Below are 72,089 nucleotides of genomic sequence, written 5' to 3'. Positions count from 1 at the left end.
TCAAACAAAAGTAGCTCTGAACACTCTCTCTCTCAGTCTGTCGATGAGAATGGGGTGAGAGGTAGACAGTCTAGAATGGAAGCGGACGCAGAAGTGAGTTAGGACCTGCCCCCTCCCTTCGGCCCACATTCGCTCTGACGGAATTGCGCAAATAAAAACATCGGTACTGCAAGTGAAATACGATACTTGAGAAGTCACAGAAAAAAAAAAACTATTTAAATTCGTCAGGTAGTTCCCTTGTGAAAAGCGGACAAGCATACAGACGCTAGAGATAGAGAGAGATATATATTAGTTATTTCAGTTACTGACATTTTCTCTAGCTGCAGAAGAGCACCTACTTTGATTATCAGATGAGTTAAATCCAGCACAGGAAGCCCATTTCTCACAGGTGTGTATCTGTATTAGTCAGTTATTTAAAAACTCGTGGACCTTTAATTAGTACAGTTCACATTATAATCTCTCAGTGTATAATTTCTCAGAGAATGCATCAAGTAAACACCTGACACAGCCTACTTTATGCTAACTTAACGTCAAATAACCGAATATTAGTACAATATACATTACATAATTATTGAAATACAATAATACATTAATAGCAATATTAATACTGTAATACAACCAATTTCCTTTATTGCATCTCAATGGAAGTTCCATCTTAAAGAGCAATGTCATTAGCCTGGACGTTATTAACAGTCATAACTGTATTGTGCATTTTTCTGTAATAGAACATAAAATATATACTTACTAAAACATTTACATATTTGGCTGACACCTTTACCTGAGGTGACAAACATTTGATACACAACTGGTTCAATTTCTTTAATTTTTTTCCAGTTGGAGTACAGACTGAAGAAGTGGCATGTTCGTGGTCACAGTGACAGTAGTGCGATTTGATTCCACAAACTCATGGTTTGAAGTCCAAAGCCTTAACCACTATGCCGCACTCTCTGCCAAAAACTACACCACACTGCCACAGTAGTAACAGCAGCTTTAAAATGCCGATATACCTATTAAGATATTACCAAATTATCATTTAAGTAAGCTAGTACTGGAATCTTAAAGTGTGATGGACATGGGAATCACTCCAATGTAACAACCATGGGGAAAAATGTTATCGTTAGGGGATTTCAGCATAGGGTTTATAAAGGATGAAATCAACAAGGACTACCTAATTTATCTTACCATGTGGACATTATAAATTTATACTCTGACACATTCTCTCCAGTAAAAAAAGCAAAAAAAAAAAAAAAAAGGAAGAAATCCTGCTTATTAAATAAAAATCCAAACATATCTAACTGTTGAATTAGTGAATTCAAAGGTAATTCAGGATATTTTCATTTAAATAAATTATGTAAATATCTTATAAACATATACTTTTAAAATCTGGTTTGTTACAGAATCACTTTAAAATTTGCAACTTTTGCCACTGTAAGGTTTATATTTACATCATTAGCTTGATAAGAACAAACTAAAGATTAACAGATGAGTTAAAGTGATTCGGTTTTCAAATGTCACAAAATCCTGGAACTTTAAATTTTCCCCATTTGCCCAAACTACTTTCCTGCATGAAATCAATCTTGTCAGCTTTATATTAATCTATTTCAGAACTCCTGTAAAAACACCCTTTGTTGTGCTACTTTCAAAGTATCTTATATGACTGATCAGATTTCTTTTATTACTTAGTCTGTGTACTAGTCCAGAAGTAAAATATTAACTGGACCTGTAGTTTAACTGGTAGAATGCATTACACTCACCAATGTACCCTTCAAAAATAAGGCATATGTGGATTATAAGAATGGGCATTAGTCTGGGTTCAAAAACCAAACACCACAAATTTAGCGCTTGCATATATGCACATTTAGCAATGAAGGATGTTGCTTTTCCTATGCTGTCAACAGACATGATCACAGTGCTTTGAAGCAATAAATGATTTGTATTTTTGCATTATCAAATGAAGCAGGTCATTTCATCATTAGTGCAAGCAATCCAAATAGCTATTTTGTTTAGATACTTGCCTTGACAGCACACAGTCTTATATACAGAACTGTATGTGTGATATTTCCCTCATGGCTGCAAACTGTACAAAGCCTGTTAGAAAATGGATGGATGCTTAAAATGCTTAAAGAGGACATCCATGGACATTTGATATATTCAGATAATGAATGCAAATCTTCCTACCCTTTGCTTTTTAATACTGTTTCCTATATAGACGATACAATTACACCATTATTTTGTCTCCACTTACAACACTGACACTAGAAGTTTGCGGGTCAAAACTCACATTGCTACTGGCTGGCAAATATACAAGCTATAAAGACATGGAAATTAACTGAAATTGATGAATTTACACACACACTTGGTTATTAATGGCAATAAAACCTTGCTGTACTTTTTATATGTATTGCTTTGTGCCCAGGTAGGTACTAATTATTAATATATTAATAACCAAATTGTCCTCCAAATACTCAAGAGTACCGAATCAATGCAGGATTCACTTCCTGGCAGAAAATCTATGTTGCCTCTCTCCACGCGCTTCACTTTTCTTGATCCACTCAAACCTAAACAGTAATCTTTGGAAAATGCCTGGGATTAAAAACACTTGGAGAACTGTATGTATATAATGCTTCTGCATCTTATGGACATCTATATCTACTTCTCAGCAACACAGCATTTCTTCTAAATTGAATTTTTTCTAAAAGAAACCAACTTTCCCACCCATTTCTGTTACAGAAGAAATACTCAAAAATCTCAAAACAATCTTTTCAAAGATCCAAGGATACAATGGGAAAAGGGTCTTTCAATATTTCAAAAAAAAAAAAAAAAATTTAAAGGAGTGAAAGGTAGCCATGCATTTTTGGGGACATTTTCCCTGCCCACTAGAACTATTTTTGCCCATGCTCTTAGCCATACTCTGTCTCAGGCGGGGTGGGGGGGTTGAATTCTGTCTTATGATGTTTGGTCTTTTTTTTTTTTGTTCCAACTTTAATTTTACAATTTTGTTCAAACCCCCCGTTTGACTATTAAGACATTTATTATACCAATTCACTATATACAAATTTTTTTTCTCCCACATACAAAAAAAAAAATCTCCTCACATCTGATCAGTCACACATTTTGGATAATATTAAACAAGCATTAATCCTGCAATGACATGTTAAAATTCTCCTGTGTTGGAGACAGAATTTCTAGACACGAGTTTGTTTTCTTTTCTACATGTGGACATTTGGTGCTGTGAGACAGTATTAAATGTGGTACTTGTTCATTTTTTCTCACGTAATACTTTTCCTTCTGGGGAAATGGGTCTACCTGCAATCACGCAGGAGTCCAGTACCAACTTTCACCTGGAACCACCGATAATTGGGGGGTTTGGGGTGGGGGGTCTGTAGCAAGAACCATTATGTTTTAAAACATTGCTGGTAATGAAAATATTGGTTCTTTCGACATCCCCAGTACTCTTGATGTTAAAATCTAACAAAGTTGGTAAATGTTTTGAATAAATAATCAGAAATGTCACAATGTATACATGGAGATCTGAACTTGACATTAAATTACAGATTCTCAAAAATGGTAAGAGTTCAATGGTGTGGATTCACAGGTTTGCACACACATTCAGCTTTATATATATATATATATATATATATATATATATATATATATATATATATATATATATATATATATATATATATATATATATATTTTTACCTCCTCTTTGCTTAATCAGCTGCTGGCTTGCTGCATGCCATGTGATCTGCATCTTGCACGGCACTTCAAACATTTAAAAGCCTGTACTGCAACTGTCTTACTGTGCGTTTTATTTCCAGCCCCAGGCGTGGTTGAATTTGGCACAAAGTCCCCTCTTGTGAGATGTGAGCTCTTGATATTTTTTAGTTTATAATTTCAAAACGGAGTAAGAATCTGAAAATCTAACATCACATTAAAGTTCGATAAATTCTGAAAAGAATGATACCAAACATATAAATGTAGATTTTAAAATAAGCCGATCTAAAGAATGACAAAAAACATGACATAAAATTGTTGCACAAAACTGTTGCATTTTTAGGCTTAGAATTTTATATATTTACATTGTACAATGCCATGCAAGCTTGAAATATGAATCAACATTCAGCTTTATGCAGTTTTCGCAGCATGTTATTTGCATGCATGGTAAGAAAAGGCAAAATATGCCCTATAGCCAAGCCACAATGAAGCAAGTTTTTTTTTTCTGTAACACATACCGAGACACTTTTGTGTTCAGAAGATAGAAAGAATAACTGAAGATGTTTTGTTTCAGCGAGTAAAAGTAATTAGTAACTTCTAGTTTCCTGTTAGATATTTGCTTAAACCCATTTTATGATGAGGTAGATCTAATTTTAGAGTTTAGTGCTAATAGGGCATTGTGACTTGTAGCAATTTAAAATGAACTTGGAACAAATCACCTATAAAGGTGATTATCCTACTAATCACTCTAAATAAATGTAAGTATACTTTACTAGCAGACATTTGGCAGAAAATGATGATTAAGTCAAGAATTACTCTTTGTTGTGAAAGGGGACACATTTTTACCTCCTTAACTGGAATAAACCAATCTAACATTCTGACATTTATTTTATTAACAAGTATGTGAAAATTGCCTTGTACAAAATAGGTGGGATTTGAGGTGTAAAGCCATGAAGTAGACGTGGTGCTCCAGTGGGAGTAATATGCTCAGAAAGGAACACTGATGCTGCATTATTGCGAATAATATCTATACAAATATATTACCGTGTGAGTAAGGTATAGCAATGGCCGGGAACACATTTATGTACCTCATAATAGCAAAAAAAAAAAAAAAACTCTTTCATTGAACAGTTTTTATGGAAGGGGGAAAAAAAAATCATGATGCAAAATCAATTCACCCTTTTTTTTTAATATAAAACCTCCATTAAAGAGCAGCAGTGATGCTGCATAGATTCTTCGGAGGAAGTCTACCATCACAGAGAGAGAGAGAGAGAGACACACACACACACACAGACAGACAGACAGAGGGAATAGCATAACACATCTACCTGTAAGTCTACAAAAAATTGACAGGGGGTATTGTTCTATTATTAAACTCCTTACAAAGGAAGGACTCAATGGAAATCCATAAGAGGTTGAATGCGATATATGATGATGATCCACCTTTGTACTACAAGGTAAAGTTTGGGTCAAAGCAATTTAAATAGGGTCGGGAATCGACTGAAGAGGATGCCCACATGGGGTGTCCTGTAGAGGAATCTTCACAGGAAATGTGGCAAAAAGTATAGGCTAGGATTATGGAAGACTGTTGTACAAGTTTAATGTTACAGCTCATGAATTAGGCATTTCATCTGGCACAGTTTCCACAATTATCCAAACTAAATTGATGATGCAAAAGGTGATTACCTCATGGGTGCCGACATTGGACATTTAGACCAGCTGTTACAGACGCAAATCAAATGTATGTTTTTATTGTACAACAGTAACAATATGAGCAGCTCACTACTCAAAACGTTAATTCTGGAAAGCAGCCAGGACGGAACCCACGACCTGTTGATTATAAATTAGCACTACCAAAGCTGTCGTTCCAACAATATACACTAACCCGATTTCTTTTTCTTCGGTTATATTCGTCAATAAAAGCACACTTGTTTTGTTATACTTGTACCTTTTATGAAAGTGCTTATTTGATATTTGGACTTTAGTCTTCATATATTATACACTTCAGTTTTTAGTACTAATGACAAAATTTTGACATGAAGAGAGTGTGTCTTTTAGGTATGTGTTCAACATTTCTTGCATTTCCCATCATTCTACACTTACATAGATCTTTGTAGAAATGCATGTGTTCCAAATAACGATATATTATACAGCTCCAGGTACCTCACTCCCAGAATAACAAGGCTTGATCTGGGAGAATTTTGCCCTTTGGTGGGGATGGTATAGCAGGCTGTTTATGCTAATCGACACATTTACAAAACAAAATACACTGAATGGAGAAGTGTGAAGGGATTTAAGGTTGGCCAGGATTACGAGTTTTTTTCATAAGCTTCAGTAATTTTAGTGTTGAAAGAAATTGCACCAGTATTTTCTCACAGAATGTTACTGGAGACAAAACATGGGTTCACCAACCTGACCCTGAAGCTGAACAAGTTTATGCAATGTAAATATAATGGGTCCCTAGACCCCGAATGAAATATTCACGTTCAATGTAAAAAAAAAAAAAAAAAAGTTATGGTGTCAGTCTTCTAAAATGCAAAGGGTGTTCTGCTGCTGGAATTCATGCCACAAAATACAACTGGAGAAACCTATGCTTCCACAATGAAGTCATCAGAATAGCAGTGTTTTGGGAAACTGTTGGCAGGCATGTTGTTTCTATATGACAATGTACTGTACCACAAATCTCAATCTAAGGCAGCTATTAGGGAATATGGCTTCACGGAAAGTAACCATCCACTGTACAGTCCAGACTTGGCCCCAGAGATTACTTTCTCATTTGAAACATGAGGAAATTCCTACATAGAAAGAAATTTTGGGACAACAATGACCTCAAGGAGGCAGGAACATTTTGGCTGGAGATCCACGATGTCTCCTTATATTCCTTTAAAATAATTAAATCATAGGGGGCAAAAAGGACCAAGTGTGTTGAAGTCAAAAGGAAATACACATTGAAAATTAGTGAAGCGACTTTGACAATCAGATTTTATTTAGGTAAATTAATGAAGACCCCCTAAAAATGTAAAAAGTTTTTTCAAAACTCCAATGACAGTAATTTGCTATTAAAATTAAAAAAAAAAAAAAATAATATTGTGCCTGTTCCTCTTCAACTATACACCATCGGTGGAAAAACGGCTATATCTCAATTTTACCTGGTGTTTTAGCAGGTGGCTTTTCTTCATCCCCACTAGAAGAATCCTCCTCATCTGAACTGTCATCCTTCTTCACCTTTTTGGCAGCTGGACCATTACCAATCGCTTTTCTTTTCTTGGCCTCTGGAGACCTTAACCAAAGCAAATGTGATATGTATACTTGTATCATTACCTCCAACATTGGTTAGGTTTTTTTTTTAAATAAAAGACAATTCTCTAAATGATACAAGTTAAAAGAAAGTAAGATTTTAAGAGCTAAAGTATCTTTGAACAAAAACAGCTTCAGAAGGAATACATATTAAAATGACACAAATACATGAAAAATAGCTTACATTTTCTTAGCAGTACAAAACTGATTAACATACCATCACTATAACTCCATGTATAAGTGTATTCAAACGATTTCTCTGAATGTGTTCTTCAAAAAATACATAGTATTTAAGAAGGAAACAAACATTCCTAATTATCTTCAGGAAATGTGATATTACACAGGAAATAAAACTCAAAGAATTTTTTTTCTTCTCATACTTAAGCATCTCTTCCAGGAACACTGCACAGCTTTCTTAGTTCTTGTAATGAGGATAGACAATTACAGTTTGCTAAATATGTTTTTATTTTAGGTTTATTTAGATGTAGCTTTTACTTGAATTGTGTAACTAAAGCTAGCATTACTTTTGCTAGGAGCCTAGTAGGCAGATGCCCAACTCATGCAGGCACATGACAATGACTCAGAGGATGTTTTTCAGAAGAAAAAAAGAACCGTTTGAAATGCATACAAATTACAGAATTCTGGAAAGACAATTGTGAAATATTAAGAATGGTATTGCATCTATGTATATGATTAAGCTCAAAATTATGCACGTGAAACAGCAATTTATCAGCTGACCAATTTCAGCTGGTGCAAGATCCTACAGGAAATAGCCATATGAAAAGGCACCCCATAAAGGAAATAATTTTTAAAAGTATTTTCAGAGGCATCATAACTGCCAGAGAGCAGCTCTGTCAGATTTGCCATCTACCATCCCTCTGCTCTCAAGCATCACAGTAGGCTTAAACCGACAAAGACTGCAACAACTAAAGCTATAGCAACCTGATACAAATCTTACTGTGTGACCCCGATATAAAACTTGCTCAGATTGTATGTTTTCCATACCTAACATTTAACCCTGGTTTTTAAACAAATAAACAAGCAAAGATGGAAATAAAGTTTGGGTTCTATGCTGATGGCGTCTTGATCAGGACATTTAGAAATGACCAATGAGAGTTAATACATAATGAGCTGGGCAAACACATTTGTGAATTCTGGACAGTGAAGCTCTTGAAGTGATTTTTGGCCTTTGCTAATGTATCAGGGAGAGACAGTGATAAGCAATTTGGCCACTGCTGTTTGACTCACGAGTGAAGGATAAAAGAGGCAAGTATTGTGAGGTGTAAACATAACACAAATCTATTAATTTAGGCATTTCCAGTATTGTCCACCAATACAAAAAGAACCTTGGAGGTTACAGTGCCTTTCATGAATATTTTGTTACGATAAAACAGTTCTAAAGCTAATATTGTCATTGATAAAAAGACTTTTCAAATGTGAACTGTTCTGCAGAGCCCCAATATGGTTAACTCTACTGTAAAACACAGATGATGTTACTTCTTGATCTCCAAACTCCACTGCAGGTGTGAACTGAATGCTTCACATGGTGGTACATTTTGGATGTTCTAAGATCATAAATTAGGGAAAAGTGCACAATTTGCATCATTGGGCTGCCAGAGGATATATATTTTTTTTTAAATATATGTATGTAGTTAGCACACAAATATTCATCAGACTTTGTGTTTTCTTGATTACAGAGTCAATAGAAAAGAGCACATTTTAGAGTACCAAACATTCCTTTTGAAAAAAGTAAAGCAATACAGCAAGCTATATAATGTTTCTTTCTTTAAGGGCAATCAATTTAGTAATAGACCACTTTGAACTTTGAAAAAAAAAAAAAAAAAAAATGTCAAATATTTGTAGGCAAAGCCCAGTGTTAGAATAACCAAATATACTGCTCAAAAAATTAAAGGAACACTTTTTAATCAGAGTATAGCATCAAGTCAATGAAACTTCTGGGATATTGATCTGGTCAGTTAAGTAGCAGTCGGGGTTGTTAATCAGTTTCAGCTGCCTTGGTGTTAATGAAACTAACAACAGATGCACTAGAGGGGCAACAATGAGACGACCTCCAAAACAGGAAAGGTTTAACAGGTGGAGGCCACCGACATTTTTCCCGTCTCATCTTTTCTGACTGTTTTTTCACTAGTTTCGCATTTGGCTACAATCAGTGTCACTACATGTAGCATGAGGCAATACCTGGACCCTACAGATGTTGCAGAGGTAGTCCAACTTCTCCATGATGGCACATCAATACGTGCCACTGCCAGAAGGTTTGCTGTCTCCCCCAGCACAGTCTCTAAGGCAGAGAAGAGATTCCGGGAGACAGGCAGTTATTCTAGGAAAGCTGGACAGGGCCATAGAAGGTCCTTAACCCATCAGTAGGACTGGTATCTACTCCTTTGGGCAAGGAGCAACACGATGAGCACTCCCAGAGTCCTACAAAATGACGTCCAGCAGGCCACTGGTATGAATGTCTCTGACCAAACTATCAGAAACAGACTTCATGAGGGTGGCCTGATGTCCTGTAATGGACCCTGTGCTCACTGCCCTGCACCGTAGAACTCGATTGCCATACAATACCAGAATTGGCAGGTCTATCACTGGCGCCCTGTGCTTTTCACTGATGACAGCAGGTTCACCCTTAGCACATGTGACGGACGTGAAAGTGTCTGGAGAAGCCACGGAGAACATTAAGCTACCTATAACATTGTTCAGCATGACCAGTTTGGTGGTAGGTGAGCGATGGTCTGAGGAAGCATGTCCATGAAGAAACACACAGACTTCCACAGACTAGACAATGGCACCTGGACTGACATTACATCTCAGGATGAAATCCTTGGACCCATTTTCAGACCCTACGCTAGTGCAAGGAGTTCTGGATTCGTCATGGTCCATGATAATGCCTGGCCTCATGTCGAGAGAGTATACAGGAAGTTCCTGGAGGATGAAAGAATTGATACCATTGACTGTCCCCCACGCTCGCCTGATCTAAATCCAATAGAACACCTCTGGGATATTATGTTTCGGTCCATCTAATGCCGCCAGGTTGCACCTCAGACTGTCCAGGACCTCGGTGATGCCCTGGTCCAGATCTGGGAGGAGATCCCCCAGGACACCATCCATTCTCTCTTTAGGAGCATGCCCCGACATTCTCAGGCATGCATACAAGCACGTGGAGGCCATTCAAACTACCGAGTACGATTGAGTTGCTGCAATTAAATTTCTGCAAAATGGACTAGCCTGCCACATCATTTTTTCACTTTGATTTTTGAGGTGTCTTTGTATTCAGCCCTCTGTAACTTGATAATTTTCATTTCCATCAAATGATGTGGCATCCTAACACATAACCCAGTCCATATCAGTATAGTTATCCAGCAGGATTTTTCCCCCCATTGAGATCTGATGTGTTCCTTTAAATTTTTCTGAGCAGTCATAACAATCAGTATCAATGATCAATGGCAGAATGTATTAGCTGATTAACTGAAACAGCTGTGTAGAAGGAATAAAACTGGGCAAGGACTAAATACTTAAAAAGGTGAGGCTGTGGTAGATAGGTTGGTTTAACCTGCTGATCTTAAACTATGACAAAAGCAAGCAACAAGACATAAGATGGTCATCCAGCATGATCAAGGTCTCTCCCAAGCAGAAATTCTACAGCAGACAGTTGTTTCCAGATGCACAAACATTCATGTTTGAGGACCAGAAATGCAGTGCCCAGACATGGAAACGGAAGGCAGCAAATGAGAAACACTGTACATCAGGCATATTTCTCTTTAAAACTGTAAGATCTCCAGCAATGATACCTGCTCAGAAATCTCTGGGGTTCTGGAACACCCATCTGTAGGGCAGAGAAGTCCCAGATGGGGGACTCCCAAACATGCCTCACTACACACAGCATCACTCTTCTTTAGATGTTGCATATTTTGCATAAAGGTGACAGTTGCTGTTGTGCGGTAGGAAGACAATACACAAAAGAGGCCAGGGCCTACATCATACAGGAATTCATTGGCTTCTGAAAACAAAGTTCTTAATGATACTTGGTTCTTTATACTTGCCCATATCTTCTGAATTCAAAACATCAACTAAAAGTATCCTGTGTCTGCTTAATGTCTAATATATGCCTGACCATGACATTCACCATTGATACAATACAAATTAACATGGATGTTCGTGGTACCAAGAACCAAAATATGGCTTTTTTTACCTTTCTAAAATTAGTGCGAGGGCATGATGAATTTTTAATAAATACAGTAGAGTCTTACTTATCCTACCTTCGCTTATCCAACATTCCGTATTATCCAACGTCCCACCGCAAAAAAAAAACAAAAAAAAACGCATCAATCGGCAACAAAAACTGCAAGTTGCGAGCGTAGTCTATTTTTTGTTGCTCCCGACTCTACCGCAGCTAATTACAATGGAACCTCGGTTTGTGAGCATAATTCATTCTGGAAATGTGCTCGCAGTCCAAAGCACTCATACAGTATATCAATGCGAAAATCCCCATAAGAAATAATGGAAACCCAGATGATTCGTTCCACAACCCAAAACCTTTCATATAAAATGATTAATACAAAATATAATGTAAAAATACATAAAGCAAATTAACATGCACTTTACCTTTGAAAAGAATCATGGCTGGTGTGAGCGAGTTTCTAAACTCTTGTGGGATTCCACCCAATGGGACGACACGCGGAAGAGCGCACCAAAGAAGGAATCGTGTCTCCTAGCGCTGTAGCAGTTCGCCATAAAAGCAAATCCGAAAAGATCGGACATGCTATAAGCACCTGCCGTCGATGGGTGATACAAGGAACATTATAAATGTGCAGGGTATAGTATTACTTACTCCCCTCCCCCCCGACCCTGCCTGAGTGCCGTGTCTGTGTATAGGAGAATGGCAGATCTCGCTATAATAAATAACCGCGCTGTTGCTGTTTCAAGCTTAATAAAGCTGGTGTTGCTAGCTCAGCTTTGAGTTTTCGGGTGCAAGACGGGGACGCACACGTCACAGCACAAACACACACGCAGTCACAATGCTGTAGTAAACGGTATACGCTCGTACGGATGTTGACTATGAGTGATGGAGTTAAGGCTCTAGAAACTGCAATTACACTGAGCAACAAGAAGCTACAGGAATCAACATAATAATGCTACTAAGATGGCGAAACTTGACAGTGGAAAAAAAAAACACTCGTCAGGAAAGCAGACTACGATCAAACTTTTTAAGTACAGTACATACTGTATTTAACTTCAGACAATTCTGTAACTAAGTTCATTTTTTCAGTTAATTTAATCTGTTTTGTTGTAAACAATAATTAGGTTTGTAATGTGTAAAATTATAACACAGTCGGACATTTAATAGCCTTTTTCTTAACACCTGCCATTGTCCAACATTTTCGCTTATCCGACGTTCTGCCGGCCCATTTATGTCAGATAAGTGAGACTCTACTGTAGTTTTAAAAGTGTGTACCTTACACAATTGAATTCCTGTATACTCCAGAACTGTCACCAAGTATTTAAAGAAACAAAATCTTTATATAAAACATGTGATTCTCAGTTGTGGACTCAGGTGACAGCCCTACATCTCCAACATCCATATTAATTATTTCTGCCATTATTTTCTACATTTTTTGTGAAGATTAGCTTTAAAGTCAGGTTCAAAACAGAAGGCATTTAAAATGAAATAAAACAAACCTCAAACACACACAACCAAATTACTGTTTATGTTCATACTGGATACATTACCATAGGGCAATATCAAATACCTACTTGATCCAGAAGTTAAATATGTCAGTAAGACTGCTATCCTTTGGGTCCTGAGGTTTCTGTTTAAGAAAATGAATAAATAAAATTTTAATTGTAAACCCACAAAATAATCATTATCATTAAATTAATTTGAAGAACATGCTTACCGATACTACTTTCTAGAAAACACTTTAAAGGAGCTGTAACAAAACGTTTGATAATGGATTCTTATCATTAGAACCAACAGAGGGACACCATTTTCCCCAAATTTTGATCCATACTTTTGATTTACAGTTACAAAGCTTAGAAAGTGGAAACAAGTAGTCAGCTACCAATGCTATTTATCCTGTGAGCACATTTGAAAAAAGGTTGATTTTGTAGTCAAAGTACTTCTTGCACAAGTCTTAACAACAAAAGGAGTTTAACTGAAGAGCACCTTTTTTCCTACTGTGACCTGTGCTGACTCTCTAGCCAATAGTGCTAAAGTATCATTGAAAAAGCCACATTTATCTTTAAATTTTATGGAAAAATAAGCTAACCAAGGACCATTCACTTAAGTACATATTTGTTCCGAGGGAAATGCAGTCTTGGTGTGAATACAGAATTAACAAATATAAATAATGAAGCTGAACCAAAGAGTTACCCTGATTGTTATCAAGATACATGGACAATGTAGCAATGGCAAGACATACACATCTTCTAACTGTATTGGCCATGTCATTTCATGATTTATAACACTGGGTATTACAGCTGTTTACTCAGTCTATGCACAGAATATGAAAGCAAATCAGAAACTGCTTAAAAAAAGGAAACAAATCATACAAAAATCGGGTTGCAATAGTGTGCGCACCTTTTGATTTTATTACAGTAGTCTTTTTGGGTTATCAGTTTGACACATCTGGACTTGGTGATTTTTGACCATTCTTCCATGCAAAAAAATAAAATACCCAACAGATTTCCAATTAAATTAAGATCTGGGCTCTGGCTGGGCCATTCTAGAACAATGATTCTCCTTTCATGAAGCCATTGCTTGCTGAATTTGATGTATGCTTTAGATAACTGCCATCCTGAAAGGTGAATTTCCTCTTCAGCATCCTAGCAGATGCATGAAGGTTTTATGCCAAGATAGACCGATACTAGGAGTTAATAATGATTCCATCCACCTTGACTAGTGCCAGTTCCAGCTGAAGAAAATCAGCCCCAAAGCATGATCTGCCTCCACCACGATTCACTGTGTGTATGATGTTCTTTTGATAATATGCTAGGGTTACTTTTGGGACAAACCTACCTTTTGGAATTATGGCCAAATAGTTCAACCTTGGTCTCACCAAACCATAATACATTTTTCCACATGGTTGTGGGTGTCTGGGTATACATTTTTGCAAAGTTTAGCCAAGCTTAAATGTTTTTCTTTGTGAGCAAAGTCTTTCAATACTGGTTGTCCTTACCCCACAATCCACACATATGAAGAATACGACCATTATCACTTGTAGGGAGCAACCAGTACTTGCCAGGTAATCCTGCAGCTCCTTTAATGTTGCTGTATGCCTCTTGGTGGCCTCCCCGACCAGTTTTCTCCTTGTCTTCTTATCAATCTTCCTGACATCCTGATCTTGGTAGAGTCACTGTTGAGCCATATTTTCTCCACTTGTTGACGACTGTCTTCACCATACTCTATGGGATCTTTATGTTTGGGTACTTTTTTGTACCCCTGTCCTTATTGATACCTTTCAATAATGAAATCTCGTTCATGTTGTACAAGTTATTTGCAGACCATGGATTTAGAGTAGGTTGCAACCAAGAGGATATCAAAATAATCTTACACGAACAGCCAAACTTTACCTGAGCTCAATCTGAGCCAGTTTAACTGATGACAGGTCTATACTAACTACTATTTGAGGTCAGACTTATTGTGATTGGTTGATTCTGAACGCAGCCACATCCTTGATTATTACAGGATGTGCACACTAATGAAACCATATTTTTGAACTTTTTATTTCCCCTTATTTTATTAAGCACTCTCTGATTTGTTTTAATCTTCGTTTAGATTGCAATTAAGGTGGAATACACTCTGACAAGATTCATCTTGGTTTCAATTTTTATTACACAAAATCTGCAACTCTGGCAGGGATATGTAGACCTTTTATAACTACTCTATACCCTTTCTGTAATATGGAGACCAAAACTGCGCACACTATTTCAGATGCTGCCTCACTAGTGTGTTATACAGGTTAAACATAAACACATGACTTGTACTAAACATAACTTGCTATAAGAAGTGACCTAATATCCTATTAGCCTTCTTGATTACTTCTTCACACTGTCTTGATGTAGAAAGTGAGAAGTTCACTATAACTCCTAGTCATTCTCAAAGGTGTACTTTTGTGATTCAGCAACTAGAACAGAAAAAAACAAAACCAAAAATATGCCAACAATGAAAATCTTAAACAGTTAAAAGAATAGTAATGGTGACCACATTCGAACACAAATTCAGTTAAACAGGTTACCTGGAGATGGTAAATAGGTCTGTGAGGGATGTGTACTCAACCTGTGATGAACTGGTGCCTTGTGCAGCAATTCTTTATGCCCTCAAAAGACAGAGTTACATTCAGACTGATTCAACAAATAAAAAGGCTGATTTTAGCAGCCATGTGTATGTTTTTCTGTATGTATATGTGGAAAATTGAAATTGATTTTCACATCTTAAAAGTACAATTTTCATTTTAACATTGTTTGTGTTGTGAAGAACTGCTAGATATCAATCCAAGAAAAAAATTAATTATACAACAAGTGGTTTCCAGGACATACAACCCTGAACATTGAGATCTGTGTACAATGATAACTTCCTAAAAAATTACCTCTCTTATTTAAACAAGTTGCATTGGGTTTGCCTTGTCACAGACTCCACAACTACTACTTCTGTTACAGTTTGGTCCAGTACTTATTCTATATCCTTCAAAAACAATTTGAGCTTTTTCCAACAATAACTGCTACAGACATTGATTTAGCTGTGATTTTTACAATCTGTACCATTCAGTCATGGAACCAGAACTACTGATTTGCAACTTTTTTGCAAGAACATTTTTTTTAAATAATTTACTTAAGTATACATGTATGCATACATGGAGGTGCTGACACACACACTCAAAACAAAAATTAGAAGTAAAGATGGTTGATAGCTTATTTGCCCTAAGAGTACACACTGGATGATGAGGAGGAAATAATTAAAAACACACACAAACTATCTGTATAGGTTAATATGGACAGAGGCATTATGCCACTCCTTTATACCAATCCGTCAATCTAGGCAACTTGTTTATGTCGCTTGACCTAATGCGTTTACTTTCAAAATTAAATTATTATTTAATCTGTTGATTGGATTCAATTTCCTATTTATTTTACTCTACATCATATCAGTGCATGCTCCTGACGACCTATTTTTGAACAAGATAAGGTCAGTTGGCCTGGGCAGACAGAGAAAAAAAAATTCCAGTTAAGCTGCAGGGGGAAAAAAAAGACCAACAGCCCTCACATAATCTAATGTTAGTGTATCAAAGCACTTGTAGTTTCATGGGGACTATTCCTGTCAATATTCTATACTAACATGCACATGCTCCAACCTCCAAGGAGAACCCCCAGCACCATTATGTAAAAGTAACAAACTGGAAAGAGGAACAAGATGCTGAATAAATAGAGCAGTGCCAGTCATTTGGTTCCACTTCAAGCACTGCTTGTGGGCAAACTGGAATGTAATAATACTGTGTACATAAGACAATAAATGTGAAACAAACCAATTACACTGTATATCAAAGTAGTGCCTTACATAAGGCAGTGCCATTGTCCTCCTGCATGTACATCGGTATATCATAAGAAATGTCAAAATATGCACTATACACAAGCCACAATGATACACAACAAATCACATTTTTTTCTATGATACAACTTTACTTTTTTTGGTTCAGAAAATGACAGAGAACACAATTAAGGTGTCCACATTTAAGTGAGCAAAAGTAATTAGTAACTTGCAGTTACCCGTCAGTATACATTTATTCATATCCGTTTTACAAATGAGCCAGATCTTATTTTTGAGTCTCATGCCAATAAAGTATTGTGAATTGAAGCAATTTAAACAAACTTGAAATGAATAACCTTTAAATAATTGTTGCAACATCACCGAATACCGATACATGTGCCAAGTTGCAGCAATCCATTGACAACTAAACTACTGTGTTACAAGATAAAACACCTTCACACCATTTCTCCATCACTGTCCAGTGTCAGAAACCTTGTGTGGTGCATGGGTAGAGGAGCTTATTCGTAATCTTCGAGCATCTATCCACCCATATTCTTCCCCAACCCCTCAATGGGATGGTATCTTGCATAGTCAATGTTTTGAAATGATGATGTGGCAATGTGAGCGTCAATATGTAAGAGATAACTGAGATAGAGGTGAGGAGTGACAGATCCATTCAAGGGGGAGTTGAGATTACATCAGGGATTGGCTATAAACCCTTTCTTGTTTGCAGTGGTGATGAACATGTTGACAGATGAGATTAGCAAGGAGTCCCAGTGGACTATAATGTTTGCAGAGGACACTGATCTGTAGCAAGAGTTGGGAGCTGCTTGAGGAGGCCCTGGAGAGATGGAGAATTGCTGTAGAGAGGACAGGAATAATGGTCAGTAGGAACAAGACAAAATATGTATGTAAATGAGAGGGAGATCAGAGGAGTGGGGGAGGATGCAAAGAGTAGAGTTGGTGAAGGTGGAAGAGTTTAAGTGCTTGGGATCAACAGTACAGAGTAACAGGGAGTGCAGTAGTGATGGGTCGTTCTTGAACGAATCTTTAATGTGACTCGGGAAGAACGAGTCGTCTCGTGGGAGTGATTCGTTCAGTCGCGCATGCGCATTTGCGCGACTTCCAATAGTTTCTGTATTGGAATTGATTCACCGGTTTCGAGTCTTCGGGTTTTTTGAGTCATTCGTTCTTCACGCGACAGCCCCATAAGCTTAACCAACTCAGTCTGAGCCAGAAACAGAATTGATTAGTTCATCTCTCGAGTCTTTGGGTTCGAGTCGTTCATTCATCACGTGACAGCCCCATAAGCTTAACCTATGCAGTCTGAGCCGGAAAGAGAATTGAACGGAATGACTCAAAAAATGATTCGTTCATTTGGCTGAACGACACTCAAAGGTCCGAGTCAGTAAAATGATCCGAACTTCCCACCACTAGAGTGTAAACGATAGGTGAAGAGAACACAGGTGGGTGAAATGGGTGTAGAGGAGTGTCAGGAGTGATTTGTGACAGACTGGTATCAGCAACAGTGAAAGGGAAGGTCTACAGGATGGTAGCGAGACCAGCTATATTATATCGGTTGGAGAAGAAAGCAATGACCAAAAAACAGGAGACAGAGCTGGAGGTGGCAGAGTTAAATATGTTAAGATTTGCATTGGGTTTTACAAGGAAGGATGGACAGGGATAAGAAATGAGTACATTAGAAGGTTTGCTCAGGTTGGATGGTTTGGAGACAAAGTCACAGAGATGGAGAGATGCTGGATATATTGGGGAATGGATGCTACGGATGGGGCTGCACGGCAAGAGGAAAGCCTAAGAGGAGGTTTATGGACATGGTGAGAGAAGACAAGCAGATGGTGGGTGTAACAGAGCAAGATGCAGAGGACAGAAAGAAATGGATGATGATCCGCTGTGGCGACTCCTAATGGGAGCAGCCAACAGAAGATGATGTGCCAATGTGAACTTCTAAAACATCATAACCTATAGCAGACATTTTACCCTTAGAAGACTGCATTCCATTAATGTGGATAGTCACATTCTTCACATATTCTACAACTCTGTGATAGCCAGTGAGATCTTCTACACTGGTCCAGGAACATCAGATCAAGAGAGGCCCACTGAATCAACATGCAGATTAAAAAGGCAGGTTCAGTTTGGGGATGCACTATTGAACCCTGGATTTTGTTGTGAAGAAGAAAGTGAAGACAACATTGAGTGCCACTATGAACAATTCTGCCCATTCTCTCTCCAACACACTAGCATGGAGTACTTTCATCCAAGAAGTTACTCAGCAGAATTGTGCAAAGAAACGCTACTGTGAAGCCTTATATAAAAAAGTATTTGTTTGTAATACCTCACTGCGACAGTTTTCTTTATTTATAGTCATTCTGGTGTACGTGTGTTTGCATCTATTTTTTAAATTAGCTCTTGTAAAACAATGAATTGTCCACTGGGGACAAATAAAGTTCCATTTATCTCTCTATTATCGCACAGTACACCAAGTTGTATAGTATTGTAAAATTTCCCGCTATATTATTTACAATGTATGGACTGTTCCATGCGGATTTTTTTTTACTCTCTTAATTTCAGGACTGGCACTGTGAAATAGCTTGTTTCATTCAAGTAGGGGGACGATTAAAGTCAACAAATGTATTGAACGAAAACCTACAGCCATAGCGGTACAGCCCAGGAATAAACACGAAAGCCGCTATTATAAGCAGACAGACCCCTCTCTACCCGTTTAATGTACCACAGTCCACGTGTACTCCTACATATCGTCTTGGCCTTCATATGTCACAATTCACCCAAACTCATATGAAACAGAAGCGGCAACATGGTAAGTCGTCAGCCGAGAAGCATCGGATATGGCTACGAATACATAGTCCAAGTTATAGTCAGTTAATGAAGAAACGGATTTAAACTGAGCCTGTGTCAGTGCAACCTTCGCCATGTCCAAGCCGCATGCTGCACGTGAGAAAATGGAGTAAACACATCACACGTGAGCTAACACCCCTCAAGTGGCGGTCACACGCGAGCCTGTACAGTGTTAGAATGAGGTCTGATACCATTACTGACTGCAAGCGAGTGCAAAGGAACTTCAGACCAAAACAACCATGAAAGTGGTAGTTTTGCTACGCCGCTGGTAGGCCACTCTTGGCCCACTGAATAAACGAACACTCAAAGCCGACATCAAACGACAGATTTTCCGGTTCCGCCACCTCACTAATCTGACTTACCACTTTAGCCTTCTTCAGAAATTCATCGGCCGCTTTTGTGAACTTATTTTCCAACAGGAAAGAGTAAACATGCTGAAACAGGTCACTCGGCACCACAGGGAGCTCAGCCATCTTCCAAAAAGGACCGAAAGCGTGCGTGGCGCTCAGTAAAAGCGTCAGCAAGGTGCGTCATAAATATGACGTTGCTTGTGGCGTCACATCCCTTTCTCTTCCGCTTTGCTAAGAATTTTTTTTAAATATTTTAGGTTATTAATTTCAAAAATATAAAGCATATATAAAATACATAATACAGCAAAACATACAGCAATACATCCATCCATTATCTAACCCGTTATATCCTAACTACATGGTCACGGGGGTCTGCTGGAGCCAATCCCAACCAACGCAGGGTGCAAGGCAGGAAACAAACCCCGCGCATTGCGCCAGCACACCGCAAGGAAACACACACACGGGACATTTTCGAATCGCCAATGCACTTAACCTGCATGATTTTGGGAGAAAACCCACGCAGACACGGGGAGAACGTGAAAACCTCCACGCAGGGAGGACCCGGGAAGCGAACCCAGGATTCCTTACTGTGAGGCATTAGTGCTACCACCGCGCCACTACAACAATACAGCAAAATATAATGTTCATGTTTAAATAATAATGTAATTAAACAAAGCACACAAAAATGAAAGAAAAAACAAGAATTTTCTATAGATGCCTTTCCTATATTTATCTTCTGGGTGTTTATATTAAGGCATTTGCTTATCCCATTATGCAGTGGCACTGTAACATTTATTTTGTTACTACTGATTGTGTAGCCAAGTTAACACCTGCCTCATTTCTTAGAATACCAACATGAGCAGGAACCCATAGAAAATGAAGAGCTTTGCCAAGAATCTTCAGTTTCCACAACTGTTGCTGTATGTCTTTTAATATATTTGGCCAACATTTGGAATTTACTGGCATAATATTTGACGGAGCAGACATTGAATCAGTAAAAATCAGTACATGCTCTGGCCAGACCTCTTCTACTCATCCCAGTGCAATAACTGTTGCCATCATCTCTAAGGTAAATACAGAGAAGTTATTGGTCAGCCTTTTCCTAATGTTAATTTGAAACATGGGAACATACACTGAAGCCCCTGTATGACCAGTCACTGGATCTTTTGAGTCGTATAAATTTGTAAGAATCTAAAATATTTCCTTTGTACATGTTGATTAACGCCCTGCAGTGGGCTGGCGCCCTGCCCGGGGTTTGTTTCCTGCCTTGTACCATATGTTGGCTTTGATTGGCTCCAGCAGACCCCCGTGACCCTGTAGTTGGGATATAGCGGGTTGGGAAATTGATGGATGGATGTTGATTAACAATTTGCCCAAGTAAATTACATTCTGCTTTTTCCTTCATTTTCTCCTGGATACTTAAGTCCAACACAGGTAACAGGAAAAACCACAGTGGAACAGCAGAAATAGTTACATTAGGACCAAGTTCATATTTAAATACCGCAAGATTTTTTTCCCCATTCATTTTGCAGTCTTATTACTATGGTGTTCCCAACAGTCTTCTAGAGTTGTTGATATTAGATGTCTGTCATTGTGTCCCCTTGCATTAACCCAGTAGACCACAGCCAATTGCATTCTTCATAAATAGAAAGATATCACCTCTATTTCAACTATCCATCCATCCATCCATCCATTATCCAACCTGCTATATCCTAAATACAGGGTCACGGGGGTCTGCTGAAGCCAATCCCAGCCAATACAGGGCGCAAGGCAGGAAACAAACCCCAGGCAGGGCACCAGCTCACCGCAGGGCACGCACACACACACACCAAGCACACACTAGGGACAATTTAGAATCGCCAATGCACCTAACCTGCTAATATTGCTGATATTGGAGAGGATTTCTTAGCACCAGTACGTATTCTGAAAGCCTGGTCTTCTATTTTATCATGTGGCTTTAATACTGCCTGTGATGTCAACCCATATATAATATACAGCAGTTTAAGAGACTTCCTGTTTGCACTCTAATCACACCCAACTAAACACCTAAGAACATTAATGACATGTGGGTTAGTTTTAAAAGCATTGTGTAGGTTAAAAAAATAACTGTAATAAAAATAAAAAAGACTTGGCGATGTGCAATTTTTTTAGCAATTTTTCAAGTGCACTGGGCAACCCATTCCAAGAAGGATCCCCTTGTACTTCAGAATATTAAAATGTTGTATAAAAGGTCTCAAAACTTCACAGTGGGTCTGCTCTTCAATTTTATTTTGGGTATTGCTGTCTAAAGGGAACGCCATTCATTGGGCAGCTCTGCAGCGTCTTTACATGGGTTTTCAGTTCTCATTTAGCTGGAAAAGTTTGCAGGATCTGGCAACCCTGAGTAATCTTCATTGAGTTGTTACTACAGATTTTGTTTATTTAATGCACTAATTTCACACAAGTGTATCCTTATAGTTTATTATTGCTTTGTTAATTGGTATTTTGAAATAAATCATTTTAATAAATAAAATATTTGGTTGTAGTAATGATTTTGATTGTGTCATCTTACCAGTTTTCTTTCAACTAAATTCTGTGATTGGTCTCAATAATAATATGTATAAAAAGGAGAATGATGAAAACTATTTCTGAAATTCTACCTAACAGTTTTATTATTTTCTATGATGGTTTACTTTTATGTGAATAAGCAAACAATAAAATGAAATTGTTGGCAAATTGGTGACAGGTGTAATATTTGTAAATCATTCATATGTCCCAATAAAGATAGATAGAAATTTTTATTGATCATCTTACCAGTTTTTCTTTCGACTAAATTCTGTGATTGTCCTCAATAATAATTATAAGGTATAAGAAGGAGCATGATGAAAACTATTTCTGAAATTCTACCTAATAGTTTATTATTGTCTATGATGGTTTACTTTTATGGGAATAGGCAAACCATAAAATGAAATTGTTGCCAAATTATTGGCAGGTGTAATAACTGTAAATCATTCATACGTCTCAATAAAGATAGGTAGAAATGTATTTGTTCCCAGGAGGAAATTTGGCCTTTTACAGAAGCTCATTAAATGAATAGATATTATATAATGACAGACAACAGTCCCCTCTCAAATACACACCAGAGTGACTAAAATTAAAGTAAACGTATGACTTGGCAGCCTCTGCCCCAGTGAGGCATTATGTAGGCATATTGCTGTTTGTATTAATCAGCCCCAGTTGCATTTCTTTACATACTTCTGCTAAATAATTTGTTGGCTTAAAGTTCTCCATGTTATTGTATCAGATAGAAGATATGTAACTTTGTTCATAATGACATTCAGTTTTGTCTTCAATCTCTCCTCTGCTACCACAAGTGGGTCTTGAGTTCATCCCATAACGAGCCTTATAATTAGCTTGTTAATTCAGTGCACATGTTTTAAAGTGATATTACTGGTCCAGCATACCCCAGCATAGACAATCACACTGTCTATCACAGAGTTTGTAGAAAATGTGAAGGATGCCACTACCCACATTAACAAGATGCAGTTTCCTAAGAAAAAAGTTCCTGCTCTGCCTTTTCTTATGTAGTTCCTCTGTGTTATGAAACTAGTCCACCTGTCATTGATCTGTAACCTCAAGTATTTATAGCAGTGCAAAACCTCAAAATCTACTCCATGGATAGTGGGCTACTGTAGAAGCACACAGAAAGTCGATAACCAGTTTTTGTTTTTGCTAATGTTAAGCTGCAGTCAGTTCTTTCTGCACCAAGAAACAAAGTTCTCTACCTGACTCCATACTGTGTCTCAGTCCCCTTTTTGATACATCCCATAAATGTAGATTTTCTAAGTGACATTATCTGGTGCTATATTTATAGTCTGAAGTGAGCAAACTGAAGAGGAAAGGAGACAGGATGGTTCTTTGTAGTGCTTCAGTGTTGCTCAAACCCATATCAAAGACACAGCCCCCACTGGAGAAATCAAAATCCTCACTGTGCTGCCAGCTTTGTCCAGGTGAGAATAAGCAGATAGGTAATTGCATCTTCCACTTCAATATGTGAAATAATTAAACATATAGGAAAAAAGACAGGTTTTGAATGAACAGTTTCTATCTTGTTTGCCAAACCTATTTTTAAATATGAGGAAAATTTAAGTAAAAATAAATGTTGAAGACAAATAAATGCTGACAAAGGCAGAAAATGCAAACTTCACATGGACCTTGATAGTGCATGGGATTCAGTTCCAGGAAGATGGATCTGTGAGGCAGAAGTACTAATTACTGTGCCACAACGTGGCCCCTCAGAATATTACTAGATCCCACTAAATTAATAGTACAAGTATATACTGTAAAGTGATTTACTGCAGGAAAACAAGTTATCAGTAAAAGATAAAGTAGTGACTTTGCATTTTAACATGTTGAAACCTAGTGAACCTCATCCTTAAATATTGTACTCAGAGTATATTTGGTGAGTACTTTTTATGTTTATTATTTTAGAAAAATCCATAAACATTTTAAATCAGGACTTTCTGAAGCAGTAACCCAGAGTATTGGCATCCCTTGTGGTGCTGTTTCCATGCTAATGATTGATGGTTAATATCCCTTACATTTTCTTTGTTGAAGTTCACAACACCAATAAATAATTCTTTAAAATATAAAAATTTATATTCCACAATAATGACGCACAGATTGTTCAGCACATTGTTGATGTTGGTTTCCATATACTGTAGATGTAGACAGCAATTAGAACATGCTCTTAGTGTTGGTCGAGTAGGGTACAGTGAAAGTTTTAATTATAAGTCAGATTGTGCAAAATGTCACATCCATGATATACAGTATAACAATTTATTAAATACATAATTTTAATTAATAGAAAATGCACAGAGCTTATATGAAATATTACATATTTTTATGCTTCCATTACCTGTAACCTCGTGGAAAATATTCTGTAAAAAAACTGAATTATATCTTATACATTATAACCTTGAACAGTTTAGATGAGAAGAGCCAAAAAATGTCCTACTCCTGTTTGCCACATTCCTCTAAAATAGCAAGTCAAACTTTTAAGGTTCCCAAAATAGTAATGCTACCACACTACTTGGTAATTTGTTGAATATGCCTTTGTGTGAAGAAAAACTTTGTAACATTTGTGTGAAATCCATCCTTAAGATGTGTTTATCAGTGTCCTTGAGTTCTTGTTGAAGGATTTGCTGTAAAGTAACAATTGAGATCCACTGTACTAATTCTTTTCATAATTTTAAACACTTCAGTCATGTCACCTTTTAATCTCTATTTGCTTAAACTGAAAAGATTCAGCTCCTTCAAACTTTCCTCATGGCTCATATCTTGAAGTGCTGGGGTAAGCCTAGTCTTTTTTCAATATGGAGACCACACTGCAAAAAATAAATGTAAGTATTTATATCATGACATTAAATCTTGTTTTCCTTATTATAAGAATTATTAACTTAACAAAAAAATTGGGTTTATGATTATTTAGCTTACTTTAAGAAAACTTGTCAAGTAAATTTACCCATTGGCAGACTTTTTTTTTTTTTGCTAAATAAAAGCAAAACAACTCCCCATTTGAAGTTTCTGTTTGTCTAGTTTTTGCATATGCATTTTTTGCAGTACAAACCCCCACTTTGTACTCAAGATGAGGCTTAACTAGTATGTTATATAATTTTCAGTAAGTACATTCTCCCACCTGCCTTCTTAAGGGCTTCTTCGCTTTGTCTGGATGTTAAAAATAAGAGTCCACTGTGATTCGTAGGTCCTTCTAATATGTTGCACTTTTCAAGTTTCAATCCTTCCATTGTGTTTTCAAATCTAACAGTTTTGCTTCCAACACATAACAGTTTATAATTTACATTAACTAGCAAATACACATAAATACACACATAAATGTTGCCTGTTACATATCCTTCTACAATGATTTGGCTGATTCTACATTATCTACTGTTCCATCTATTTTAGTATTATCTGCAAAAATTAATCAGCTTGTTATTTATAAATAATCTGGATAAGAATACAAATATGAAAAAGAGCAACAGCATCAGCATTGATCCCTGTGGGACACTACTAAAATCATCTAATTCTGAAATAGTTCCCCTCAGCATAACCTTTTGCTTCTGTTGTTCTAGTCAAATTTGCACCCACCTACAAGCTATGCCCTGAATTTAGCATCTTTTAGTTTGTTTAGTAGCCTCTTATGTGGGATCATATCAAAAGCTTTCCAAAAATCAAGGTGAGTAATATCATAAGCATCTCAATGGCTTTATGATTGTTTTTATTCCTATTAGAATTACTGCATATTAGTGAAATATGACCTTCCCCGTCTGAAACCATGCTAAACATGGCGTGTGATGCTCGATCTTGTCCTTAATATGCTTCAATTGATTTACACATAATAAATGTTAATCTTACTGGCCTACTTGTAACTTGAATAAGACCAATCCCAGTTTTTATACATTACAATAACATTTAATAGCTACCAGTTCTTAAGCATTTTGTCAGTGTGCACTAATGTCTGAAATATATTTGTTATGGGTAAAGCCAGAAATTGGATAAGCCTAACATTATACTGGTAAAGCTTACATTATCCAAAAGGCCTGGATAAACCTAGTATGACCTTGGAAAAGCTTGCATTATCCAAAGAGATTACCCAGGTAAGGTTAGAAACTCATATGCTATTCTAGCTTTACCCAGGTCTGTTGGATAATACGAGCTTTACCCAAGTTATGCTAGGCTTTACCAGTAAGATATACTGTACATTGAAGTTTATATACTGTATTTGGTCAATTATCTCTTTTAACACTCTTTGATAATCCAGTTGATTGATGCCATTTTAATCTAAGCAGTACTTCTTCTTTTACAATTATCAGATCACTAAAGTACCTCCATAGTAGTCCCCGTACCTGTGAGTATACAATCAACTTCTTTACATGTGAAAAGTTTTGGAAAAATGGCAGTTTAGAACATTCACTATTTCACTATCCATGTATTTTTAGTTCATCCATTTCTAATGCATTTCAGTTCCTCTTGATTGCTGTCTTGCTACTGAAATTTTGAAAGCATCTCTGGTAATTTTTGCCTTTTCCTTAATATCTCTCTGTAAATGCCTTTTAGTTTTCCTAATATCTTTTTTATATGTTCCTCTCATGCATTCATAAGACCTACTGTTACTGCTGGAGTTGTTTGCCTTGTATGTCTTATACATTTGTTTTTCTTTGCAGCTTCTTTATTAGCTTCTTATTTGTCCTGTTATGGCTTCTAAATTGTGATATAAAGGTCTTGGTAGTAGGTATACCTAATAAAGTGAGTATTAAAATGCCGTTTGTTCATTGACTTATCCATCCATCCATTATCCAACCCGTTATATCCTAACTACAGGGTCACGGGGGTCTGCTGGAGCCAATCCCAGCCAACACAGGGCACAAGGCAGGAAACAAACCCTGGGCAGGGTGCCAGCCCACCACAGGGCACACACATACACACACACATCCCCCAAGCACACACTAGGGACAATTTAGAATCACCAGTACACCTAACCTGCATGTCTTTGGACTGTGGGAGGAAACCCATGCAGACACAGGGAGAACATGCAAACTCAACGCAGGGAGGACCCGGCTATTCACTGTGCCCCTTCATTGATTTATGTATTATCATATTCATTGGCCACAAATATGCTGTCCTCTTTACATTGCAGTTCTAACCATGGCGTCTGCAGCCTGTCATAAAAATTACTTCTAGGTTTGCTCACACCAGCAAATTTTGAGAGTGAGGCCACAGAGGAGCTATTACATATAAAGTGGAGGAATAAGATGATAGTGTGGTGATAGCACAATGACTCCTTTCAAGAATGGCAAAGGATTTATCCCATTCTTCCATATTAAAATGTAATGCTCAGATAACATGCTCAAAAACCCATTAACATCACTTTGTAAGGAGATCTGCAAAAGGAGTAAGCTAAAATTCCTACTCAGAGCCATGAGAGTGTGGTCCATAACAACAGGAAAAATCAGACTAAAGTTATTGCTAATAATCTGGCATAACCGGTTTTGAGTCAAAGGAGACAAAAAAATTTTAATCAAGTCTTTAGTAAATGCAAGAAACACATATCCAAACTTTTTTTGCTCAGATGCGCTTGTTTTTTATTTAGAATTAATTTTTGGTCAGTGATCTGATAAAATGCAGAAAAAAAGTTTCTCAACATTAAGTCAGGAGAAAGGAAGATATGAGAAAGATTACTTGGTTAGCTGCAAAAGATTGTTTAGAAGCAAAAACAGAATGAGAGAAGTGCTTGTAATGGGAGCCTAGGAACATGGGAGGAAGCATGGTGATACCCAAATAGATATTTTTGTTTTTCACATCTCCTGACAGCTGCCTGAGATACAGGAAATGAAACTTAAGAAAGGTGCTTTTCAGATTCATGCAAAATAATAGTTTTGCAGCAGAAAGTTGTAACTAGCATTTACCCTTGAAAGCTTTGGTATGTACACAATATGTTTTAAAGTTTGTGAAATTAAATAAGTAGGGGTGATGAAAAGTAATCTTCTTAGGTATGGTAAATGCCTTTTTGTTTTTGAAAAACTCTGTTACAAAAATAAGCCCTCGGAAGCAGTATTAGCAGACTTGTTAGAAGCTTTGTGACATGTCCTAAAACTGTTTAGTAACAGCTGTGGTGCAGGGTTTAACACTGTAGCTGTACACCTCTAGAGAGCAGGGCTCAGATCTCAGCCCAGAACAGTAAGAATGAAGTTTGCATGTTACCCAAATGACGTATATGAGATTGTGCTTATTTAAATGCTGGTAGTAGAGGCTTACCCTGAAGTTCTTAATAGAATAAGTAGAGTTGGAATGAAAAAGGTTTCACTGAATATGTAGTTATACTAAAAGGATAGGGGCCACTTCTGTATTAGTGAACTCGACAGAAAGGATAACTTTGACACCAACCAATTAGTGTTTTACAATAGCATGAAAAAGCACAGGGTATGAAGTTGGGTTTGCCTGAATAAATGTTCTGGATACACTAAATAATACTGGATGCATTGCCACAATCCTGAAATATACAGTAGCAGTAACCACTATAAAAAACAAAGTAGGAACTAATAAATGAGAAAGTAAGCCACTTATGAGCTGAGATTTGCTGACATGAAAAACAGTTAACAACCCATGAAAGATTTCTGGTGTGGTTTCCTCTCCATTTTTTGGAGGGACAGTCCCGGAAATAATGGCACCACTAAGGAAACACAGGCCAGACCAATAGCAATATTCACAAGAGCAAGAAAAAATGAAAGTTTGGGAAGTCAGTGGCCCACAGTAGCCAATAGGCCTTAAAATTGTGCATTTTACCCTGACTGCAAAATCTTCACTAGGATATGAGACCAGTTATTGTACTTTCGATTATAGTGCAAAAAAACAAACAAAAAAAATTTTTCCTGCTATAAAGGGACAAGTAACACAATTGAAAAGTATGAGGCCACAAAGGAATGGCAGAGGACATTGTACTGGGACAAAAGGAAATACATTTCTATTTAGGAATGAGGTCTGGAATGATGGACAGGAAGCCAGAACTTTTCATACAGCCAAGGTTGACAATGAATGGTTTCATGGAGACCTGGTTCTTTAAGTGCTATTCAGGGCTGAGGGGACCACTTGAGTGCACACTAGTCACAGTGAGGTGACCTTGATCTTTGAATTGATTCTGAAGCTTGGCTTATAAATGTTAACCTGGAGGACTTAAAGAGTGTCAGTCAACTCGAAATTCAGTGAGTTTATAGTCAGGAGGAAAAAAAATGGGACAAAAGCTCACACCCACAATCAAGAAGCTAGGCTCTATAGAAAGACTGAGAAGATAAATAGAGAAAGATACTTATGTGGCAAATAAGTCTGTTAACGCATAAGAGGATAGCATACACTGGCAAAAAATGTGTTAGAATTTGAAAAAATTTGGAAATATGGAAAAATAACAATGAATCAGAAGTGTAAACAAGAAAGTATCAGCACAATCAATTTTACTATCTTTATTAGAGACAAACAAAAAAAAGTTAAAAACTGGAAAAGTGAAGTCCAAAAACCTGAAATGTTTAAATGTATTAATTCAATTTCAGGAGAGCAGCTGTAAGTTCAGACAAGATGCAATGGTAGTTCCTCACACATAAATAAGATGATATCTGTTATGCTATGAACTGATATGTGGCCTATAGCACTTATGTGACAAAAGGATGTTCTTAGCAACTACAGTAATGTAATACACATGCCAGGAACATGTGCTTGTTTAATGTAATTTTTACTCCTTTTGGTTAATTATATTATATTTCCTTTACAGAAAATTGATTTTGTTTATTGTTTTCATTATGTCTGTGCTTGTTGATAATGTTGTCTAGTTTACAGATGGCTTTGTGTTTCATGAGATGCTTTCCCTTTACAGCTAATAAAGACTCCCTTAATATAGGAATAAAAGTGATTATCCCCCATTAGACTTTCTGGTAGTTTTGTTCATGAAAAGATGTTCACTGTTGGTCACAATATGGAAAAAAATCTTTTGTAATAAAATGCTGAAAAAATATAAATATATCATATATAAGAAAGAAATTACTAAAAGACAACGTGGGAAAAAAACAAAGCTGATGAATAAAAAGTACCAGCAGAACCTAACGCTACAGAGTTGCCAAATGGGTACACCACATTACGTGACACACCCAGTGGTCAAAACCTGTAAAGAAAGAACTAGAGATTTAGCGTAGCTGTGTTTTGTTTTGTTTTTTTGACACTTTGTATTCTCCATTTTTTATCCTCTCATTTCATTTAGGGTACAATGATTTCAAAATGTCAAATGCATATTGTACATGTACCAAAATGACCATAATGCAAGTTCTTCCCTTGTAGTCATTCAAAGTAAACTTTTATTAACTTTTTTTAACTTAGCACCTTTCACAGTTTGCTCTGATATAAAGTATATTACAATTAATAAAGGTTTAGATAAATCATATTGTAACCTTCTATGGCAGATGAAAGGCAGCATTTCTGTAATATATTCAAGTATGCACTCTCCAAGTTAAACATGTAACAGCTTTATACCATATCAAAAAATAAAACAGAAATGAAATTGTGGTTCTTCATTGTTTCAACAGCATAGGAATCTATAGATAGATAAATTATTAATCGCAAGGGAAACTGCATCCAACACACAAAAGCTACACAGAATACGCTCAAGGAGGATTCATACATACTGTATATAGATAATTACATGAATAATATGTCAACTCAGGGACGTGCAGTCAGGGGAGGCAGGTGAGGCAGAGCTGAAGCATGCAATTGGCATGTGCCTGTTGCTGTCTCCCTGTATGTCGCCATTATAATGTTTTGCAGAGACATTTATTATACACCCTAATTTCCACAGTCTGGCTGATATTTTTAATGAATGTGTGTGACATATTTAGTCTTTTGCCGATTGGACAGTAAACCGCATTGAAAAGGCAAAGTGAGGCAGACAGTACCATGCCGCACCGAAGGGGGCACATTTGAGTCCAACAGGTGCTCGTTGCTGCTGCTCTTCTATGCAGAGGCTCTGGGCGCCAATAAGTTAGTGATAATCAGAAAGTCAAGAGCACTGCAGCGGTTCATTTATTTTTATTTTTTGTTCTGACTGACTGCCAAAATAGAAGATTAAGATTTTAAAAACTAAACAAAAATAAGGGGGACTCAAAACTGAGCAATATCAGTTTCGAGGACTCAGACAGCATTTCTGCAATATATAAAACCATTTTACAGTCCCTCCCGTTCAAAGATCCAAGAGGATAGTGGGAAAAGGATCTCTCACTCAATATCTCAGAAAAGGAGTGGAAGGTAGCAATGCACAGAATTCACTCGAGCTGCATATGTGCAAAGCATACAGTTATTTAACTCAAAATGATATATCAAGCACATCTGTCTCATTTAAAATTGTCCAAAATGTTTCCAGGGCAAGGTCCAACCTGCAAACACTGCCTCACTGTTCCAGCCTCACTGGGATGCATGTTTTGGGCCTTCACCAAATTACATCATTCTGGTCCATAATCTTTAAATGCCTTTCAGACAGCCTTGGTGTCACAATCCCTCCTAACCAACTAACAGCTGTGTTTGGTGCACTCCCAGATAGGCTTAAAGTGGAGAAGGACAAACAAACTGTGATTGTCTTTACTGCACTATTGGCACGTAGACTTATCTTGCTCAACTGGAAGAATCCTAACTCTCCTATTCTAAGTCAGTGGGTAACTGATGTTATATACTATTTGAAATTGGAAACAATCAAATTCTCACTTACTGTAGAAGATCTGTGCAGAATTTTTTTCAAAACCTGGCAGGATCTGATCAATAACATTTTAGAATAACTTTCTAAAGCACTGAGGAAGCAGATTCTCTCCCCATTTCTTTATCTCCTCCATTTATCTTTATTCACTTATTAATTCATCTATTTACTTATTTTTACTAGCTTTAAGCTTCACTCTGCTGGCCATACTCTCTTTCTCAGGGGTGGGGGTTGATGTATTTTTGATCCTATTTTTGTAAAAATTGATCTATTTGTATGGAATATTATATGATTACAATAAAATCAATAAAATAAAAAAAAGAAAATAAAAAGGAATTTTACAAGAAAGTGATGGAGATTTTCGTGGAGAAGGATAGGCGCATGGACTTAGTTTACAGATAAAGGTAAGACCATAAATGGTTTTCAGTTTTATAAAAAATTGGATCAGACTAAGAAAAAACAATCCAATATTTAAAAACTAAATTTTCAAATATTCTGTTGTTTTTCTTGTTATCCTTATTTTGAACATTCTGTATTAAAATTGATTAAAGTATCAGAATTAAAAGCTAAAATAACTAAAAATTTCAATCAAGGTCAGAATTGAAATCTGTTTTTTTTTTTTTGTACACCACTCAATACTTTAATTTGTATTGAATGAGTATGAATTGTGGAATTGTAATGGAAAATTTAGAACACATGGAGGGTGCAGAGCAAATGCACTCTCTCCGCTCTCTCTGGACACTATACATGTAATGTTCTTTCTTAGCCAAATATGTACCTTACCTATGTGTGTGTAAAGAATGCTGATGAGATATGAATCATAACCAGTAGTCAATGTACTGTATATGCTGCTAACTGAATAGTGAATAAGCTACTCTTGTGGGTTCATATATTTGTAAATCTGACTCTGAAGGAGTCTGTGCCCTACCAGCCATGAACCTTACCGCACACTATGTCCACTATGTCATTAAAGTTAGCATTAAAATAATTTAAACTAAAAAGAATTAATGCGGCAGAATATAAAGTTTAGACATATGTTATGTTTTAACATTAAATTAATGTTTAAAAGCTGTCAGAAAGACCTCTAGTAGTGCCCCCCTGGTTGAATCAGCTATGTGCAGAAGGTGCCTTGCAGGTTAACCAACAGACTGTTATACAAAAATGCCAATATGTATCATGTCCAGTATTAGGTGAATAACACATTTGAAAGAAACACAGTTATGAGTCAATAAACATTTTGGATACTTTCCTAGGGATGTTATTGTGTGACATTTTCTTGTCTTGCTGAGCCATAGTTTTGACTAGAAGAGTCCTAACTTCTCCCAACAATGTCCCATATAACACTGCCTAAGTTTATTTCAGGGAAGCTGGCAAGCCACTCAGTCATTGTGATGTTACTAAAACCAGTGAAAACCATGATAGGCAGCACTTACTCTGTGACTTGTGATTTTTGATAATGATCATTTCTGGAAGAGCCCTTCATACAGACCTTGTATGTACTTGATGTCACCTATCACTCTGCCCTATACTGAGAGGAACTCTTTACTGAAGAAAAGTCAGACACACTATGTTATTCAATGCAGTGTTTCATGAGACTATACACGTCTTTTCTTTTGGTGCCAGATAAAGACATTGTGACAGAATTTGGTTGAATGGGTTAATATCATGCAGATGGTGGATAATAATGTTTTATAATACGTAATGCTAGGTAGAACAGTTTTGTGCAGTTGGTCCTCTGAAGCCTGTATTTACTATCCAGTGTGCAATGACCACCTCTGTCAGCTGACCATCCTTCTACCCTTGTCCCAGGCCTGTTAATTTGTGACCCTTAAAGGATAAGTTTGGTGTTTTTCAAGTCAAAGTTATTTATTCGCAAAAATGGTACAAATGTATTTGCTATGTGTTCTAAAGTTAATTGTTTTTCTATAAATTAAAAAAAAATCCATAGCCAGTCCTAGCATTTTATAATGTAACTTATGGGGCATGGGGCTCCACCAGAAAATAAAAAGCATAAAAACGTTCCAAATATGGCCTGTTTGAAGGGACGAAAGAAAATATGTTATCCATTCTTTCGGTGCATATTTGTAACAACAAAAGGGATAACGCATATTCCTGGTACTATTTTTCTTCAGGTAAGGAAATGTTTTCTGTTTTCTTCTAAGATACCACTGGCCTTCCAGGGAGGAGTTCTCACATAAATGCATAAGTAAATCAACACATGGAACAAATAGTTTGCTATGATTTTGTCTTTCATGAGGAAACCATGGCTCTAGGGGTGAAAGGTTGTTGTGTAAAAAGTGCACACAGCTGGTCTTCATTTAAAATGGCTGAATCTCAAAATATTGGTGTTGTTTTTGTTCAAAAAATGACATGCATATCCTATTCTACCTAACCTATGCATAACCTATTTCTACAATGTGTATGTGTAATGCTGAATAACTTTCTTGGCTTAGAAAAATGGATGAATTCATAACTTTATAACATATTTAGCATATCTGTGAAAAAAACTTTGACTTGAAAAATACAGAACTCATCCTTTAAGGCACCCATTAGTACCCTGAATGTTTTTCCATCTGATTAACATTGTAACATTACAGACAGACAAGCTATCTTAACACATCCAATGATACAATATCTCTCAAATTATAAAAACTGATTGTATTTTTTGTCTGCTTTTTAATGTCTTTTGGTGAAATTTCACCTGATTTTGTGTTTCAAAACAGTAAAATCTCCCTAAATTGCATCTCTGCAGGATAATTCCTTGTGACTTTTACAACATTTCTGTCAATTAATAAACAAAATGTAAACATCCCATAATTTGTATAGCCCCAGTGTTTTTTTTTTGGGTCCCTGCCGTGTCTTTTGGGTCAGTTGTGACCTACCTTCGACTTTATTATTGCATTTATGGTAGTCTGTTCACAGCCCAAAAACACTAAATATTACTTTTTCATAACAGAAATCTGAATTCCCTTAGTAAAGTGTCCTACCCTTCAAATGTCCCATTTTTGCACAGTTGTTACTTATTTTGAACAGTGCCATATCCTTCATTTAAGTTTTGACCCGCCAAACACTAGTGGATTTTACTCTCCATTTAGGGCACTTTCTTTATTCATAACCCATAAAAAACATCTAAATGTCATCTGTTCTACAAACCTACAGCACAAACATTTGTACTGAAAATCAGTAAGGTAAATGGTATGATGGTAAATCAATATATAATATTCAACAAAACTGTCATGAGGGACAATATTAAAGTAGTAGTTGATGACATTATAAGAAATAATTATAACTGGTCAAGGAAAATAATGTACTGTTTTAACCATTTCTCTATTTTTCCCCCAGTTTTGTTTTGTTAGTAACTAATATTTTCAATATTTGTTTCTACTTTTGCAGTCTTTTACAGTTAGAAAATTAAGGATTTGTTTTCTTACAACCGTACCTTTTAGCTTCTCTTCCATGCTGAAGCTCTGGATATATCTGCAGACACCTAGTGATCTGGTCTTGCAATTTCAGTTTTTGCCAGAGTGTTTGTTAAACAAAATGAAATGTTATTAGTAGGAAAAGAACTATTCTAACCCTGGGAGAACAACTTTATAATAAAAATAATAATAATGATAATACAACCAACTTGAATTAAATGTTTTTATTAAATACAGCTTGCTGATCATACCCCATTATATCGGATTCATGTAAAAATCCATTTCCTTCAATCTCATTGTAAAGCTCAAGGTCCAGGTAACATTTTTTTCTTTAACAATTAGGACATTGATTAATGTCAACAATTAATATCATACATTGCATCAATCTTGTCTTGCACAATGTCTTGTCTTGTCTTGTTTGTGTTTTAACTTTAAATTTAAATTTTAATTGTATTTTTAATTTAATTAAAATTTTTTATTTGCACTTCATGTTGTTACGTTGTGGACGCTGAACTTCACAATTTTCGTCTATCTGTATACTTGTATATGGTTGAGATGACAATAAAGTTCGCTTTGACTTTGACATTGACATTGTTCTGATCAGATAGCACCTGTCTTTACATTAATTTCATTCAGTTTTTGGCTAAATGTAAAGTCCTTGCCTGTTTCAAGGAATATATAGTCATTTCTGCACCTAGAAGCAATATACTTCCACATTCTAAATGATTACAGGCCAGAGGTACTGACCTCTGTAATAATGAGACATCAGAATTTGTTACAAATTCTCTCCTTGATCTACTACAGTTTGCCTACCATGACAATAGGTCATCTATCTTGTAGTATTTATACTTTCCAGCTATTTAGGCCAGGATCTTGTTTCTGGATTTCAGTTCTGTATTTAATACAGTCATACCATAGTTTCTTCACAGCAAACTTTTCAGTATAAATGTGGACTATGCTACATGTCTCTGGATCATTTAGTTTCTTTTTTTTTTGGTACACCAATGACTGCACCTCTAATTACCCATCTGTTAATCTGCTGAAGTTTGCTGATGACATCACCTCAATTGGCCTGATGAGTCGCCATATTGGAAGGAAGAGCAACAACTGACTGACCAGTTAGTGTACATTCAAAAATATAATCTCAGATTCCCTGAAAACAGTATAAATGATGGTGAATTTTACGAGACACTCCTCACCTCCTACATCCCTTCTTCACTCTGAACGGAGTGAAATAATTCATATTTCTTGGCCCAACTATCATGCACAATCTGATCTGGGATGAAGACATAACTTCTGTTATTAAAAATGATTAGCAGCATCATGTTTTTTCTCCATCTACTTAAAAACTTTAACTTGTCACAGTCAGTGTTAGTACAGTTTTATTGAGCCTTAATTGAAAGCATCCTCACTTTCTTCATAAAAGTCTGATATGACAATGCCTTTGCTCACTCAAAACACAAACTGCAGTGTGTTATTCGGACAGAAGATAAGCCTTAAACTGGACCCCATTGGGGTCCTGTATAGATTATTGGTAAGGAAGACAAAAATGTAATAAAAGACTACACTAACCCAAGTGTCCATCTCTTTCTGTTATTACTAATGAGGAAATGTACTGTTTACTAATGACAAGAACTACTAGACATAACGTTGTCTTTCCTTCTATGGTTAAACTTCTACTTTCGGCTGCTCCTGTTGATCATCTTCTTCCATATTGTCCTGTCTTCTACATCTTGGTCTGTTATACCCACCACCTGCATGTCCTCTCTCACCACATCCATAAACCTTCTCTTAGGCCTTCCTCTTGCCTGGCAGATTTATCCTTAACATCCTTTTCCCAATGTTCCTAGCATCTCTGCTATGCATGTTTCCAAACCAATGCAATCTCGCCTCTCTGACTTTGTCTCCCAACTGTCCCACTTGAGCTGACGCTCTAATGTACTCATTTCTAATCCTGTCCATCATTGTCACATCCAGTGCAAATCTTATCATCTTTAACTCTGCCACCTCCAGCTCTGTTTTCTGCTTTCTGGTCAGTGCCACCGTCTCTAACCCATACAACATAGCTGGTCCCAGTACTGTCCTATAGACCTTCCCTTTCACTCTTGCTGATACCCGTCTGTCAAAAACCACTCCTGAACACTCTTCTTCACCCATTCCACCCTGCCCGCACTCTCTTTTTCACCTCTCTTTCACAATCCCCATTATTCTGAATTGTTGATCCCAAGTATTTAAACTCATCCACCTTCACCATCTTTACTCCTTGCATCCTCACCATTCCTCTGACCTCCCTCTCATTCACACACATGTATTCTGTCTTGTTCTTACTGACCTTCATTCCTCTCCTCTCTAGAGCATATCTCCACCTCTCCAGGGTCTCCACGACCTGCTCCTTACTCTCACTGCACATCACAATGTCATCAGCAAACATCATAGTCCACGGGGACTCCTGTGTAATCTCGTCTGTCAACCTGTCCATCACCATTGCAAATAAGAAAGGGCTCAGAGCCGATCCCAGATGTAATCCCACCTCCACATTGAATGCATCCGTCACTCCTACTACAGTTTTCACCACTTTCACACTTCCCTTGTACATATCCCATACAACTCTTACATACTTCTCTGCCACTCCCGACTTCCTCATACAATACCACAACTCCTCTTGAGGCACCCTGTCATATGCTTTCTCCAGGTCCACAAAGACGCAATGCAACTACTTCTGGGCTTCTCTATACTTCTCCATCAACACCCTCAGAGAAAACATCGCATCAGTGGTGCTCTTTCCTTCTATGGTTAAACACTACAGTATCTCTTATTCACCTCTATCTTTTCCTAAATTTCTAAACTCCTCCAACCTATCTAAATTATATTTTTATCTCTATTTGGTTTATTTTCATATTAAAGGGACTGACTTGATATATTACTAGGCAGGAGTGCAATTCTATTTTATTGTTGTATACATTTGTATTTTGTGCACTTGTTTTTTACTAGTACTGTAATGTGGTGGTATCATATATTGTATTGTATATTGTGTTTAATTATATTTACCTTGTTATGTGTATGGATTTAACACCAAGGGAAGTCCCTTGCAATAAATGCTGCCTGACAATAAAGTTCAATTTTTGTTTAAGTTCATTTGCATTATTTTCCTGAAAGCATAACAGTAATCTCTGCTGTACATTTGAGTGAGGTTTCAGCAGAACAACCCATCAATGAAGAGAAGTTATAGTGTAAAGTGGAGTGAGTCTTTGTGAACAGAAATCTGATGGTCATATAAGTGGGAGAAAAAAGTACCAAATCACTATTTTTGTAAGTATTAATTATATTTAAATCAATTATATGTGCAATTTTATTTTTTTACAAGTCTAAATAATTGAAAAATAAAAAATACATTAGTTTCATCTCAATATAGCTCTTCGAATAGTTGGCACCCTCAAATCAATGAAAAACACCAAACATTTTTTGACCAAAACTTTTTTTTTCCATACCAGTGTACCAGTATATTCAGAAATAATCCAATACAAGAGTCTGTTATATGCAGCTTAAATGCCTAAAACGAGAACTGGTGACTCAATGCTTTTTCAATCGCATTATTAAGAATGTACTTTTCCATCCTACTGTTTATTTAGGAATGTGCGTACACTACTCTACTACAGAATTCTCACTTATTCATCCATCCATCCATTTTCCAACCCGCTAAATCCAAACACAGGGTAACTGGGGTCTGCTGGAGCCAATCCCAGCCAACACAAGGCACGAACGAATCCTGGGCAGGGTGTCAACCCACCGCAGGACACACACAAACAGCACACACTAGGGCCAATTTAGAATCGCCAATCCACCTAACCTGCATGTCTTTGGACTGTGGGATGAAACCGGAGCACCCGGAGGACCTGGGAACATGCAAACTCCACACAGGGAGGACCTGGAAAGTGAACCCGGGTCTCCTAACTGCGAGGCAGCAGCGCTATCCACTGCGCCACCGTGCCGCAAATTGCAGCTTGTGGGCCTTCTTCAGGACTGGTTCCTGTTCAGAATTTTAGTTGTTGAGTCTCCGCAACACTTTATAATAAGTATACAAATCTACTCCGAAGTTAAAAAATCGATCACTGTCCCTGTAGCTCCCATACACATCGTATCGATGGTGAGACTGCGATATCCCCCTAAACTAAAAGCATGCGTGTTTAATCTCACCTTTGTATACACGGAAAAAATACACATATAGATTTAGTGATATGCTTTCTATGACATAAGACCAGTAAGGCAAAGAAGCACTTATGACTTCCGTGGGCATAAAAAACTACTTTGGGACACGTAGCAAATTAAAGTAACTGCTAAGAAAACCCAAGATTATGTATTTTGACAATGATGTACCACCTACACGTTTTATACTTTATGGCCACCTCCCTAAAGTCCCGTTCTAGCACCGCTTATTGTGTTAGTTACCCTCATCACCTGACTGGTCACGCCTGTTGCGTCACGGTATCAATCACGTGATAGCTACAGTGAAATAGTCAGCTGAAAGCCGCTCTGCATTGCAGCTGCGTTTCTTCAAAGACGAAAACAAAGTCGGTGCTGTGATCGTCAAGGAATCAGCTATGCTTCCGTTCATTTTGTTACTTGTTTCAACAGGTATGACACTGAATGTTGTCGGTAAACCAAAATAATCTACCAGGATTTATTATTCTTCAACGCATGTTTTTTTTAACGCGTTCCGGCCTTTGTCATACAGCCGGCTTTGTGACTCAAAATGGGTCTGGGGGATAAAACGGATGTGAAAGTTTGTTGCGTTCTAGCGTTGGGCACTGTAATAAGTTAACTGTATCCCTCCGGAGGTTGCTATAGTCAAGTAAGATTGAGTCGTGCGAAAAATGCCAATTCATCCTGGCGCTTGACGTATTTGAGTACCGCTGTTCTTGTTTAGTATCGTTAGTCAATTTATAGGAAGTTGGTAAGTTAAAGTTTAACAGCTCTCCTCTCGTCATCCTGTACAATTCTAACTAATACACATACACAGGTATAATCTAAACAGATAATTTAGTAAAAGGGGGACTTGTGAGTTTTAGGTAATTGCAGTTTGCTGTAAAAAGCAATTTCCCCTCCGTAAAAGGTTATTTATTATAAAATAGAATTTGATTGAAAACTTATCCTTTCCCTGAAGTGTAAAAGGATAAACAACCAAGTTGGTAAATTTGTTTTGCTACTAGAGCAGCATGGTTGCGCAGCGCTGGCGATTTTGCCTCGTAGAGATACCGATGTACACGTTCTAGTTGGTCTCTGCGTTTGCACGTTCTTCCCGTAAGCGTGTTCGGTAAACTGTCGCATGACAGTGTCAGAGAGAGTGTATGTGCTTGCTTACCTGGGATTGTTCCTGATTTGTGTCCTGTGCTGACTGGAATTGGCTCCAGCTTCCTCGTAACTGAGCCCTTGGTCAGAGGGTTAACAATTTGGGTGGGTGGATGGACGAATGAATGCTTATTACTACCCAGTTTTTCCATTCGTTTGTCTAGTTTAGTTAACGCCTCTGTAATAAAGGTTAGTGGGTGTCGTCCCCAACCCCCTCCCCCCCACATGTGCAGGTTAGTTTTATTTTTGTTCAACATGTTTAGTATTATAAGCATTATTTACATGCTACAGATTAATAGTGTTTGCTTTATAATTTTTGCCATGGGCATGGATATAAGTCTCAGACGTATGCAGTGCATCATGGATTGGTGTTTTTACTACAGCTTGAGGTGTCTCTTGTGACATTCCTGTCAATTTAAATGCTTGCCCTATGATCTAAAGGTGTAGCACTGTTGTAATGGTCCTTTTACTAAATTAAATACACACAGTTTAATCTGTGAAGTTGTGATTGTCTGTTGCAGTAGATGTTGTAGTGGCCTCTGAGTCAAAATAATGTTTAATCTAAGATGTTGTGTAATAAGCTGTTTTAGAACAGTACTGTACAGTAGTACAGAGGGGTATAGCACTGCTTCATGATTCAAACAATCCAGGTTTGGTGTCTATCACCTGGCCTTTGTCTTGGTGAACTGTCTTGGCATATTCTCGCCATGTCTTTGTGAGGTTTCCCAACGGGTACTCTTCCCATTGCACCCCATTCAAAAAAGCTGTGCAAGTTGGGTGTGACTGTTTTATGGCCTTGGTTTGCATTAATGTATTGTCTAATTTAGTGATGCCCTGTCTGTGATTGTTTCTGCTTTGTGTCCAGCACTGCCAGATTAGACTCTGGCTGTTTACAACCCTGAATTTTGAAGAAGGTTTTAGAGAATGTGAGTAAAGTCCTTCCTAAGAAGGGGTTTGATCTGTTGGACACCTTCAGGTTTTTATGTTTTGTGTAATCTAGATGCATCCTCCTTGAGACTGTGTTCAGCTGCAAAGACATGTAAAGTATTTATGTAAAAAATGAAATAGTTACTTGCAACTTTGAACAACTAAGCTGATCTTTAGTTGCATAACATTTTGACCAGTGTTTATAATGAAGCAGGGTGATCTTGTACTGTACATCATGGCAGGCTGTCCTTGTGAACCTTGGTTCAAATCTGAGTTTTTGCTAGATCTTGTTGTGATCAGATATTCTTGTGATATACTTATTGTGTAATCTTTGCGTCACCTTTGATTTTGTTCTTGATTTCATTATCTTATCACCACTTGTTGAAAATCATTGACATGAAACTCACTTAATCGTCTTGTGACCAATAAGTAGTATGATTTTATTTTGAAGGTGTATGTTGTGTGTGGTTTTTGTTTCCTCCCCCAACAGTTATGCTTGACTATATTATTTCTGAGTTATTCCTGAGCCAACAGATTTTTATCTTTAATGGTGCCTGAAGGCAAGGGGTGATCCATACTAGTTTCTGCTTATGGGTTATTGTGAGACCTAAGGGAGAACTTTTTTTTTTTTTTTCTCCTCAAAAGTTTGAACCCATATACTAAACTTCGTTTCTGATTTTATCGGCTGGTTTTTAAAGTGAGGTAGGTGCTACTCTGCTCTTGGAGATTGCAAAATTAAAATAGTTTCTGCTAGTAGTAGTTATGCAATCCTTTTTTTCAATGTTCATCCAGAGTTTTCCAAGATGACTTGACTGTTATTAAAAAGTGCATTTTGTTTAAATTTCATTAACAAAATGGTAGCACCATGCTTAATAGTGATTGTATTAACTGAGTAGCTTTATTTTGGGCTTGCTGGAGAATGGCTTTGAAGTGTCTCGGGCATTAAACACTTAAAGAAGGTGTTTTCACTGTACAGACTTTGGTACCAGCATTTAATAATAATAATAATAATAAATATATATATTTTTTTTATTTTTTATAAATGCTTTCAGGTGTACTGATGCAGAACTCGGAAGTAGGTCAAATTGTGGGTAGCATTGTACTCCTCTGACCAGCTTGTCTTTTTTTTTTTTTTTTTATATTTACAGTAGTGCTCAGTTTATAAGTGAATACTGCTTCTTCTTTGAGCATTATCTGTTCTATTTAATGAACTTTTTTGTATTTGATTTGAACTTCCATCTTATTTCAAGGGAAGTGAAAGTCGCAACAGATATAATCTTCCTCTTTTTGTTGTTGGGGTGGGGTCTCAAACTCTCTTTTTAAAAAGTTTATTTGTACTTTTGAAGTTGAAACTGTACTCTTGAACTTAAAAATGGGGAACTTTGAAGACATATAGCCCAACAGACTGTTAAATTTATTATATGAAGGAAGCCATTTATTTCACCTGTCTGTGACTTGATGTTCACGTATATGGCTAGGCTTTGATAAAAGGGCCATTAAGTATTCCTCCCCTTGGCTGTTAGTCCTGTTTTATATACGTTACATTTTGCATGCTGTTTTTTTACACTTTCTGTGCTGTTATGTGCATCTGCAGCAGCACTCTGTAGATGTCATTCTGGATATTGCCTTGTAATTTTAAATTCAATTACTAATTCATCATTTTGTAAATTGGTGTACTTGTATGTACAACCATATACAGTACATACAGCCACCACTTTACATCTAGACTCATTTTTCTCCCCTATTGTCAGTAGCCTAAACAATATATACTGCTCAAAAAAATTAAAGGAACACTTTGAAAACACATCAGATCTCAATGCGGAAAAAGAAATCCTCCTGGATATCTATATTGATATAGACTGGGTAATGTGTTAGGAACGAAAGGATGCCACATCGTTTGATGGAAATAAAAATGATCAACCTACAGAGCCCTGAATTCAAAGACGCCCCAAAAATCAGAGTGAAAAAATTGTGGCAGTCTAGTCCATTTTGCCAAAATTTAATTGCAGCAACTCAAAATTGTACGCAGCACTTTGTATGGCCCCTGTGTTCTTGTATACATGCCTGACAACATCGGTGCATGCTTCTAATGAGATGACAGATGGTGTTGTGGGGATCTCCTCCCAGATCTGGACCAGGGCATCACTGAGCTCCTGGACAGTCTGAGGTGCAACCTGGTGGCATTGGATGGACTAAAACATAATGTCCCAGAGGTGTTCTATTGGATTTAGGTCAGGAAAGTGTGGTGGCCAGTCAATGGTATCAATTCCTTCATCCTCCAGGAACTGCCTGCATACTCTCACCACATGAGGCCAGGAATTGTCGTGCACCAGGAGCCACTGTACCAGCATAGGGTCTGACAATGGGTCCAAGGATTTCATCCTGATACCTAATGGCAGCCAAGGTGCCTTTGTCAAGCCTGTAGCGGTCTGTGTGACCCTCCATGGATATGCCTCCCCAGACAATCATTAACCTACCACCAAACTGCTCATGCTGAATGATGTTACAGGCAGCATAATGTTCTCCATGGCTTCTCCAGACCCTTTCACTTCTGTCACGTGCTCAGGGTGAACCTGCTCATCTGTAAAAAGCACAGGGCACCAGTGGTGCATCTGCCAATTCTGGTATTATATGGCGAATGCCAATTGAGCTGCATGCTGCTGGGCAGTGAGCTCAGGGCCCATTAGAGGACATGGGGCCCTTGGGTCACCCTCATGAAGTCTTTCTGGTTGTTTGGTCAGAGACATTCACACCAGTGGCCTGCTGGAGGTCATTTTGTAGGGCTCTGGCAGTGCTCATCCTGTTCCTCCTTTCCCAAAGGAGCAGATACTGGTCCTGCTGATGGGTTATGAACCTTCTATGGCCCTCTCCAGCTCTCCTAGAGTAACTGCTTGTCTCCTAGAATCTCCTCCATGCCCTTGAGACTGTGCAGGGAGACACAGCAAACCTTCTGGCAATGACACGTATTGATGTGCCATCCTGGAGAAGTTGGAATACCTGTGCAACCTCTGTAGGGTCCAGGTATCGCCTCATGCTACCAGTAGTGACACTGACTGTAGCCAAATGCAAAACTAGTGAAGAAACAGTCAGAAAAGATGAGGAGGGAAAAATGTCAGTGGCCTCCACCTGTTAAACCATTCCTGTTTTGGGGGGCATCTCATTGTTGCCCCTCTAGTGCATCTGTTGTTAATTTCATTAACACCACAGCATCTGAAACTGATTTACAACCCCCTCTGCTACTTAACTGACCAGATTAATATCCCATAAGTTTCATTGACTTTATGCTATACTCTGATTAAAAAGTGTTCCTTTAATTCTTTTGAGCAGTATATAAGTTTTTTTATTTATTTTTTTTGTTGTCGGGTTTAACACATTTGAATAAACACAAGTTACACAGGAATTTATGCAGAGGCTTGTGGTGTTGTCTCGGTTTTGATGTTCAGTGTTTGATTCCTGTTCTCATTTGTTAGCTTTCCTGCCTCCTCCCGAAAGATGCAGATTAGGTTAATTTCCAGCTGTGTGTAGGAGCTGTGATGAACCCTGCTCTCTAGTGTTTTTCCCCATTTTTCCTTATAACCCTGTGTTTGGGTTTGAAAATGTGTACAAGTTAAGTTACCCTGTATCTAAAGAAACCACTTAATCTTGAAACCCATGTAATTTACTATTAACAAATCACACTTTTTCCTGTGGCTGCAATTGTAATTTTGAAAGAAAAAAATCGACAGTAGTTGAAAGCATTTTGTTTTACACTTTGTTTTCAAAGTTATGATGTCAATATGTGCATGGTATCATGAAGCTTGCAGTTTTTCATCTTGGTATCTGTCTTTAACACTGCTCTTTACTGGCAACAGTTGTTTCAATATTTGATGTGGTGCTTTATTTTTATTATTACCAGTGGTGGTCACATGTTGTGCCATTCGAAACCTTTTTCCCTACAGAGTAAAAGGTCTGTTTTTGTTATAGTGGAATCAATAGGAAATAATAAGCTTCTGACAACACTACTCATTAAAGTGGAATTGAAAAGCACTATATAAATGTAGCATTTTAAAATTTTATGTATTTGTGTTTCTGCCTGGCTAAAATTGCCATTTTGTATGTATATTATGTCGATTCATCTAGAATCCGTATGACCAGAGAAACCAGAGGTCCCAAGGTTTCTGTGTCCTTTACATATGACTACTTGAAACTTCAACATTTTTGTTTTGCTTCCTCTGTCTCATGTTCAAACCTACTTGCTGCCCATCCGACAAACTGTCCTACTTTAGATACATATCACTGAAACAATTTTTACCCCATTGTGTGGGTGGGGTGTTCCTTTTTTTTTTTCTCTTCCCCCTCCCTCTTTTGAAGGAAAAAAATGTTGAGCCTTCTCAGCGTAAGTGCAATTCTGAGGTACTGCTGTGATTCAGAATCTGATACATGAGCACTGTGTCATATGAAATGAGGTAATCATAGATGACATTTCCTTGTTATTGCAAAAAAAAAAAAATTGTCCTTCTAGCTGAATTACCCAGCTAGACACTTGGTGGTGGAATGAGGAAGTACAGGAAAGCCTGGAGAGGTTAGAGAAAAAAATTGGGTTAACCAAAGGGGAGACTAAAGTAGACAGGTGTGCAAAGAGATGCACTAAAAGGTCAAGCGAGGGGTGGCAAAGGCTAAGGAAAAGGTGCATGATGAGCCATTTGAGAAGCTAGACAAAGGAAGGAGAAAGGTACTTCTGTTAATTGGACAAACAGAGGGACTGAGTGGGCAAGGATGTGCTGCAAGTCAGAGTGATAAAGGATGCAAGTGGAAAGTTGCTGACAAGTAGGGTGAGTATACTGAAAAGCTGGAAGGAGTACTTTTCATGGATAAATGAGAATGGGTGGATGACGTAGAGAGAGTACATTATGAAGTAGTGGGGATCAGCAAGGCTGAAGTGATATATGTATGTGTGTATAAATATAAATATAATATGTGTGTGTGAGAAGTATTAGTACCAGCTTTCACGAATAAGGGAGATGTATAGATGTGCAGTAACCACACTGGTATAAAGTTGATCGGCCACAACATGAAGATATGGGAAAGAGTGATGGATGCTAGACTGATAGGGCAGGTAGTGTGATCTGTGAGCAGCAATATGATTTCATGTCTGCGAAAAGTACTGTAGATGTGATTTTACTTTAAGAGTGTTGATGAAGCACTTAAAGCAATTCCTTATGACCTTCTCTGTACTTTGTGTTTGTGGACTTGGAGAAAGTGTATGATGGGGTGCCATTGGAGGAGTTAGGGTACAGTATGAGGAAGCTGGGAATAGCAGAAATATGAGAGTGGTACATGATATGTAGGAGGACCATGTGACAGGGTGAGGTGTGTGGTTGGAATGACTATCTGGCTCAAGGATAGAGTGGAATTAAATCTAGGATCTGCTCTGATCACTTTTGTATTTACACTGGTGATGGATGGGTTGACAGATAAGGTCAGACGAGTGTACATGGGCTGCAATGTTTGTGGATGACATTGTGATATGCAGTGAGAGTAGACAGCAGGTTAAGGTGAATATGGAGAGGTTGAAGTTTACACTGGAGAGAAGGGGAATAAGAGTTGCTAGGAGTAAAACTGTGTGTGTGTGTGTGGCTGCAAGAAGCAGAGGTGGCGAAGGTAGATGAATTTAAATACTTGGGATAAACAGTCCAAACCAATGTGGAGTGTGATAGATAGGTGAAGAAGAGTGCAGGCAGGGTGGACTGGGTGGAGGAGAGCGATGATCTGTGATCGAGTATCTGCAAGAGTGAAAGGGAAGTTCTGTAAAATAGTTGAGACCAGCTATGTTTATTTTTTGGAGATTGTGGCACTGATGAAAAGACAGCAGGCAGAGCTGGGTGGCAGAGTTGAAGATGCTACGATATTCACTCCAAGTAATGCAGGCATTCAGGATTAGAAATGAATTTGTTAGAGGGATCACGCAGGTATGACCATTTGGTGGCCAAGTGAGAGAGGCTCGATTGAGATGGCTTAGGCATGTGCAGAGGAGAAATGATGTGTACATCAGGAAAAAATATTGTTTGGGACTGCCAGGCAAGGTGTAAAGAGGAGGTTTAAGAATGTGGTGTGGGAAGATATGAAAGCAGTTGGTGTGACATAAAATGATTTTAAAGGACGGGATAGATGGAGACAGATGATCTGCATGTAGCAACCCCTTATTAGGAGCAGCTTAAAGAAGAAGCTGAATTACCCAGCTGAGACAGTGTTAAAAAAATTACAAAAAATGGATTGTCTAGATTATAACCATTATTAGCACTGGAAAGCTTATTTGTATACTATACTATAATATATATGGCATGTGTGCTAATGGTCACATTACTGTCACAATGTTTAGAATGCTGTTTGTTTAGTAGATCATGCTGTAGTATTTCTCTGAACTGACCTGTGCTGCCTAAATTTTATTTATTTATTTTTTTTAAGATGCAAGAATGAGGCCTGTATGCCAGATTTAAAGTTTGTGGCTTGAAAAATTTAAGCTGTCAAACTTACAAATCAGTAAATCAAAAAGTCATGTCTGTTGCATTCTCACTTAATGTTTAAAAACTGCTATGGGTGAAAACTGTCAAATGAAGCATAATTTGGTTGAAACCGTTTTGCTTCTGAAGAGTTGCTCAAGCTAGTCAGCAAGTATATTATGTTGTCTCTCTATTATATTAAAAAAATCTTGGGATGAGATGTGACTTTTTGAAGAGACTTTTTGGAATGAAGTCCCACGAGATGAAAATTTTTGACATGAGATTCTTTCAAGTCACGCCATACTTAACAACCTTTGGAAGCACTTCCTGCGAGACGGTGACTTTTGCCATTTGGATTCTTTCAAGTCACGCCCTACTTACAACCATTTTCTAATAAGACCACAGTCATCTAACTTCTCATTTGTGTGAAAGTTTTTGGCAGACACACTTCCTGTGCTCTCCGCTCTTATAAATTATATCGACAATAATTTTATACGTTCTAGATGACCTGTCAACAACTTGGCAACGAATGAGCAGCTAGTCAAAAAGAGACCCAAAACCGTTGGAGAGAAAATAATGCAAACAAGAACAATAATAATCTATGTGCAAATTCTGAAAATAAGGAAAGTAATAATCGGGGGGGGGAAAAATCTGAAAAAAAAAATATCAAGAGTAAAAGACAAAGTAGAACTTTAAGACGTTCAGAAACGTTGGCGGAATACATATACAGAGCAGGTTACAGAATATGAAAGCAGTGGAAATCGGGTTAAGTTGGAGCAAAAATTGGAAAGTATCAAAAAAATTTAAATAAATAAATAAATTGCATTAGCACAAACAAATGGAAATTACTCCGTGAAATAACGGAACAGCAAAAAGAGAATATATGGACAATAGGTAAAAGATCAGAAGTATGTAGATGCTGTAAGACTTTAAAGTTTAAGACTTGTAGATCGTCTGATCATGTTGCCATCAGGGAAAAGTAGTGTTTCTTCCCAATGAAGAGGCATATCTGCAAGAATTAAAAGATTTGTTGTTTGGTGAAAGTGAAATCCACAAACGCTACAGGCAAAATATCCAAATCTAAAATAATCTGTTTGTGTTCGTATCATTCAATGTTCAAAACGTAGATTTACACACTAATGGACCATATGTTCTAAGAATCTGTGGTCCTGCAACAATTAAAGCTACGACTAGTTTAATTTCAAAGAAACCACAATTCAGTCAGGTGTATATTTATGATCACGGAGAAGCAATGCAACATAGAATCGAAAGAGTTAAATGATTGGACGTATTAGAAATTATACAGCCAATAATGGATACAAATCCATACGTCAAAATATTGCACTTTACACAGAACTTATTTGCAAAACCCAGACAAAGCAATTTTCTTGGTTTTCTATATCAATCCGAAAGATCACGGTCGCATTTATAATAAAACCTGTGACAAATTGTCAGCAATAATAGTTTCAAAAGATTGAGATATCAAAGACAGAGTTAATATTCGTGTATATCCAAAAGCAAAGCACGATTCAAAAGGAGATCTTTATGCCATTCGTATTAAAACGTTTAGTTTCTTATGAGAATAGCTTTTGCTATGACAATTAACAAGTCACAGGGACAAACATTCGAAAAAGTTGGTCTCTTTATTAGAGAGAGAAACGATACGATACTCGCGGGCTGTTATACTTGTAAGTTGTCATGATTTAAGTCCAAACATGGAATCAAAATTCAATGCGATCTTGAAGAAAAGTTAATTCCAAATATTGTTTTTACTGAGGCTTTAAAGTAAAAGGTGAAAATAATGCAAATCTAACAGTTGCCATGAAAATAACAATCTGTTTAAATTGTATATCCAGTTAACCAAACCTGGGGGTTTGCGAGCAGGGGGCAGGGCCCCCTAGTAATAAAAAATTGAAAAAATTCTAAGGTTCCTTACACTGGGGAAGAAGAGAGAAGGGGATGGAGGGAACCTTTTTTAGGTAGGGGCATTGTGGGTGGGAGAGTGAATTTTGAGATTTGGTGTTTCATAAGGAGGAAAAATTTGTAGCCTACATTAGGAATCAGTTCAAAGTAAAATTAGATTATTTAAATCGCTTACAATGTGGCATTTACTTGGACTGTAGAAAGAATAGTCCTTGTGCATGAAGTAAAAATGTAAGGAACAATGAAAGACCTTGCATGAACCTCTCCAAGCTAGCCCAGCAATTTCAGTTAAGGTATTTAGGTTAGATTACACAAATTACACTAAAGTTAAGTGTTTTCTCTAATGTTGGTTCAATCTTTTATTTAAAAAATATTTTTAAAAAAAAAAAAGGAACCAGAGCACTGGGTGACAGCATCAGCACGAGTACAAAATGGTCTTGATGGGAGCATGTGCTCACCCTGGAAATGAGGGCAGAGATCTGTGACACTCTGTCATGAGGCTTGGTAGGTAACAACAAGGTGAGCTTTCGTTGGGGCATAGTCTCAAAGAAATGTTGGATTTAGTACTTCCTGTTAAGAGAACAAAACAACTAGGAAATCCAGCCAGTGAAAGGCAACTATAAGTTAATAGCTACAAGCAAAAGGGACATGCGTTCAGTGTCCTATGTTTGAAGATTAACCAGCTATTCACACAGTTCCATAGCAAAAACACAAATGTAAAATTTACTAATGTGGCAGTACATTCTGTTTGAAATGCAGTATCACATAAAATGTAAATGTCCCAATTGCAAATAAACTTTTATTAATGAATGGTGGTGTTTCATGTGGAAAGTGCCTCTACTGTACATTGTGTAACATGTGTGCTTGTCTCATAGCAGTTTAATTGTTTGTGGTAGATTAGGATGGCCTGATCTAGTTTTCTCTAGAAAAATCCATCTCTGTACTCTGCTTTCTACTTTGAGCTCCATTTGGCATGGAATTTTAGAGTGGTGGCATAATAAAGGAAGATAGTAAAATAGCAGTGAAGGTAGTGTACTGCTCACTAAAGTTTTTCATTGTTATGGTTAAATAACATTATGACCTTTTAAAAGTTTATTTATATTAACAAGGTCATGTACATTATATCTACTACTGCTAAAACTGGAAACCTAATTGAAAAGAGATTCTGTCAACTGCAACTTTTTTTTTCTTTGTACTGTGTCCCTTTAACTTCTAGGGGAATTTTGATATTTCAAAATTCTGCCAGTTTAAAGAGAAAATTTAAAAGGAACTTTGGATCAGAGAATAGCATAAGAATTCTAAAAGGTTAAAGTAGTTGTGGCTTTTACCTTTTATTGGGTCATTCAGTCCTTTTGCAAATTGGCTTATCCAAATACAGAGTTATACAAAGCTGCATGGCATTTGATGTAAGGCAGGAACCAACACTTTGATTCAATACCAGCCTGTCAGGTTACACTTGTATGAACATTTGTACTTGCTCTGTGCACCCTGTTTTAGTGGTTAACTCTCCTTCTAGGTGGACTCTCTCTTTTTTTTTCTCTCTCTTGCTGTCTATCTGTCAGTCTTTAACACTTTGTCTGGTGTTTTTTAATCCTGTCCCCAGCTACAGCTTCCCCTTTGCTTGGGAAAGAGCAGTGTACAAAGGGCTCCACTTACTGGTGTCAGAATGTAAAGACCGCTTCCCAGTGTGGTGCAGTAAGCCACTGTCAGGAGAATGTCTGGAACCAACCTACTGCGGTGAGTAACTGAAGAGTTCTACTTCCTGTGGTTTGTTTATTTATTTATTTTTTATTTATTATAGATTTGTTGTGTATTGACACTTCTTACATCTGAAGTTTATATATAGAAACTGAAAGCCTAGACTGACTTTGTTTTGTCATTCAGCGTGCCCTTTCCATTCTAAAGTGATGTTTCTCCCCTACGTCCCTAATACTGACAAGCTATTTCCTAAATGTAGTACTTAACAAAGCTCTAAATATTGTATTCTGAAACTCGCATCAACTAGGTAGTTCAACTCGCTTCTTAATATGGGCTTTTGCCTCTTTGCATTTTAATTCATAATGCTTTAGTTGATGCCATTTAATATTTTAAAATTAGCCCTTTGAGCTTCTTTCTAATATACTGTAGAGACTAGACCTTTTATATATCCAGGTATATGCCAATTCCCAGGTATTTGTATAAGAATCTTTCTCACAAAAATATTCTTTGCTTTTAGAAAAGTGTGCCTTGTGACCTTTGCAAAGAAGTTCTGACAGTTATTGGCAATCTGCTGAAGAACAATTCTACTGAGGTATGAATGTTTGTCTTTAGCATGCACTTGCTTTAAAGGATCTTCTGCACATCAAAGTAAGGGAGTGATAATTAGAAAAATAAAATTTCTATTCCAGTCCTTCAACTTGTTTTTGAGTCAAGTTTCAGAGTTTATTAAAAAAGTTATAAGTGCAGCAAGTCGGAGTCAAAAGTTCCAAATGTTTTTTATATGATTTGGTTATAGTGGTACTTTTGTTTATAGCCAGAAATAATGGACTACCTTGAAAAAGCTTGTCAGCTGATTCCAGATAAGACTTTGTCATCGGACTGTAAGGAGATGGTGGACAATTACTTTCCAGTTGTTTTTGGCATTATCACTGGTGAACTGGTAAGACTAATGGCTTTATGCTTACTTATGTAGTTATGACTTGAAATTATTTGTGCTCATTTGATCCTTCTTGGTTGTACTGCTGCTTTATTTATTTAATTTTCAATAGGACGATCCAAATGTAGCATGTGGTGCCCTTGGTTTGTGCCATTCTATGCAGAAAGAGATGGCTGAAGTACAAAAGATCCTTTCCAATGAGATCCCAGATGCTGACCTTTCTGAAATTGTGTCCCCATTCATTGCAAATGTCCCTCTTCTTCTCTACCCACAAGAACAACCTAAGGCGATTCCTGAAAAGGTAGTGTTTGCCATTAAATGTACCATAGCTGTAAATTCTGATGAAGTACAAGTCTGGCTTATTTACTACAGGTTTACAAATGTTAAGGATATATTGCTTCATCCAGGGGTTCCATTTGAAGCACAAGTGGGATTGGAAATCAAAGAAATGAGGAAATTATTGTAATTTGGGGTTGAAAGCTAAGTGTTGTGAGTTTTTTAATTCCAAGGGAGTGTGGCTAGAGTAGAAGCTAGACTGACTTTTACAGTTCAATTACTTTTAATACCTCCCTTCTCCAATTGTATTTTTTTTTTTAAACAAAAAAAATTATTCCTTTTTGGGTTTAATTTCTTATATAAATTTATAATTGGTACAGCGACATTATGTAGTTCTGAAGAAAACATTTCAACCTTGTTAATTTTTATTGAAGTTTTTACTTTGTCATTGAGTAAGTACAGGTTCTGTTGCCATTTTATGTATAGGCACCAGTGTTTGTTGTAGAGAGAGGGGGAGAGCCAAGTAGCTGTTTGTTGTAATGCAAAGTATACACAGTGTAATTAACCATCTTGGTTATTTCAGTTGTTGGTTGTATTAACTTTTTCATTCAAATGAAATGGCTGCTGTTTTTGTGTGTAGGGTAATGGAGATCTATGCCACGACTGTGTTGTGTTTATCACTGATGCACAAGAAGCTGCCAAGGCCAACTCCACTTTTATAAAAGATTATATTAACCGGCTTGAAAAAGAATGTGAACTGCTTGGACCTGGGCTCAGTGATATGGTAAGTAGCTCCATATTTTGATGTGTTGCTTTGCACAAAATCTGATTATGCTTTACTTTTTTACTGCTTGAAAACCCATGAATTTTGTATACCCCCTTCTGACTCCTTGTGTTTTCTGTTCAGTGTAAGGAATATGTTTCGCAGTATGGGCCACTGATTTTTCAGCAGCTGATGTCCATGGTAAGTATTGTACTGCTACTTTATTTCACCTTATTTTTGATTTCAAGTTCACAAGTGTGCAAGCTTTTTTGAAATTGCATGTATTACCTTTGAACAACTTCTTAACTACTAATGTGTTGTGTGGGTTGTTTTTTTTTTTCTCTCCCCCAAAACCCCCCTCTCCTTTTGTTGTGAAAGGCAGGGTGTTGTGATAGTAGTCAGTATTGCTGCAAAGATGTTTTACATTTCTTACAGTCAGTGCTTGATCTGTATTAGTATTCGTCACCATTCTATTTCCCATCATTTCTTGCTGCTTATACAGCCAGAATAACTTGAAGCCACCTTAGACAGAGGTTTTTTTTTATTTTTATTTTTTTATTTATTTATTTTTTTAATTATTATTATTATTATTATTATATAAAGTCCTGTTAACCATACACTACTTGTTTGCTAAAAAGTAGTGTTGCGGAAGATTCTTAATTGTCCAATTCTTAGCCTTCCTAGCATTACACTGTCAAAGTTCCATTATGGCAGAAGCCTTGCTGACATCAATGTGCAGACAAACTCTGCATCATTGGCTATGTGGGTCGCATCACTGGACATAAACTGAAATGCATTGTCAGTGACTTATCGTTGGCATGGTCTCTTGTAGAAAAAACCTGCCATTCTTGACAGAAGTGAGTAGCATTATAATAGTATGGGTAGTTTTTGTTTGGCAGTAGATAGTAAGAATAAAATATGGCAGGGAAGTTTGGACTTCATGGGCTTGAAATTTGAAAACTGGTGTGTGGTGTTTTGAAGTTTTTTCTTGTCTCAAATCCTCATTAGTTCATTTGTCCTGTACTGGAGAAGGCATTGAATGCTAACAATTGATTTTGAATGTAGACGAGTGTCTTTTTAAGAATGTTAGTAAAGGTGAGTTTGGTGCTATGTTACACTGTATAATATGATGGTGTGATTTGAAGGCTGCCTTTGTTAATTTTTATTTTTTTAATTGTGGGGTGTGTGGTGTTTTTGGTTTCATATAAACTATTGATCATACCATGCTCCTATATTGCGTTTTAACTTCAAGTGAATTTTTTTTATTTTAAACCTGCTCTTGATTTGAGTCTTCCTTTTTTCTTTTCAACCTTTTGTTCAAGTTAAAATGCCTCCCCCTCTGAAATGGTGGTTGTGCTAGTCCAGCATTTGTTGACTCAAAGTCTTTTTAAAGTTAATTTATGCTTTTATACAAGGAGAATTATTATTATTATTTTTTTTTTGTTAAGCTTACGAAACTTCTCTTTGGCAAAGTGAAGTGGGCTGTGTGTGTTTTTTTATTCCCCCCACCCCTGTTCATACTGACTGGTTTTATTTTGGGATTGGGTTGTGACCAACATGCTTAACTCTGAGTTGGAGCGTGGTTTGTTCTAAAAGGGAATCTTGATTCTGCCTTTATTTTCCCTTTCAGCCTGTTCTCTTGATTTATCTGTGTCCTATTTTTTTTTTTTTCTGTTTTCTTTCCTTTATGAACTTCAGGATCAGGTATGTTTTGAATTCTGTAACACTGTTTTGATGCTTCTCTACACAGTGTCAGACTTGAGAATAGTCTTAAGTCTTGCTGTTTGCTGGTAGAGCGTTACTCACTGTGCACCCTTCGACTGCCAGATACAAGCTTGCTTACTGTGAGTTACTTAGGCCTTGGATGATTTCAATTTGCTGTAACAGTACTCGGTAGATGCAATGTCTGAAGTATAACCATTGCTCTTAAACTTTTAAAACCGCATGCAAGGCAGTCTTGTATCTGGTCACTGGGTCTGGCTTGCATGTAGAGCACTGGCAGTGTTGCTGGGAGACACTTTGGCACAAGGGAGGAATGGAGCAAAGGGGCTAAACTTGGATGTTAGGGAAAGCACAGCAAAACTGTCACTTTAGCACAGATCATTCATTGACTACCTTGCATGATGAACTAATAGTCGAAGCAACTTCTCTAACAAAAGTGTAGCAGTGGTGTTCTTGTTGATTTAAAGGAATAGTGTGTGTGTGTGTGTGTGTGTGTGTGTGTGTGTGTGTGTGTGTGCCGAACACATTTGAGCAGTTCAGACACCTGGGCCTTTTCATCTCTCCTTGTATTGCATGTTATCCGGTGAGAGATGTGGTGTTGTGCGTTTTTTATATTCCAAAAAAAAAAAAAATCCCTGCAGAAGTGTTGGAGTGCATTGTACTCCTAATGTGATTCTAGTAGCTTGTATTTTCTTCCACCTCTCCTCTGGTTTTAACACTTTTTTTGCATTTTCTTGATTTCAGACTCCTGAACAAATCTGTACCCAAGCAGGGTTTTGCTCTCCTGAAAATGGTGTTCCCATGGAAACCCTTGTTGCTGCGAAGATGCTTCCAGCTCTTGAAGTTGTGAAACCCACAAAAATTGAAAAACCTGCTCCAGTAAGCAATCGTGACTGTATATGAAATACACAACCTTGTCAAATACACTACTAGTCAAACATCCATTTGAAAGCAGGTGGGCGTTTTCAGTCATATTTCAAGTCCATTCTGCCTTAATGTTTAGTACAAGTGCAACAGGTTAGTCTTTTTGTAAATTCAAGAATTAGGTTAAGCATGGAGATGGCTCAAAAATGTCTTCTCCTCAGCTTTGAGAAAATGAGCAAGTGTTTTAAATTGTGTAACAGATGGCTAACCCAATATGAATTTTGAGTCTGTCTTGACTATCCTTTGACAGAAGCTGGTAAAAGTGCGGAATTCTCCACAGTGTGTCATGTGCGAGTTTGTCATGAAGGAGATTGAAAGCCTTATTCAGAAGGAAGCTTCTGAGGTATGTGAGGGGTTTTATTTATTTATTTATTTTTTTCTTCTCTGTGTGTGGGTTGTGTGGTGGGGTTGTGTGTTGTGTGTGTTTTTTTTTTCTTCCTCCTCCCCCTAAAACTGTACAGATTTTGTTTCAAATGTGCCAATACTGTATAGTTTGCTTTCCTAATTGTATTTTAAGACAGTTAACGTTGAGCAGGGCAGTCAGCCGAGTAAATGACTCTTAAAGGAGCAACGTCTTCAAATTACCCACTTGTGTGTTTCTTAGTAAATTATCTAGAGGACCTAGAACATTAAAAAAAAAAAAATTAATAAAATTCTTTCCAATACAAATTTATGCTTCCTTCAGTAAAAATATAACGTAACTGGTTTGTAATTTCTGGATGGATACAAAAAGCTGGGAAATAACAGCTTGCTTAAGGTAGGGGTCCAATTAAGAAAAGTGGGTTAGAACAAGAACCTTCAGCTTCAGAAGGCCCTCAGGACTGAGGCTGAGAATCGTTGGCTTACCCAACCCTGCAGAGTAAAGTGTGAATGTATCTACTTACCATTCTAGGCAGGATTGTTTTCTTTCTTGCATTGTAAATTTCTCTGTGCACAACCTGTGGACTGGATTAAGTGGGTTTGCAATTGGTATGTAGAAGTTTATTTATTTTTAAGTCTAAATATTGTATTCTAGAAATGTTTTCTAGTAAGCAAATTGGATGTAATCTTGTTTTATTGGCAGTCTTTTAATAAGTTTCCACTTCACTTTTGAAGTGAATTTCTTTAGGCTTTGCATTATCATCTTTCAAATATGAAATTTTAAGATTCCCTTTTGAGGTTTTTTTATTAGTGTATGTCTTGTTTGGTACTTGTTTGTATGTGACATTTGACTATACAATCTGAAGAGTGTTTAATATCCATAATTTGAATTTTTCAAGAATTGTTGATCATGGAGTAGAATATGATGAAATAATTGTTCGGCACAAGGCATGGTCTTTATGGTTTACATTGCACACCCCAGAAACTAAGATTTGAGCTTAAAACTTGAACCTAGTTCTAAAAAGGATACTTCTCCCTTGCCACAAATAAATATAAATATATATATATATACACACACACCAGTTGGTATCACTGTGTATTTTGAAGTAATTGATGCCCAGTTGTCAGTGGAGGCTCTAAGGTTGAATTCTGTTGTATCAACCAGGATTGATTAAGGAAGCCAAAGCTTTACAGCAGTCCAGGGTCAACACTAGGTCAGTCTGTCTAAATGCAGTTCTTGGGATGGCCCTTTTATTAGATCAAATAGTTTTAGGCTTTCCAAATCTGTATTATTGTTGGCAATAAACTATTTTGTCTCCGGGGGCTTTAAGCATCTGCGTATGGCTTAGTTTTATTTTTAAAATTGTGTATTTAAGCACTAGTAGCACAGTTTCTGCTTGTTGTTTTAACTAGTAGACATTTTTGTTTTTTGAGTAGCTATGCAAAATTGTCTAGAAATGAGCATAACCTTCTGTAGGTTAAAGATCTACCAAATTGTTAAATTGTCAATGTACAGATGGAAATTGAATTTTTCAAAATACTGAAAATGTCTAATTTTTAAATGTTCATGCAGCATTTTACACATTTTTAATTAAGGAAAATCATGGGCATTTTGGTAGATGTTCAGAGTTTAGTTTTTGGTATTTAGCTATTCTGAGGCATTCTTTAAAAGGAGAGTACATATTTGATTGTATCATTGTGTATGAAAGAATTGTCTGGAATTTGGAAGGATGTGGTGCAGTCAATGCCGTTTTAGGATTTTTCAGCATTGTCTCTCTAAAGAGCGATGTGCTTCTCCCACTGGTGTTCGAAACTCTAGGTGCCCTCTATGGATAAATGAAAATTCTTTTGAGTCACGCCACCTCATTAGTGACCGTATCACCAGTGTCAAAATGAAGACCATCTCTGGAAATGAGTTGGAAGGCACCAGATCTGGCCGATAAGGAGAATGCAATTTAAATTTGCATTCTTTTAAGGTTTCCACTTTCCTGTGCCTTTTTGTGTGGTGGAGCAATGTTGTGGAGAAAGACAACTCTGAAGGGCAACTTCAGAGGAAGCAGTTGCTGATTTATAAGTTTTTGTAGGTATTACAAACAAGGTCTGGTCTGGTTGAGAAATTTGTCACATACAGGTTACTCCTTCATATGGAGATTCTCATCTGAGCAGACACCTCTGGTAAACAGCAAGATACTGAAGCTGGTAAACTGAGCCTCCGTAATATGAAAAATAAAACTGGCTTTGTATGTAGAGTTGAGCTAAGTTATGTCTTAAATTCAGATATCACTGAGTAGTACCACACTTCTTAATATTAAAGTGCACACAAGAAACGAGTTTAGGCTATAAAATTTTCTGCTGGGCCTCACTGTATAATTAGCAGGTCTAATTAACTCTTTTGTGTGTGTGTGTGTGTATCGGAGAAGCTGATTGGTTTTCTGTTACGGAATTGAATTTACAGCCGTACCCATTTACTGTGGTAATTGTATTGCATTGTTGGACATGCAAGTAAGAATTTGACTGTATTCTGTACACGTGACGGTTCTGCTGCACCAGAAGTGGTTGTTTAAAACTGTAACATTCAAGAAATGTGTTAACATTTTTAATGTGTTGTGGTACTTTACTCTACAAAGCACACTTTACTAGTAATACACTGTAGACCCCTGCCAGGTTGGATGATCTTTTGTATACCAAGAACATTGAAAATGAAATAGAACATTCAGTTTTAAAATTTGAAACTATGCCAAAATGGAAATCCATTAATGGTGTGTGTTGTACATGATCTTTATTTTTGGGGAGATGCTGGTGAGGCCATCAGGGGATACTTGCATGGTAGATTGTGTGTGAATGTCAATGCTACAGGACAGCGTGCTGTTATGTTTTTTTTATTTATATATAAAATCCGCGTGTGTATGTAGCTGTCTCTGAATAAAGTGGGATATTTCCTGATGTCCTGGTCAAAAATGCCTATGTATGTCTTGGTGTTTTTGTCCCTCTATTTCTGGTGAGTGTACTGCTGCAGGAATGGCTGCAGCCACACCAACAGAAATCTGTAGCATCATCCTGGTTGAAACAAGTGTCTCTCCACTGTCCTTTTTCATGTGCATTTGAGCAGGTTGGCAAAAAGCTATATAAATGAGGGGTGTGAAGGTGTTTTAACCCCCAATCTCATATTTTAATGTTTTGAACTTTTATATACAATTTTAAAGCTTGTTTCTCTTTTTGGAGAAGTGCTTCCCAACCCCCCAATGTTTCTAAAATGCACATTTTTTTCAAACTGCATTCCAGGAGTCTCTAATCCAGGCTATGGAGAAGGTGTGCTCTATTTTGCCTTCCACATTGACTGCTCAATGTCAAGACTTCATTGAGGCTTATGGAAAAGCAATCCTTGAAATACTTCTGCAGGAAGTTGATCCCAAATCTGTGTGCACTCTGTTAGGATTGTGTAAACAAGCCAACCGCCTCTACATCCGTGAGTACTTCTACACTGTACTTTTTAAGTAGCATGTTCCCTCTTTTGGGATGCTAATATTTATCGGCTGTTACAAACTACTGTAGTATGTCAACTCTACCTGTTTATCTACTTTTTAAAATTGTTTTACATTAACAGCGGTGATGAACCAAGAAAGTTTCAAAGCTGGTGACTATTGTCAAATGTGCAAGATGGCAATTTCCTATGTTGATAAGCTCCTGGAACAGAATTCTACTGAGGCCGAAATAGAAGCAGCTGTGGAGAAGATGTGCAGCTTCCTTCCTGATGCAGCGAGGCAGCAGGTGAGCTGTGCAGTTGTAAGACATCAGTAGATGTTACTATGGTAGTGTTCATGAATAATTCTGTTCTGTTATAAGGTTATAATTAAAGTCATTTAATTTATAATATGCTTGGTCAAGTAATTACATTTGCATTAAATATGCGTACATGCCAATAGCAAGGTAGCAATGAGTAACTTCCATACACTTACTACACCTTGACACTAATTTTGAACAAACAAAACTTGCCAAACAAACTTTAGTTCTTGCTACTTGCAAGTTGAATTATACTAAACCTCCCTTTAATAGTTCTTGAGGTGCTTTTTTTTTTTTTTTCTTTTCTCTCTTCCCTCATGAAACTTAAATGTTGTGCGTGCAGCAATGAAAACCCTCTTGTGGATACATCTTTGGCTGGTCTGGTGGAAGCCAAATATTGTGCCTGCAAGGATGGAGTGCCAATAGTTTAGAGTGATGTCACTTTGAGTGTTTGAGTGAGTCTACGGTATTAGCTCCAGCTATGGATTCCTAAAATCAACTCTTGTATGACAGTTTTAAATTACCTCTTGATAGTATTTGGCGTTGCCTTAGCCATTTTTTTTTTTTTTCCTTATGTTTTGAAAGCCATTTAAAAACTTTCTGCATTTTTGTATTTTCATTGGAAATGGTGAAGGTGGGAGTAGTAATTTGTCATGTCTGAGAGTGTCATGTGACTAGTTCTGTCTGGCAAGCTGGCTGCCCTTGCTATTTAATATAAGAGTTGTCACCCTATGCTGAAGATGGCTGCAAAACTTATAAATTGTACCAAAGAGGAACAGTGTTCTGTCATACGCTTTTTATGAGCAGAAAGTGTGCCGGGAGCTCAAATTCATTTCTGCATGTATACTCATTATGGAGATAAAGTTCTGTCTTGTGCAGTCATCTGAGTGGATTGAAGTGTTCAAAAATGGTGACGGATGCAGAGTGCTCCGGACGAACAGCCACAACCACGAGGAATGAAGAAAGAACCCTGATGTGAAAGCAGCAATGCATCAGTGGCTATACTCTCAACCAAAAACATTTTTGCTGATGGCATTAAAAAGTTGGTATGATACTGGGAAAATTGCATAACAAAGGAAGAGTGACTATGTAGAAAAGTGATGTCGTCATTTGTCCTTGAAATTTAAGTGTTTTTTATATATAAAGTGGAAACTCTTTGAAAGTCCCTCATACAACCGCTCTCCAGAGTGGTTTTGTTAGACGGTTTCATTATCTATTAAAGTCACTTCTGAGCTTTCTACTATACAATTGTGTAGTTTCTTGATAATTGTATATTGAGGTATCTTGCCTCAACGTTTCTGCTTAATGACCCACTCGTGAATCATCAAAGCAGATATTTCCAAAACTGTCTTCCACCCCCAAAAAAAAGTCAATGTCTGGTGGAACGGAGTAGATCAGTTTTACTGAGACCTTCACCCTTTTTATTTTCAGATATTGTCTTAAATGGCAAGTCAATTTAAAATTTTAAGGCAAAAGATCATTGGTAGCAAATACTGCTCACTACTTGAGAAAAGGGTTCAAATGGGAATGCACAGTAGCACTCTAGGACCCGAGTTGAAGACCCTTGTTCCAATAGGCATTGAGCATATTTCCATATTGTATGTACTGAAGTGCATTAAAAAAATTGTGCAAACCTACTTTGTGAAAGCAACTTTTTAAAATCTCTTCTTTCGCTGCTGGAGCTTAGAGGGGTCCTCCTGCTGATGAGCAGAATGAAGCAAACCATTTTGAATAGAACTGTCTTTTCCCTTCAATCACCACAAGTATGTGTCAGAGTAGAAGATCTCAAGAGGCGTCTTCCTGGATGGTACTGTATATAGCAAATACAGAATTCCATGGTGCTATATTATGGCTAGGATATACAATTGTTGATATACAGTGCATCACGAAAGTATTCACAGTGCATCACTTTTTCCACATTTTATGTTACAGCCTTCTTCCAAAATGGATTAAATTCATTTTGTTTCCTCATAATTCTACACACAATACCCCATAATGACAACGTGAAAAAAGTTTCTTGAGATTTTTGCAAATTTATTAAAAATTAAAAAAAAAAAAAAAACTGAAATCACATGTACATAAGTATTCACAGCCTTTGCTCAATACTTTGTCGATGCACCTTTGGCAGCAATTGCAGCCTCAAGTCTTTTTGAATATGATGCCACAAGTTTAGCACACCTATCCTTGGCCAGTTTCGCCCATTCCTCTTTGCAGCACCTCTCAAGCTCCATCAGTTTGGATGGGAAGCGTCGGTGCACAGCCATTTTAAGATCTCTCCAGAGATGTTCAATCGGGTTCAAGTCTGGCCTCTTTCTGGGCCACTCCAGCACATTCACAGAGTTGTCCTGAAGCCACTCCTTTGATATCTTGGCTGTGTGCTTAGGGTCGTTGTCCTGTTGAAAGATGAACAGTCACCCCAGTTTGAGGTCTAGAGCGCTCTGGAGCAGGTTTTCATCCAGGATGTCTCTATACATTGCTACAGTCATCTTTCCCTTTATCCTGACTAGTCTCCCAGTTCCTGCCACTGAAAAACATCCCCACAGCATGATGCTGCCACCACCATGCTTCACTGTAGGGATGGTATTGGCCTGGTGATGAGTGGTGCCTGGTTTCCTCCAAACGTGACTCCTGGCATTCACACCAAAGAGTTCAATCTTTCTCTCATCAGACCAGAGAATTATGTTTCTCATGGTCCAAGAGTCCTTCAGGTGCCTCTTGGCAAACTCCCAGGTGGGGTGCCATGTGCCTTTTTACTAAGGAGTGGCTTCCATCTGGCCACTCTACCATACAGGCCTGATTGGTGGATTGCTGCAGAGATGGTTGTCCTTCTGGAAGGTTCTCCTCTCTCCACAGAGGAGCTCTGACAGAGTGACCATCGGGTTCTTAGTCACTTCCCTGACCAAGGCCCTTCTCCCCCGATCGCTTAGTTTAGATGGCCGGCCAGCTCTAGGAAGAGTACTGGTGGTTTCAAGCTGCTTCCACTTACGGATGATGGAGGCCACTGTGCTAATTATGACCTTCAAAGCAGCAGAAATTTTTTCTGTAACCTTCCCCAGATTTGTGCCTTGACAATCCTGTCTCGGAGGTCTACAGACAGTTGCTTTTGACTTCATGCTTGGTTTGTGCTCTGACATGAACTGTCAACTGTGGGACCTTCTATAGACAAGTGTGTGCCTTTCCAAATCCTGTCCAATCAACTAAATTTACCACAGATGGACTCCAATTAAGCTGCAGAAACATCTCCAGGATGATCAGGGAAAACAGGATGCACCTGAGCTCAATTTTGAGGTTCATGGCAAAGGCTGTGAATACTTGCGTACATGTGCTTTCTCAATTTTAATTTTTTAATAAATTTGCAAAAATCTCAAACTTTTTTCACGTTGTCATTATGGAGTGTTGTGTGTAGAATTCTGAGGAAAAAAATTAATCCATTTTGGAATAAAGCTGGAACATAAAATGTGGAAAAAGTGATGCGCTGTGAATACTTCCAGGTGCACCGTATGAAAATATTGTTCACTGTGTAGAATTTTTTTTTTTTTCTCTCTCAGTACCCACCAAAAATTTGCGGAGGTTACGTTCCTAGAGCACCTGCAATTTGGATGTGGCTAAAAAATGCCTTTTAAATGCCTATTTTTATAGTTTAAACCCTAAATACAATATGCCCCCAAAGCACTTTACATTCTGTTTTAGGAAATGTATTAAGCCGAGTTTGCAATGAAATTAAAGGTAAACCTGTCTACTGTACAGTATTGCACTGCTATGTCTCCCACGGTGTTGAAATGTAAAATACTGATGTTTCTGCTATACGTACTGTAATTCATGAAAGCGTGTTTTCTTTAAGTAGAGTAAATACATAATTGCATTTAAGTAAAATGTATGGGTACTCGCCAATGATGAATGATATTAATGATGAAGTTGCTGTGCAGTACGATTCAGACGATTTAAAACTCCTTGGGTGGCGCCTCTTCAGGAAGAGTCGTATCTTTTGTTGGCTGGTCTTCAGGTGGGGTTTCATGCTGGCTTTTCTTTATAGGTTTCAGGAACATTGTGATGGGAAGTTGCTACATTGTCCCGTGTCGCGAACTGCTGGTACAATTTCCGTGCTTTCTCACGGGTGATGTTACCATCCAAGGGGATGTTCTTCATCCTGCAGTCGGTGATCCACAATGCCAGGGCAGATTCCATCCTGACTATTTTTATTCCTTACGGTCGTTACCTTTTTGGAACTATCACAGAAACTTACAGATACGGTACTCTAGATCGCTGTTTCGTTCTTTATGTAACGTACGGTGTTTTCATTGATGTCATAGTGACACGCTAAGAATAACAAAATGGAAAACACGAGGACACTTGGCTGGAGACAGGGCAGCAGTCAATCGGCAGGATTGGCAACTTTCACCATTCCAAACCATGTTTCCCTTGGCGGTTACTTCCTGTGCTGTCAACAGCACAATATTGTCACAAAACAGCCATAAATTGCTGAGAATATCTGTGCTTTCCGCTAACAATTAATAGGTTCTAAGGAAAAATCCGTAAATGACCGAGTCCTCGAACCCTAAACCGCAACTTTGCGGGGCTCTACTGTAATGCATAATTTTGTTTCTTCAAGCATATCCAACAATTAAAAAAATGAAGGGTGCTTTGTTTAAAGACAACCTAAACCTAGCCTATTTTTTGTATACAGTAATCCCTCGATCGTGGGGGTTGCGTTTCAGAACCCCCCGCGATCGATGAAAATCCACGAAGTAGCAACCGTATGTTTTGTATGGTTAGTTTTATATATTTTAAGCCCTAATAAACTCTCCCACACTGTTAACATTATTAGAGCCCTCTAGACATGAAATAACACCCTTTAGTCAAAAGTTTAAACTGTGCTCCATGACGAGACAAAGATGACAGTTCTTTCTCAAAATTAAAAGAATGCAAACATATTTTCTCTTCAAAGGAATGCGTGTCAGGAGCAGAGAATGTCGGAGAGAGCACGAGAGAAAAGCAAACAATCAAAAAATCAATATGGTGCTTTAAGTATGCCGAAGCACCGCGATAAAGCGGCATTTTTTTTTAGAGGAGTGTCCGTATCCCCTAGGCAAACAGCCCCTCTGCTCACACCCTCTCCGTCAGGCGCAGAGAATGTCAGAAAAAATGTGAGAGAGACAGAAAAGGCAAACAATCAAGCACTGCACGGGAAGCATATCGTATATCATTGAGGAGTTTCATTTATTATGTAATACGTGCTCTGATTAGGTAGCTTCTCGGCCATCTGCCAATAGCGTCCCTTGTATGAAATCAACTGGGCAAACTAACTGAGGAAGCATGTAGGATAAATTAAAAGACCCATTGTCCGCAGAAAGCGGTGAACCAGTGAAAAATCCATGAGATATATATTTAGATATGCTTACATTTAAAATCCGCGATGGAGTGAAGCCGCGAAAGTCGAAGCGCGATATAGTGAGGGATCACTAACTTTTTGCACAGTCAGGTGATGGTGGGGTGTGGGTTTTTTTTTTTAAACATTTATTTTTGTAACTTTTTCTTTTAGAAGTGCAGTATTTTGTTAGATAAATCAGGTTGATTTAAATCTATCATTATATCCAAAAGAGCCACTGAAATAAATGCGGTATCCATACAGGTAGCTTGGGCATTGTTGTGTAATGACATCATTTTAAGAGATTACAACCCTTTTGTAGGGCATGTCAGATTTACCAGCTGCAGTTGTTGATTTCCTTGCCAGACCATGTCAACTTGCATGGCCTAAAACTGATGCCTCTTCGTGTTGATCAGCAAATTTTGCCAAAGCAGTGAATTTGCTGCATTCACCAATTAGTTGAATTTTTTACTGGTAATTTATCCGGTTTAGGAAACTTTTTCTCCAGTGCTCCATAATGTTAAGCGAGGCCAGTGCAACATCCCCCGGACCTGTAACAGCCAACATTGGATGGGACTGCCCCACTGGTATATAATGCTGATCATTTGCATTACAGATTCTATGGGACTTGGTGATAGAATAGATAAGTAATGCAGGTTCTCCAGGTTTTTGTGTTGTGTGGCCTTTTTTTTTATTTTTATTATTATTAAAACTTTCACTACTGCCTATGTCTGCTTTACCAACCAAGTATTGACCTGCACAGTCACTCTCACCCCTTTTTGTGATAGACGGTAAAAAGGGGTTTAAGATTACAGCAAGTTCAGCAGCAATCCTTGGCCTCCTTTTTTTTTTTTTTTTTTTTGCAAGGTTCAAATCCTGCATGTTCCTTGTTTCTTGTTGCTAAGTCATCTACAGTGCACTTCAGGATAAACATTTTGCTGTCAGTTTGCATAGACACAACCCTAACACCAGCAACTAAAGACCATCGAGCCTGTCTGATTTTCTTTTTGGAGTGAATCACTGGATATATTGCATTACATTAACTGGCTTTAGGAGAGTGTGCTGCCAACTCGTTAGAATTCTGGAAATGAAGACTATGATGGGGGAAATGGCTGAAAAAGTTGGCTTTGTTCTCTTTTATAGATCCCTTTTGAATATAGCAGTAGGTGCGGCTGTGAAATTCGCATTAAATCTGAGAAGCGGGTGCTGTTCAGAAGTTTTCAAGTATTCAGTTGTGTAGTATTTATGTGAGTGAATCTTACAGGCAGCATATTGGGTCCTGTCCTGAACCACTTTCTGCTAAGCCAAGGCAGTGTGGGTGTGCTTCTGCTGCTTTGAAAAATTTGGGGCGTGTGTGGTGGGCGTTTTTCCCCCATAGTTTTGCATTGTGGATTGCTGTTTAAGAGATTGGGGTAAATTCTGGGTCATCAGGAGTGTGAAACTGCTGCGACCTGCCAGTTGAGATTCCCTTAATGGGTAGTGGGGACTTTGTCAGATAAAAAAACAACATTTTTGAGACCTCCACATTAAAGATGAGTTTTCAGGGAAATGAGAGGACTTGGTATTTAAATCCAAGACTCATTTGTTTTGTGTTGTTTTTCTCTCTCTCTCTCTCTCTCTCTCCCCCAAACCGCCGCACAAAAATGTTAATACTGTAAATGTCTAAACTTGAATTTATAAATTATTCTCAAGGTTTAGAGGAACAGGATGAGATGTCAGTTAGAAGGGCATTTTCATTTCTTCTTTCTTCTGCTGCTGCAGTGTGACCAGATGGTGGAAGAATATGAACCAATGATTGTTCAGCTTCTCCTGCAAATGATGGATCCTGACTTTGTGTGCACAGTGAGTATTCTGTGTGTTTTTTGTTTTATCTACAACAGATATACAAAGGATTATGTTTAAAATATCCTACTGTGTTCAAGGTTGTGTACTGTCTGTGTGGGGTGGTGTGTTTTTGAGCATATTCTTAAAATTGTGTGTGTGTGTGTGTGTGTGTGTGTGTATGAGGAGTCTGAAACGTTTTTTCACTGCAGTTTTTTATATATCTTTTATCAATATATGCATTTTAGTTCCTGATTTCTGCATTCCGTTTTGAGCAGCACATCCAACTATGATGTCAAAGTTGCAGAAAGGTTTTGTCAAGGTTTTCTAGTAAATCTCTAGCTGTTGCACATAAGACATCCGAATTGGAACTCTATCTTTAGGACTCTTATTGTTATCTTTTTTTTTTTTTTTTTTTTTAAAGAAACTTGGGGCTTGTGTTTCTGCAAACAAGTATCCAATTCTGGGAGTAGAGGAGTGTACCTGGGGACCTGCTTTCTGGTGCAAAAATATGGATACTGCGTCCCGTTGCAATGTGAGTATATGTTGTCACTATACAGACTGGATAGAAAAATAATTTTAATCTGGGTTGTAGAATGTGAGTGGTTTTTTTAATATGCAAGAATTTTTTTTTCTTATGTTCTCTGACCTAAAAAATATTGGGGCTTCTCCCCTACTGAAAGCAAGTGTAGGAAGAGATTTAAATGTTCTTTCCAGCCTACTACAATGGTCTGATTTCTTATTTTAAGCACTACTGCACTACATTGTAAGAGCCCAGTGTTGTGTTAAAGAAGCAAACGAGTCACTTGGGTCTCTTGCTTTGTCTTACTGGGTGTTGAGTGGATTTTGAATTGATTTGCAAACCTCATTGAGCCTTTCCTCCAGTTTGATGCAGTTTCTGTCTTGATTTGGTGAAATTACTAATTGTGTAAAAAAAAATGTTTCTCCCCCTTGTCTCTTTGCAGGCTGTTGAACATTGCAAGCGCCATGTGTGGAACTAATCTCGTCATGCATTAGACACAATGATAGATCTGCTTTGTAATTTAATATTTTTTTTTTTTTTTTTTAAGAAATCAGATTTGTTTTAGTCTGTTGTGCCAGTGACTTAGGATGGGAAATCTGGAAACGGTGAAGTGGTATTTTTTTGTCTCATTTTCCCTCTGCTGCTGTTTTGGAGGAATTCTGTTAATTTAAATGACTTTCAGTGCAGAGCAGTGGGTGCAAGGATTTGTGTGTGGGTTTTTTTATTTTTTTTTATTTATTTTTTTTTTTTTAAATAAATCCTTTTATGATTTAGATAGCTAAAACATTTCTGAGCTAGCAAATATTATTGGTTTGCCAAAACAAGTGCAACTTGCATTTATTTGCTGCCTGTATGCATCTGTGGGGAATGAAAGGAAAGCTCTACAAAGAACTCCAATTCAGCGCCTGTACCTTTTTTTTTTTTTTTTTAAATGTCTCTTGCAATACTGACGTGTAGCATAAAATGGACTCCTCCACTCTTATCTTATCTGCCACAAGGACTAGTGCCACTTTACTGTAGGATATTAAATTTCTATATTTAAATTCTTTTACAGCAGCAGGGAAAATGTATTTAAAATTTTATAATTCTGTTTCATTTTGGGTAGATTACCTTGTGAAGATTTTTTTTTTTTCTTTTACTTTTTTTTTTTTTTTTTGAGTGTGGTGAAGAGGGGTATGAGGAAAATCACTTAAAGTATTGCTGGTTACGGGTTTTTGTAAAACACACAAAATTTGTTTTTGTTTCCTCCCTTAATCCTCTTTAAATGAATAGCCAGCCTTTAATTTTAGTTGAACTATAAAGCTGGTTGTTGCTCTTGCATCATAAGGATCCTGCAGGGTTGTTGCCTCATCATGTAATGAAGTGCAAAATGTTAATTAGCTTTTTATCAGGTTGGATGTTTTAATAATTTAGCTAACAGATTATTTGCATATTTTTGTGTACAAAATGACCTGCCATCACTATCTGCTATTCTAGTTCATGCTGGCAGTTTTTAACAATCTGAAATAATTCCCTTTGCTGGGAAAGTTGCTTTTGATTAACTGTTGACAAATTCTGAAACTGAAACTTAAATAAAACTTAAGTATAATAACAACATGTTTGTGTCTGTCTTTCTCTTAAGTTGTACTACTGCAGGTTTATGGTAACAACACTTGAATTTTATGTTTATGATTCTTATTTGTAGGGTTTTGGTTACAGTACCAAACTGAAAGTCAAACCCTGTTTTTTGTCAATTCTGGTGTCTATCCATGGTTTTAAATGGAATAAGCAGATGAATAAATACATAAGACTCCCCTCAGTCTTAATCACAGTTTAAAAATCTGTCCAGATTTAATTGTCATTCTTTGCTTTTGAAGTTATTATGGTAGGTAACAGCTTTTACTGTTCATACAGTGGTGGTGGTTGAATATATACTGCTAACCGGATGTAAGCAGTGAGCGTGAACCTTAGGACCACCTGATGTCATATTCTGTTACTCCAAAACAGTCCCAACCCACCAAAGAATGGACTCCACAACTGTGTTGCAATGTGCTATATGCTCACAATGATCCCATGCTGCTCTGGTCTTGCGTCTTGTTACCGTAAATGTGTGTTACCCTGCAACTACATTGAATGGTGATTCTGCCTAGGAGTTAGACACACAATTCTGCTAAAGTAGCAATAGCAGTCATTACTTTTTACACAGGGGTTCCAGGCCACGGGACCACCCATTCTCCTCTGGGCATTGTACGTTATTCTCGGTGCATCACGCAGAGGGGCTCTCCCTCAAAACTGTAACCTCCTCTTAACCCAGCTTCCTACTGTGGTATAGCACACAGGTGTCAAACTCCAGGCCTGGAGGGCCGCAGTGGCTGCAGGTTTTCATTCTAACCATCTTCTTCATTAGTGACCAGTTTTTGCTGCTAATTAACTTCTTTTGCTTTAGTTTTAATTAACTTGACTTGGGGCCCCTTAGTTTGTCTTTTTTTTTTTAATTAGCAGCCAAACAATGAGACACAAACGAGCTGCCACATGACCAGCTCACCTGTGCCCATCACACAATATCTGAAAATAAAAAAAGGTGAAGGTCTCATTAAGGTTGATCTCTCAGGTCACCAAAAGATTTTGACGAACAGAAAATCAACAGTTTTGGAAATGTCTGCTGTGGCAGAATGAGAGCAGCAACAGACCACAAAATTAAATAACGGGCTTAATTAACAGCAAGAATCAGCTTCTCATTAAATAAATTGGTTGGAGTTTGATATCCCAGTTTAACTGCTCATCTGTTTCACTCATTTTACATCTTATTTCTGTTTGGCTGCCATTTCATGAAGAAACAAATCAATTCATAGGACTGAATCCTTAAAAACAGGGCTATTAAAATGAAGGGAAAAGGAGTTAATTAACAGTGAAAACTGGTCAATGATTCGTAAAATGGTCAGAATAAAAACCTGCAGCCACTGCGGCACTCCAGGCCTGGAGTTTGACACCCCTGGTATAGCGAGCGGGTCCACAGCTCCCGTCAAAGGCCAGTTTTAATAAATAAATAATAAATAAAGCTGGTGCAGGAGAGAGAGAGAGCGCGCAGGTTCGCGTGCAGCTGAGCAGGGAGCCTTGTTTGTCTCCGTGTTATTCAATGTTTTTACATTAGTTTACTATTACACTGTGCATTCTATCGTATAATCTATTTTTGTGCTTAAAAATCTTTAAAGAAAATATGTACATACAGTTGGTATGGTCTGGAACGGATTAATTGTATTTAAATACAGTCCTATGGGGGAAATTACTTCAGGTCACGACCAAATCAGGTTACGACACAGAGTTTTGGAACAAATTATGGTCGCGAACTGAGGTTCCACTGTAATTCCATATTGACAAGTTTTTGTCTTTGATACACTGTGCGAGTACAAGAATGGTGGGTTACATTGAATAGGAATGGATTAAAGGGTGGCTTGACTCTATTTGGAATAGACATGTATAAGAAATCTGCCAAGGCCAACTTTTGGTAGGAGTGTTTTTGGGTTCAGTATATAAATGGGACAGTTTTAAATGCTTTTCTCTTTACTGCGGACACCAAAGGCAACCTCCGATAAATTGATTCAAGTTTGTAGATGGGTATAAGGATTACAAATGTGTACCTTTTTGTAATGCATTGTGTATTTTGACCCCTTGTTATTTTGTAATGGGCTTCAAGTAATGTTGGTTGTTGAGCTCCAGGATCAATCCATTGAATAGGATTTGTGGTGGTGGTCTATACTTACTGTATTTTACATTGTATAGCAAGATGGAACAATTTGATCCTAGTC

At 37.5% G+C, this 72,089-nt stretch overlaps 2 protein-coding genes across 5 annotated transcripts in view; one reads left to right on the top strand and one right to left on the bottom strand.

The window, feature by feature from the left end:
• The window catches only part of nolc1 (nucleolar and coiled-body phosphoprotein 1), a 46,826-nt gene extending 26,896 nt beyond the window's left edge, over positions 1-19,930 (bottom strand). For all 3 annotated transcript variants that reach the window (XM_039768883.1, XM_039768891.1, XM_039768900.1), the window contains exons 1-3: positions 19,792-19,930; positions 12,787-12,842; positions 6,870-7,000 (exon numbers count right to left, since the gene is read on the bottom strand). In XM_039768883.1, the coding sequence (XP_039624817.1) occupies positions 6,870-7,000; positions 12,787-12,842; positions 19,792-19,902 (298 nt within the window). In that variant the 5' untranslated portion in view covers positions 19,903-19,930. The remainder of the gene's footprint in view (positions 1-6,869; positions 7,001-12,786; positions 12,843-19,791) is intronic.
• A 20,025-nt stretch (positions 19,931-39,955) lies between these two features.
• Positions 39,956-69,900, top strand: LOC120539101 (prosaposin). Of its 2 annotated transcripts, XM_039768864.1 has the most exons (15): positions 39,956-40,092; positions 51,739-51,872; positions 52,351-52,425; positions 52,648-52,773; positions 52,883-53,071; positions 53,687-53,830; positions 53,954-54,010; positions 55,508-55,513; positions 56,276-56,410; positions 56,706-56,798; positions 60,098-60,281; positions 60,420-60,583; positions 67,722-67,802; positions 68,206-68,316; positions 68,747-69,900. In XM_039768864.1, the coding sequence occupies exons 1-15, from the start codon at positions 40,059-40,061 to the stop codon at positions 68,780-68,782; spliced, it is 1,569 nt and encodes a 522-aa protein (XP_039624798.1). In that variant the 5' UTR covers positions 39,956-40,058; the 3' UTR covers positions 68,783-69,900. The 2 variants fall into 2 exon arrangements, with proteins under 2 accessions (XP_039624798.1, XP_039624804.1); XM_039768870.1 differs by lacking the exon at positions 55,508-55,513.
• The last annotated feature ends 2,189 nt before the right edge of the window (positions 69,901-72,089 follow it).

The sequence above is a fragment of the Polypterus senegalus genome, chromosome 1, assembly GCF_016835505.1.
Source record: "Polypterus senegalus isolate Bchr_013 chromosome 1, ASM1683550v1, whole genome shotgun sequence".
Lineage (NCBI taxonomy): Eukaryota > Metazoa > Chordata > Cladistia > Polypteriformes > Polypteridae > Polypterus > Polypterus senegalus.
This window is presented reverse-complemented; position numbering and strand designations above follow the sequence as displayed.

Excerpts from the sequence above, each read along its gene's own strand:
- LOC120539101 (XM_039768864.1), top strand. The coding sequence starts at position 40,059 with ATGCTTCCGTTCATTTTGTTACTTGTTTCAACAG. Across the intron at positions 52,426-52,647 it reads TGAAGAACAATTCTACTGAG|CCAGAAATAATGGACTACCT; the intron begins GTATGAATGTTT and ends TTTTGTTTATAG. Across the intron at positions 60,282-60,419 it reads AGCCAACCGCCTCTACATCC|CGGTGATGAACCAAGAAAGT; the intron begins GTGAGTACTTCT and ends TTACATTAACAG.